This window comes from Lagopus leucura, unplaced genomic scaffold, assembly GCF_019238085.1.
Source record: "Lagopus leucura isolate 7727_CA_CO unplaced genomic scaffold, USGS_WTPT01 Super-Scaffold_739, whole genome shotgun sequence".
In the NCBI taxonomy this organism is placed as follows: domain Eukaryota; kingdom Metazoa; phylum Chordata; class Aves; order Galliformes; family Phasianidae; genus Lagopus; species Lagopus leucura.
In genome coordinates, this window is record NW_024962255.1 from 18372893 (window position 1) to 18444981 (window position 72089).

Sequence of the window (72089 nt, forward strand, 5' to 3'; positions counted from 1 at the left end):
AGGCCATGTGAGAACGCATGGTAATTCCTAAAAAAGACTTAAAAGCCACTGAAATATCCAAGTTCAACAAAATAGAAGGTGAATACTTACTATTCAGGATTTTTGGATCCTGAATCCTTAAGACATCCTTAAAACAGATTCTCCACAGATTGATCCATGGGGCCTAAATATTCATTTTAAAAATCTGATTTAAACAAGGTCTTGTCCTGGATTTTCCCAGAGAGAATTAATGACAAAACTCTTCTTTTTAGTGCCAATACGATATATGATGACACATCAAAGAAAAAATGAGCTATATTTTGTCCAAAAATTGACATTTATACCACTACTTTCTCAGTTTTTCATTACAAATCTGCTGGTTTTACTCTATATGCTGTCATGAACGTATTAACCTGTCTTGTGGAACAGATAATCTCTACTACACAGAACATCTAAATATTTTCCTGTCAGGATTTAGCTCTCAAAATCCGCTCTGAGTTCAAGGTCTGCATCTGAAGTAAATGGAAGCAAAACTCCAGTATCTCTTAGGTTTGGTCTTTCAGCTGTGGAAGAGGTTATCTGATTTCTTCTTCACACAACAAAGATCTTTCCCTCCCTAGCAGAAATACTCTTAGACACTTCTCATTTTTTTTTTGCCTTCAGTTTCACTTCATAATAATTTAGTCATTATCTCTGGAGGAAAATCCTTGAAGTTCTCCCTGTCCTAGATTATCTTTGATATGCCTATGTCTCCCTTCCTATCCCATATTCTTGCTTCTGCTCTGGACTGCTCAGTGCTTTGATTCCCTGATAGGAACCATCACAGCACATGTCACTGATCAAAAGTGGTGAGAGGAGAAGAAAGCAAAAAAGAAAGAAAATACCTAGAAGGAGTTTGGTTTGGCAAACTATTCAAAGACTCATATCTGATCAGTCCTAACCTCCTCTCTGTCACTGATGTGTTTCAGCAGAATTTACATTCAAATGGTGTTAAATGAAGGCTTTTATCTCTGCTGCCCAACCCCTTGAGAAGGTCCTTTTCTGCCACTTTCACCTCGTTCTACTCATACAGAAACACAAGAAGAGATCAAAACCGCCATGCTTGACAGCTCTGTTTTAACTCTGTGTATAAAACCCCCTTTTTTTAGACAGAATTGTTAATTGATGGACTGTATGGGCAAAGCCGTGACAGGCACAATAAGAAGAGAAATATCACTACAAGGAAAACATAGGTCACTGCAAAGGATTATGCTTTATGGCAAAGAGGTTGATGCTGTGAAACATTTGTTATACTTTATGGAGAAGAGGCTGGAGTTGAGAGATATTTAGTAATGTGGAGTTACAAAAAACTATCCCTAACAATAATTCAGGGATTGCCTGATGGGGTGTGGGTTTGGTTAGGAAAGGGATTCTGTCCTCCTGTGAACTGAGCAGATCATCATCTCTCACTTACAAATTAGCCCATTCCCATGATAATCCATGTGCAAGCTGACACATGGATGCTGCTGGTCCCAGTGGGACCTGGGTCAGGCCCCCTCACTGTACAGTTCCATATTTGACACAGCACCAGAAATCCATAAGCATGTGGTAATTAATGATGTGTACTAATGATGTAAACAAACCAGAAAGAGTGGGTGTCTTGAGGAGAGGGGGAGGTGTTAATGTGAAAATTAAGTCCTAAGTATTTATGTGGTTTTTCATTGCTTTTACAGCCCCCCTAGACCTAGGAAGAACTGAATTTTATATCTGCTTAATCTCAGTAGCTCCCCAGGAAACCAAACAGAGGAAATTCAGTTAAGTCCTTGTTCTTAGATGGAGATTTTTCTTCCCTTTGCAATATTTAGTTATTTCTCAGATCTTAGGAAATGTTATCCTTGTCTGCAGTGATAAGATGCACCTAGTTATCAATTATGTTTTGCTTTCTTGGTATTTACCAACTGTGTTCTATGGTACGGATGGGTATTGTGGGAGGCTGTAAGAAAGAAGGTCACAGACTCTGTAGAAGCATCTGTTGGGAATAGGACAAGGGGAAATAGTTTCAAACTAAAAGAGGGGAGGATTAACTTGGATCTAAAGAGAATGTTTATTGCAATAAGGATGGTGAGGCACTGAAAGAGGTTGTGCAGAGAAGTGGAGGATACTCTGTCCCTGGAGATATCCAAGGTCAGGCTGGATGGAGCTCTGAGCAGCATGATCTCAGTGTAGGTGTCCCTGCTCATTGCAGGACAGTTGGACTAGATGGTCTTTAAGGGTCCTTTCCAACTCAAATGATTCTATGATTCCACAGTCTAAAGGAGCCTATGATTTTTATTGGTCTGTATCCCTCTGGTCTTTGTCCCCATCTTTCTGATATCAAAATACCTTGAAAGACTTAGATGACTGCACTGCTTGAAGATAGTGGGAAACATTATCTACCCTGCACAGATGGACAATTGAAGCACAAACTAGATGAAGTGATTTAGCCAAAAGATGGAAGTTTGTGACTGCTTAGCAAGGAACTGAATGCAGGTTTTCCTAGTCCCATCATGGTGTTCTCAACCCAAATAATCCCCATCATGCCAAGTGATGTGGCACTGACCTCTCACAAGGCAGCAGGACCCTCTGTGCTAATGACTCTTTATTAACAGTGTCATGAGGATTGCACAGCATAATGCTTCTGAATAGAAGCCTGATCTGCAAAGAACTCAGGAGAGAAGAAAGAAAAAAACAGAATTGGCCTTAACACACTTGGATTTCAGTTTGAGTCAAGCCAGGATCCAACTCTAGGAATTATCACACAACATTATTTTGAGCAATGGTTGTTAATGAGACCACATGTAAGCTGAGGCAGACACAGCACATAAGAAAGCACATCTAGGGTTGTATATGCTTAACATGTTTTTCAGATTATTATCCACTGGCCAGAGCATTGCTATTCTCCTCACTATACAAATGGAGCACTGAAATACAAAATAAAAGCCACTATCTGTCCAATCAGCATCAGGGTCACAAAAGTATTTTCATGTGGGCGAGTAGCTGTGAAATATTTCTGGGTTTTATTGCCAAGAAGAGTTTAAAACCTCATCAGAAACAAGAACTGCAGTAAGGATAAATGAAACAAAAAAGAGGGTCAAAAGACCCCCAGATAAAAAATTGTTAACAGCAGAATGTGGGTAACTGCAATGAGAAAGGAGGAAGGGCTTTGCTGTTCAGCAACATGTGAAAGTTTCTTAGCACTTCTGAACGAGCTTCACAGATCAGCCAATTTGTAGTAATAACTTCGGGATGAGGTTGGGTATGTGGGAGGTGGAGGCAAATCTGGATATCATATAGGAGTGCTGGAATAGTGATAGAGACTTGTAAAAGCCAGGTGCAGGGGCCAGCACACTGCTTGCTGAGGACACAGAGAATACAAGATGTGCTGACAGCTCTCTCTGGCACTGACTTTTCTCTCATACATCTACTGCAGCTCCTGAGTCTGGGAGCCACAGTGGTGGAATGCGACACACATATTAAGTAATAAATCAAAATCCTCATGGCTTGAGTGTGACAAATTATATCCCAGCATAAAAACAAAGGAAAAAAAATCCTACAGGCAATGTGAATGCAATGAGCACAAACATTTTCTGAATTTTTTTGGTAGACTGAGGTGCTTGGAGCTGTACTTGGAGGGTTGAAGCAGTTGTCCTATCATGCAAAATGTCTGTATTTCATTTCAATTAAAGAAATGAAATAGAAATATTTAATAGATAATATAATTTAATATTTAATAGATAATATAAGAAATAGAATAAAAAAAGAAATAGACATTTCAATTTCAAAAGAAATGTCTATTTCTTTTGCAAAATAAAATTAAGTCTTTGCAGAGGCTGCTCAGCTTCCTCAGTGGTATCAAGTGAGTGAACAATTCACAAACAAACCCCACACTGGAAAAGTTTTTGGTTACTTTCTGCATGAAACAAAACACAGTTTAAGCAGTCTAAGCCAAAGATTTTCAAAGAATGTTCATAGAACTGTTCACTTACCATTAAGACTCAAAATAAGACCAGTACTTTTTTGCTGTTTCCAAGACAAAAAGTAATCTCAAAGAGTTTTCACCTCAGAAAGGATGAATTTCATTAAACATTATTAAAGGTGGGCTTTACAGTATGCAAAAAAAGTACACATTTTTTACAGTTTGTCAAAAATGTTGACATCATTTCATGAATGCTCAAAACCTGACTTTTCACAACCACCAGGAAATGTACAGCATGCCAACACCAAAAGCCTCAGATGAAAACCCAGCATCCCATGATACTCTCCCACATCTTCATTTCTCCCGCAGCTGCTGACAGGTAGTACTGCTGAGATGAGCAAGGAACCACTCTACAGTCCACAGACAAAATTTCTCCCCTGTTCCTCTTGGGTATCAGTGTCTAGCACCTTTCAGGCCAAGAACAGTTTCATAGGATAGCTTGGGTTGGAAGGAACCTCGAAGATCATCTAGTTTCAACCCCCTGCTATGGGCAGAATTGCCAACTATCAGATCAAGCGCTAGATCAGATTGCCCAGAATTGCGCTTCTGATGTCAAATTTTTTGCATGCTGTGAGAAACGAGTCAGTGAGTACTATTATAGAGCATGAAAGTGTGACCAATATATGAGAAAACCCCCTCTCTAGCACTCCCTTCATCCAAGAAAGCAGTGCTTTCTTTAGTGTTGCTTAGGAGAAAACCCTATGACTTAAAAGGTCAAAAGGAGCTCTGCGAAGGCAGAGGTTAGTGTGTCAGTTCTGGGGGATGCTGCTTTTCTTTTATACCTTATATGTTCTTGCTGAGGGTTTCACACCTGTATATTAGCTAACCAGCTTAGACATTGTCGTTCAAAAATCTCATACTTGAAACAAAAGATGTAAAGCCCCCAGAAGGGCTGTCAGGCAGTTCAATCCACTGATGTATTCCCCCGTCATTCTTTCTCCTTTCCTGTTCTTTGTGTACATATCTGCTTTTCCCTGGCACCCATATGGCCGTGCTGCGCTGAACATTCCTGCAGGCGAGGTGAAAGGCACTACAGCAGAAGGAGTGGGGACTGGAGGTGACCCCCGAGGATACGGATGGCCTCACTGCTTCTGCAGCACAGCCACGTGGGATGACCTAATGCAGCTTCAACATGTGTAATATGCATTGTCTGTATTTTTAAGTGTGCTTTATTTAGGCACAGGCAGCCAGAGAGGGGAAATGAGTTTTGACAAACAATAGGAAAACACAGACATCTAAAAACACATTATTTCCCACTCCTAAGCTGTGCTGTGCCACTCCATGTTCCAGCCAAAGCTGAGGATTTTCATGAGAAGGTAAAATGATGGATGTAGCATCATCATGGCTTGTGATCTACCTGCCTTTCCTTTGACACGTCTGCAATTTGGACCCTTCACTCTTCCAACTTCTTTCCTAACACAGTGCTGTGTTTTGTGGGATATCTTCTGTGCAGACTGAATTCCCCAGCTGCTCTCAGCACAGCTACAGGATAAAATCCCACCTACTATGTCCAAAAATAATGAGGTGTGGGCCAGACTGGAGCTGGAAGAGGGAAGGAAAAGAACAGGGTATGGGATAGATTTTCACATGGGATGAGCAAACAGATGAAAGTTCAGAGAGCTAGATACAAGGGATGGCTGTTTGGGAGGCAAATATGAATGAGATCTGTTGGTGATCTCAGCTTTCCCAAATACAGTGAGGAGAACGCATTAGGAAAAGGTAAAGATTAAGTGGAGCAGGTGATCCATGTTCCCACACCACACACATAACAGTGGTCCACAAAATCATAACATCACAGAATTGTTACGGTTGAAGAAGACCACAAAAATCATGTTATCCAGCCATCAGCCTACCCCTACCATGCCCACTAACCATGTCCTTCAGTGCCACATCTACCTTTTCCTTTAACATCTTTGGGAATGGTGACTCCACCACCTCCCTGGGCAGCCTGTACCAATACCTCACCATACTTTCTGAGAAAAAAATGTTGCTCATATCCAACCTGAGATATCCAGCTGTATGTCACAGCTTACTCAGGAGAGGAGCATCCTGAAGCATTCCGGCTGTTGCTCCTATGGGGCTTCAAAGCTTGTCAGATCAGCAGAGAGTTGACTTTTGGCCAAATTAGACAACCTGTTTTCATTAATGAAAAATTTCCCACTGAATATCTAGATTGCTTATTTTGTCTATGAGGAAAAACCCAGAAATAATCCTCCAATCAGCATCACCACCACTAAGAAGCTGGTTCTTCCTTAACTGCAATCTCAGTGCAAGCTAAACTATACTAAGATTTTCAGAACTGAGACACTTCCAAGATTTCAACAGAAAATACATTTTTTTTTATACCTCAGAACCTAGCGAGTGCTCACAAAGGATGGGCTCGGCAGGGGGAGAGCAGAGCAGTGGGGAGAAAGGAGCATGAGGTGTGGCAGATCTTTGGCTGAACAGCTCTTAGTCTGTCAGGGTCAGCTGGTTTAAGCCAGACCTTCAGCCTGAGTCTCTACGTCCCTGTGTGAAGAGGGAGCTGTGCAGGAATGCTGCGCTTGGCTTTCTTCTCCCATGTTCTCCTGCCAGCCCTTTCAGAACTTTTATTAAGGAGATTTAGGAAACAACAAAAGTGAAGAAACACAGTTCTAGAGTACAAATGTGTTTTGGCTAGGTCAATCCATGACTTGATAATACAAAGAACATGAAAGGCCCCTGGGAACTGGGCTTAGCTGTAATAAAGCTTCTTTAAGAAATGTTTTGGTACAGGGTTTATCTTTTTGCTATGTTACACCTATTTGATCTGAAGGAAGTGCAGTAATTGCATTGAGTCGGTTTTTCTCTGTGGTCAATGAAGCTTTCCACACATTCTCAGTGCTTGAAAATTGCTAAATATAAATGGGCATCTGCATTCAGAACAGTTCTGTGCTGTTACTAATCTCACCAGAAAGGCATGGGGAGATTTCCAGAGAAATATTTCCTGGCTGGTGCAGGTCTGCTTGTGCCTGCTTCTCATTTCTGAATAAGTCAGAAGAGTGATCTCTTGCCTTTTACTCATGCCAGAGTCTACTGAAATCCAACAATCCTGCGTCCCACAAGGAATCAGAGGCCCAGTTTACAGGCCTGTGTAGCTAATGGAAGAAAATCCCTGAGAAAGGTCCCATGGGCGCCTGAAGAAGTAGGGTTCTGCAGGAAGAAATCTCGAGGCTTGCCTTCAGTCTGACTCACTGTTATTTTGCTATCTGTACAGTGAGTCTGCTGGATTTCTGCTCAGCAGCTCCAAGGTTGATACATGTATGCAGTAGGGCTGAATTTAGAGCTCTCACACATGCACTGCAGAACCTCTGTATAAGCACTAAATATTTCTGGAGAAGGATGAGGATTCTTAATCCAAAAACATGGCAAAACTGGAACATCTGTGAGTCGGAATAGCTCCCTGTCATCTACAAGTGAGGGTACATACTTTTATAATTTCTCTCGCCAAAGGAAATATCTCCAGAGGTGCTGTCTATGAACCCCTGGTTCATTCAGACTGGGCTAGGTCTGCCAGACATAAGGCTAGGGTGTTTGATTATTTGTTGCTATCATTTGTCAAGTTGCAGGCCCGAATTACAAGCATTTCAGCCTGAAACTCTAGGTGGAAAAGCTGTTTTCATACATTAGTCAGGTACAGAAACACTACTGCTGCAGGGACAAATGAACACCCAGGGCACTTGGGGTGTCTCTGTAACTCCACAAAAGAGGTACAATAGGACAAGAGCTCTGCATTATTATTTGGCACTAAAGAGTATTTCCATGGCTGAAAAGGCTTTACTTGCTGGGTTTGTGTTCCTATTGCTCAGTGCGTTGTTGGGAATATCTTGCAGTGCTGGACAGACAGCCCTTCATCAGCAGGGAAACAGTGCAGGAAGGGCTCCTTGGAGCTGCTGTTGTCAACTCTTGAGTAACTGCTAAACGCCACCAAAGCAGATTAAACCCTGGAGTAGAGACGCTTTGCACAAAGCTGAGACAGACCTTGAGTAACCACCAGGGGGCTGCAGGACAGTGCTGCCTGCAAGGACAAATGATAGACCATGTCAGAGAGCAGCTGCCTCCTGGCTTTTTTGTGCCAGGGACTCAGCTGCAGGATTCCGGCCAGTACTACTGCAAGGAAAGAGACTCATTGCTACTTTTCTACAAGCAAAATGCTTCTGACGCTCCAGCCCCTAATTAAAGCTTGTGAATAGAAAGTGCTGCCTTTTAAAGGCAGCTGGAGAAGCTCTGCAATAAGCACAGAACACTGCAGCAAGGGTACTGGTGGTTATTAGCTTGCAGAGGGACCTTACTGTCTGCCTTCCTCTGTTCAATCCCAGCCCTTGCTGCCAACAGCACTTCACATGTAACAAGAACCCTGTGGCTGCCAAGGAGAGCCTACTCCCAGGGGAGGAGGAGAACGTGTGGAGAAGAAGTAGCAAAAAGCATTATCATCATTTGTACAGCAATGGGAGACTGGCAGCCAAGTGCTGTTGGCAGTAAAGCTTTCAGCTGCTCCAGGAAGATTGAGCGTGTTCTCATAATGATCCCCAGACATCTGCTTCACAGCCATTTCTTGGACACTCTGGATTGCTTTCTCCTTCCATTTCATGCCCTCTTGCAAGCAGGATCTACCAGAGTAGGCAGAGAAGTGGATTCCCTATATTAGAGCCCTGGGGGGGACACCATGCCCTGTGCATACAATCTCTAGTGCAACTAGGGAGTGTGGTTACCGCCTCACCCACCTCCATCCCTTGAGCTGCAACCTCAGGGATCCATCTGTCCTGTCCTATGGTCACTTACCTTCCTTTTCCCTGGAGGCTGCCTGTCTATCTGTCTCATCACACCCTAAGCAGTGCTGGCAGTAAAGACAGCAAATAGGCTGCCCTGCCTGCACCATCCTGGCAGGGATGGAGGAGAGCTGTCTTGACTGTGACTGCCCTTTGGTGATGGAACCATAGCAGCAATGATGTCACAGCTACCCAGGTCTGACACAATAGCCTATTGCCGTGGGAAGCAGGGACAGAGCCCAACAGGGCTGCACAGCAGAGCAGGGTGAGGGGCACCTGGCCAAGCTAGCCATCACCAGGTCCACTGCCACAGTCACCTCTCACTGTCAGCTTTTTTTTTTTTTTAAGGAACTGGGGCAAAGTTGAGAAGATTCATCCCCTCCTCCCACATTGGGAAACAAACAGAGGCATCTCCATCCAACAGCCTGCAGCTCAGGCACATCTCTAGCTGAGATGGGAATGACGTGAGATTCACTGAGCTGCAGTGATGGAGCAGATGGACTCCAGCTAACACAGGGAGGAGGAGGGGGAGGTGTAGAGCACACAGTGAGAAGGGCTCTGGAGAAAACTCCATGGCTAGGACTAGGAGCAGACTTTATTTTTTTTTTTTTTTTTTTTTTTTTTTTCTGATGCATAATTTCTTAAACACAGCTCATCTGAGAGCAGAAACAGACAATGGAATTTGTTTCTTGTTTTTCTGTGGGGATACAAAGCCAGAAGTTTCTCTATGGCAAGGATGCCAGCACAGATGTGCAAACCCTATATCCTGGTTGCACAGGAATGGATCATGGCTTTAGTACCACTGTTCTAGCTTTTCATCACCATCACCAAGAGCAAAGTTGGGTCTGATGTCACCTTTACACCCTAAAGAGTTAAGTGGATGACGATGTTTTGGCAGGGTCAGGAGACCTGGTGACAGCCTGGCTGCAGCACAATGGCCATTGGGTACTGCTCCTGCCCACATGCACAGAGAAGATCCTGGAGCACCCTGGAGAGAAGGCTGCCTTGTGAGTTCCTCTCTCATCCCTGACCTTGCACCCAGGGCTGCCAGCCTGAGGCTGCCAGCACCAGGTGGGAGGATGGTCGTGGGAACAATCTGGAGGCCACTGAGAGTTCAGAACACAACAGCAGCCCCCCTTCTTAAGGGTAGGGAAAGGTCAGCCAGGATCAGGGGTCAGAAGGCTCTGCTGCTGTCTGATCTTACAGCCAGATGTTTGTGACGGGAGATGGCAGCAAGGTAACTGCCAAAAGCCTTCATGGGGGAAGGGATATCACTTGGGAAATTGTCTTCCTTCCAGCTGAGATGTTTGGGCTGGCAGTCAAGAATATCAGTGTTCCCTTGAGCTCTTCTTAGCAGCTACTGTGGCCAAGAGAGGTGTGAAGACAGAGAAGTGTAGTCTCAATAGATCAGAGACCCAGTCATCTTCAATTAGGCCAACCAGATGACATCAGAGATAATATAATATAAAGGCCCTTCACCACAACCATTCTGTGATAAGGAACGTGCAGAATTGGCTTGAAGATTAGGCTGGAACACCCTGAAGGTGATTTTGATCACAATTTATGGGCTAATGCTCATGGAAACAAATTATTGTTTCCGTTATGTTCTCTGAAGTTTGGGGAATGACATTAAAAAAATGAAGTCATCCTTCAGCCAATCATGTCCTAATCTTAATCTGGCCCTTGTACAATTGCTCTGCCCTTATACAGGAAAGAGAGTTAGCCACTGGGTACCCCAAATATGCAGACCATCTGTGAGACTCCTAGGGAGTCTTCCGCTCCACAACAGCGTACATATAGGAAGATTTTGATTTATCTAGTGTAGAATAACAACTCTGAAATAAAAGCTTTTGGCTTCTTTTTCAGTGTGATTCAGGGTATTTTTTTTTTTAATCTACAGATTTATCAACTCCTTTCTGAATAATATTAAGCAATATATTTCAATGCCTGCTCAGTTTAGAGAGTGAGAGTACAGACTAAGGACAGTACAGCACAGTAAAAGATAGCCCATGCAGAGTGGTTCCTCCTTTTCCGACAGTAGCTAGCAGACACCAGTGCTTTTAGGAAAGGTACCCTGCAAAGTAAAAAAATAAATGTCCTCAGCCATCTGAATGCTCTGAGTCTGAAACCAGAGTTTTCAATGACTTTTTAAAGCAATATTGCCAGTTATTTTTTATAACTGTGGATATGCTTGTTGTCTATACGGAATATCATTCCTACTAGGACCTTGCCTATTTTTTATTTTTTTATTTTTGTCAACAATATTATAGGAAATAAGCTTTGTAGCTTGTTCACACGTTGGATGGAAAATTGTTTCCTCTTATTCTGCCCTCTTTTCTTCTATTATTTTTTAATTTTACTTTTCTCTTGTGGATTAGCTTCTTATTAAAAAGCCTTTTACAAACAGCATCTGCTCACTTCCAGAGACCTGTGGGATGACAGGTCCTGGTGAAACCCATCTCCTTCATGAAAAGCACTATGAGACTTAGCTAATGAAGGACCAAATAGGACTTGAGTTTTATAACCTGAGCAGTGCCTGCTGGCAGGGAAACAAGCCGTTCAAAACTCATTGCTCTAGAAAGCTGGACATATGAGTTAACTCAAAAGGAATTGAAACCGCTGACTGAAAGAACTCAGGGTAGCAGTAACTTCCCAAGGGAGGGCAGGTAGCTGTTTGGGGTTTTTTTTGGAAAACATAATACAGCTTAAATAACACCAACATGACTTAAAATATTAATATGAAATTAATTTAGATTTGTAATATAATCAAACAACTGATATGAATCAGAACAACAGTGCTAAAAAAACTGAAAACAAATTTATGTTTAAATTGACATGTTTTCACAACCTCACTGTCACTCTTTCTCTTCCTAATTCCTTACCTCCTTCCCAAAAAATCCTTCTTCCAAAAGCTTCCAGCCAGTTCAGAATACTCTCTAGAGAAGAAAAAAATGCTTATGATGGCTATCTTCATTTAAAAACAAGAGCTGGGTGGCCTGTCTGTGTGTATATACGCTATCCCTGGCTCCTGAAATGGATCAATATTTCTTGATTTGAACAGAGATCTGCGGTCATTTCTGTCCTGAGCAACACTCAGAGCATGGAAGCTATTACTGAGCTATGAAATAACACCGAAGTTACATGGCATATGGTTATTCAGGCAGCTAAAACCCTGCAGTGAGTAAGTTTGGCAGCTCCTTACTCCCTATCAATATGAAATAAGTATGTTCTCCACTCTCAGAATCCTCATGGATTTTCATCACTTGCTTTCCCGCTGTCACCTCAGGCTGCACCACCCCTGGAGGTGTTGTTCCCAGCCTAAGCAAATTTCTCAAGCCTGATCTCTATCATTCTCTCCTGGTGGTATTGAAAAATGTTGCTGAAACCCACATTACGATCCCAGCAACCTCAATTGTTATCTCTCTTAAGATGTTGCACTGGGACCCACTGCTGAAAAGCTGCCATCAGGAGAGAAGGGATCACGGCCAGCATGACATTCTTCTCCTTCTCTATTCTTCTGGGAGGTGGCTTGGTGGCTACATTGTCCCAGAATAGATGCCTCACTTTGGCCAGGATCATAGGAAGACCCAAAGACACTTGGTTAGGTTACATGATACTTCTTCACCCAGTAATTCTTTTCTCTACTGAACACCCCAGCAGAAAGCATGCAGGCTTTCAGTTAGCACTGAGATCAGGTCCTTGATCTTCCTGCTGGGAGCAAAAGATCTCAGAGCTGAGACCAGCTTGCAAAGAGATGGCTGGGAAGCTGACAGCCTTGAAATGAAAATGGATTTACATAAAGGAAGCTGACAACACCTTGACTTGGTCCATCTCCCTGTCCCTAGGCACAGCAAAGTATTCATCAGTAAAGCCATTTCTGACAAACATTTCTCTAATCTTTTGATTACTTTTACAGAATCATAGAATCGCAAAATACTTCCCAGTTGGAAAGGACCACAAGGATCATTGAGTCCGACTCCTGGCTCCACACTGGACCAACCAAAAGTCAAACTGCATCTGATAGCATTGTCTGAACTTCTCTTGAACTCCAGCAGTTGGGTCCATGCCCACTGCCCTCCACTGAAGAACCTGTTCCTAACCCCCACCTGACACTCTCCTGACACAGCTCCACCTTGTTCCCTCCAGCCCTGTTACTGTCATCAGAGAGCAGAGTTCAGCACTGCCCATCCACCCCCCACGAGGAGCTGCAGCTGCCATGAATGCTCCCCTCCTCTAGGTTCAACAAACCCAGGGACCCCAGCTGCTCCTCACACACCTTGTCCTCCAAATCCTTAACTATCTTTGTAGTCTTCCTTTGGATACTAATAGTTTTATGCTGAAGAGTCCAAAACTGCACAGAGTACTCAAGGTGAGGCCACGCAATATAGAGTAAGACAATCCCTTTCCTCACTCAGCTGGCACACTTTACACAGCCCAGAATATGTTTAGCCTTCCTGATTGCCTGGGCACACTTTTGGCAAAGGAGATCCTACAGCGACCCCAGAGAAACCTTTTCCATTGCATTAGTAACCATAATCCAGATTTTCCCCATACATCCTCTACCAGCGCTCCATAATATGTTAAACACATTACCAGTCTATAATTTCCAGCTGCCAATGGGCTGTCAGTGACCCAAGAGGTGCTGACAGAGGGGCACAATGAGGCCAGACAAGGGACCCTCATCAGAAATGATCATTACTGACGCCACTACAAGCGAGTTTGCTCATTGTTGTTTTTTCTGGCACAGAACAGAGGGGTAGTCAGAGGCCACTTAAAGCCCTTGAGCATTGGGAGATTTCTTACCAATACAAATGGGAGAGGTACAGGGATCAGGAGTCAGACATAAGCCTTTGTCTCTTACCTGCCCCAGAGGGTCAGGTTTCCTTCCACTTTGTAAGTATTTATTGTTTCAGAAGAAGGATGGTAGGGAGGTCACAGGGGAGAGTGAACAGTGAGATAATAAAGGATAATATTGCTTCCAAAAGCGTGTCTGCTTTTTCCAACAGTATTAGCTACTCTAATAAGAGATGTTATCTCCTTCTACAAACTTTGACTGGCCTATATCCTTTCATCACAGCCTCAACAACGTTACTACTGCAGGAAAAAGGATTTGCAGGCTGTGTATGCAGGCAAATGAGTCTAGTTCTTCAGTGGTGGGTTGCATCAGAGACTGGGAGGGAAGCTTTCATGGGGAACTGCTCTTCCACACTGATTTTGGGCAGCTCCATTCCTGAAGAAAACACAGCCAATTTGCCATGCTCTTGGTTATGAAAAGAACAATTTGATGATTTGGTGTTTTTTTGTTGTTGAAATTCTTGAGTTAGCATGAAAAAGGCAGAAGGAGCTGAGGGGCATTGGGAGCTCCTATCAGAGACTGGCTTCCACCAAAATAATCAGCACTTGGAGCCAGGGCCAAGCAATTATCTAAGCACAAGAGTTGTCAGGGAAGGAATGAATCAGGTTCTGCAAAGGGTACAGTAATGTCTTGAGAAAGGGTGGTCTTCAGCATCATTTCTCTTTCCCTCTTTAGAAGTGACAAAGATTTACAGATATTGGTGATGAAGATAGGCTTCTTTCTACAAATTTGTAGCAGTACAGGCTTGGAGCCTGAGTGATCTCTGATCAGCCTTGGTACATTAGCCATGATGGGGATTATATTGCATGGGTTAAGGGGCAAACAGGAAATTCAGGCCTGAGATTAGAGCTATTTAAACACCTCTTGAGTTTGATGTAAAACAGCTCCTCTGTGCTTCCTACCGACAGGAGATCTTTCTCCCCTAAGTAGCTTAAAGTGTGAGAAGAGCTTGGGCTAGAATTTGCCCATCTATCAACCAGGTTTGTAGTCATGTTTCTCATGAAAAAGGAAGAAATGAGGAAATAGGAACAGCACAAGCTGAGTCTGAAGTGGATTCTGAATGGATCTAAGGTTCAGATCCAAGCAGCTGCAGCCATCATTTCCCGAAAAATGCCAGGGCAAGCACTGCCCATAGCAGAACTATTGCATTTTGCCTTTAAAAAAAAGCACCAAGAAGATTTCTATGTATTTGGCTTTTGTTTATGAAGGAAATAGATTTTCATTCCCCATTCTAAAGCCAACCTGGGACATCAGAGACTGTTATTTCTTTTAAAAAATGAAACACAAGTGTCAAGAATTAAATGATTCTGGGTAGAGAAAGTGCAGTATGACTGGGGGTCAGAACTTTATTTTTTTTAAAGCAGCTGTAGCAGGCAGTTGGTTGTTCACAAAGTTCCTGTTTCTCTTTCTGAGCCTTCAGTTCCCAGCACTATTCCAATGGGAAGAACAAATCATTCCAAGGAAAGCCAACAGAAAGTTAATGTGCTCACACCATCCTAGGTACTTGGAGGCAAAGAACACACATCAGATCTGAACAGAGATTCAGGGACCCAGACACCAACTATGGAGGACAAAATCCTTTCCCAGAAGATCATGGCAAGAATAGCTAACGTTTTCATATAGCTGCTATACTGCTCTGACTCAGTAGATATCTTGAGTCAAGCAGTGTGCATAAGGATATATTTCCCAGCGGGGATTTTTCATCCCTTGGATATAAGGCCACTGACCAATCTTTTCCAGTCAGGAAGCTTCAGTTGTCTGTTTGCATCTATCTAATGATGGAGAGAGGAAGAGCACATTTTAATTAGAACATTTGAACTCAATTTGAACTCCACAAAGACTGGTGAGGTTCAGGATGCCAGCTCAGGTGCTGTTCACTTTAAAGAGCAAATGCCAAAAGGAAGTGAGAGAGAGGGAAAGGGAGAGAAAGATCCTAATAAGGACTGCGCAGACAGGAGCTTGATTCCACTTAAGGCACCCTAGTGGGCCATCATAGCTTTGGGTGACTTATCTCTTCCTGACACATGCTGAAAGCTGCTCATATACCAGGTTTTATTTTAAAAATAGAACCATCCTTAAAATTATATAGATTTCAGTGACTGGTGGAAGCCTGCAAGGCGGATGGAAGTTGGGAAACAGTTTATGAATGAGTTTGAACACTGTGTTGCTCCAAGATCTAGAACAAAGTGTTCCTGTAAATGCTTCCAAAAGCATGTTTACAGAACTATGCTCTCAATCTGAAGGCTTGCTGGAGCCCCTGAACTCTGCCAGTAGCTTTTTGAAACCTTTTTCTGCTGTTGGCTTTAAAACTGTAGAATTGATCACAGCCAGCCAGAACATGGCACCACGAATGGACTTCAGATTTAGCTAATCAGGTTGCCCTCCCAGCACTACACTGATTTACACTCAGCAGACATTTACACAGTTCCTTCCTAATAGCAGCCAGGAGACCTGACAGCAGTGTTCAGCTTTAAAATTTGATTTGCTTAAAAGCTTGGGGAAAGTGAATGGAGAAACTGCAGAGCAAAAGCAGCAGCAGTGCAAGGAAATTCAGGCCCAGAATTACGCAATAGTCTTCATTTTGACAAGAACCACTGGGACTCAGTCATTGCCCTCCACACTACTGCAGCTTGAGCAGAAAAATCCACCTACTTTCACAGGTCTGTCTGTAACAGTCTATTAAGCTATTTCATTTGGACTCACAAGGTTCCATGTGCTTGACAGTAGATCAGACCATAGTTTTCCACATAAGGAATGTATTATTTTAGGGATGCAATTAACTACGCAAAGGGCTTCCTAATGAAGTGTCCCTTTTCTATACCACATTGCACTGGAATCCTGATGCAAAATTGAAAAAGGAATTGAAATAGGGACCTCCCTAATCCTCTGTTCTACAGAAACAACCTATGGTTTTCTCAGGATTTTCTCAATTTATACTGCTTGAAAATGGAAGAAATTCAAGCCCACACAGCTTATTTTAAATGGATCATTATGAACATCAGCATCATATAAGATACCCTGCACACAACTCCCTGACACATCCCCACCAGCCTGGAAGAGCACTTCCAGACTTCTCTGGTAGCAATGGAAACCCCATGAAAACCATCTCTGTGCTCCCCCCCGCCTTCCCCCCCCCAAAAAAAAAAAACAAGAAAATGACCTGATAATTTTATTCTGCAAATGAAACTAATCATAGCAAAAAGCCAACTCGAGGTTTCCATGTACGCCTGATAGGACAAGGGGAAATGGTTTCCAGTTAAGAGGAGATTTATATTGGATATAAGAATTTATTTATTTTTTTTACAATAAGGGTGGTAGGCACTGGCATAGGTTGCCCAGAGAGGCGGTGGCTGCCCGGATCCTGAAGACATCCAAAATCAAGCTGTACAGGGCTCTGAGAATTGTGATCATTCAGTAGGTGTCCCCATTCACTGCAGGGGAGTGGGGACAAATGATCTTTTTAAAGGTCCCTTTCAATTCAAACAATTCTCTGATTCTATGAATTACCAACTGCCAAAGCTGCACCATTTTTACAGAACTGCATCTGCTGCATGCAAGACCTGCCTTCCTGATGCTGCAATTACAAAACCTAAGACTCCATCTTCAGTGACAACACTGATGTAAAAGATTTTGAGCCTTGTCTTTGTCTGAGCTTTTTCAGGGTTGCTCAAGTAAGGCCACCTCATTGCCTGTATCACTGCGATGATCCAAGATGCTGAACCAGATCAATCTTTAGTGGAACAAATCTGCTGGGACCAGGAGGTCTGACAGGTTTTGCCACTAAATATTAACACTTTAGATCCAAAGAACAGAACACAGAAAAGTCACTGTTAGGAGCCTCGGAAGAGACTGACCTGATGTTGAACATTCTTTCCCAGTCTGTGGCCACAGAGGGACTCCTCACTTGATGATGTAACGTGATCCAGTTGCACAATGCAGGCTTACCACAATTTCAACTACTTTTCATCTGATGGCCTGAGTGGAGAAAGCAGAGCCAGGGCTTCTGCGGGCAGACCTGGCTCAGACAAAGTGTGTGACTAGGCTGGATAAGACTGTGTTGTGGTTTGCCTGTTAATAGATAGCACTTATTGTCTTTCTGTTCTTAGGGCTAGATCATGTCCCTCATCTTGGAAGCATGAGTTAGTTGGAAGATCTGAACTATAGCTTGAGTTAAGTATGAAGCTAGCTATAGAAATACTGGATTTACAGCAATAAAGAAATCCAAACTTGTCCCATTGCACGTTCTATGGGTCTGAAATTGCAAAAACATCCTTAGATAAGCTTTATTTGAGAGACAGCAAACTAGTATGACCTACTCTTTGAAGTCTGGAGAGTGGAAAAAATAGTTTATACAAAATGACAATTCCCTGCAGCCACATCTGCCCTTCTTATCTGTGACCAGGCTCACCTGCTCCTTTCCTTCAGCTCTGGATCAATGCTGAAGACAAGACACTGCCTTCTGCTTAACTCCACAAGCTCCTTAGTGCACGTAGAAGCCTTTGGTCACGTAGAATTTTTTGTTTTTCCTGTGTGGTGTGTATATATATATATATTTTTATTTATTTATTTATTTATTTTTTTTTTTTTAACAGATTATCAACAGCAGCATTAGAATGAAATCTAGGTGCTTCTGAAATCTGTGATTAAACTGCAAGTGACTTAACAGGGCCAACGTTGCAGCCTGCAGGCTTAATGTGCTGTAACAATAATGAATTCCAGGCACTGACTTTGATGTCACCTTATATGTTGATGATATCAAATTGCAGAAAGAACTGTCACTATTAAGAGCCCTCAAATACCTGAACAAAGTTGTGATCATTAATCCAAGTTCTTTTTATATCCACATTAGAATGGAGATATACTGAAACTATGAGTTAATCTGGTATTTGAAGTTAATTAATTAATATCTCCCTATACACTTCAGTGGATCCAGGATTCATGCCAATGTCCTGGGGAATGAGGGAATATGACTGCATTGTTTTTTCCTCATTTATTGAAAGAAAACAACAGATTTTTAAACTAGATGTCACATATTTGTTAGATATATTATGTAGTCCCCTTTTCTCCCTCTTATTACCTCCCCCAGAAGTTTAAAATTTCATCCAAGACACAAATATCCTGAAAGCAATATGTGAGTTATAATGAAGAAATGAAATACCTGCGAGCTGTAGGACAAATTACACTTCTGTTATGCTGGGGCAATTCCAGTAAGACAGGGGGCAGAATTCAGCTATGTGTCTGAAATCAAGTAGTTGAATCTACAATATTAGAAGCTCTTTACAAACATGTTTCTCAAAGCAATTATAAATGCACCAAAGGAAATGTCCAAGGCTAGCCAAGATAATCAAAAAAGTTCCTTAAGCCAACATCCTATATTCTCCTAAGATAAACTCAAACAGCAATTTTATTTATTGTTTCCCAAGTCTCTTGATAGACCCAAAAAAAGGAAAGAAGAATTAGAGGAAAGGACAACAAAACAACTATAACAGTTACAAGGGAAGCATTTTGAAATTGGATTCTCCAGTACAGTCTGTACCAGCCTGAAGAATAAACGTTTTGAAATAGAGCAGAGAAACAACATTGACCAGAAGGCATCAACTGGGCTTTGGACACTGGGACAGAACCTTTTGAAGACCTCCTACATGCAATTGCAAAAGCCATATGAGCAGTCATCTTTTTCTATGCCACTGTACATAGAAAGATGTGAGAACAGATGTTCCTGCTGAATTGAAATAGATGCTTCTGCCTTCACAAGAGCCAAATGACAGACAAAGGAGAAGGACAGAGAAGGATTTGTCTAAGAAGAGAGATAAAAGTGTGTCCTGCAGAGGAACATATTTTCTCAGCACGCCTACCCTGGTCCCATGCTGTCAGTGAAGAATATTTCAGACTGGAGAGAGAAAAATTGCAACCCAGGAACACAGAAGGACAGATCTGCCAACATGTGTGACTATGCTAGTATAAAGGAAGGCACATAATAACTAATTTCCAAAAGAAAGTCAAAGGCAGTGATGCTTGTGGCATGAACCTAAGCTGTACCAGTGCTGCCATTTTCCAGATGAGCCATTAAATCGCTCACAGTTATTAAAATACCGTGGCAACTTCTGCAAGTGAAGCAACACTCTGCATAGCACTGTGGACAGACTCCAGCTCAAGGCACTTCACACTTCCTGCTCCTTTGCTCTCCCATGCTCAGCAGTACCATAATTTTGCTGTAGCACCACAGAGGCTGCAGCTCAGTCACCTGCCATGCCCAGGATCCTGTAGTCCCTGCTAGGCAGTGCCTTGAGCACCAGTGGGTACTGTAGCCCAACAGTTTCACTGTACGTTACATCTGGCTACATCACTCCACTGTGGAGGCATAAATAATTTTTTGTGCCTGTTGAATGAACTCTTACTCATGGGTGGTGTCTGAGGTAACACTTCAACACCAGATCCCATGGAAGCATTCATAAGTGCTCGTATAGAACATCTAGAAGTGTTTGAATTTCCTCATTTCAAAGACAAACAGACCTCATTCTTTAGTCCTTGCAGCAACTTTACTTGATTACAAATGCTGAATTCCCATACCTAGCCTTCCTGCCAGATACAGATTGGTGCTGCTGGTTGATGCTGTCAGTGGCAGACCTAAGGCAAGGGAATGGCTGGAGCTGCCTAACAGAGAGTATCAGAGCTGCTTCCACCTCTCCCAAAGATGCTGCAATCCTGCAAGAGTTCCAAGAACATCAGAAATATTTATTTTGCTTTCCTAATTCTTTAGTCCCAGGTTTTTGTTTGTTTGTTTGTTTTTTCTTTTTCTTTTTTAACTCCTGTCCCTGCAGTGCTGTTCACAAATGCAGCTCTGGTGTCCAATAACGAAGTTTTATCACAAAAACACTGAAAGGAAACTTGGAAATGAAGTATCCATAAGCTAGTTTCGAATCATAGAACCAAAAACAAAATGTGGATGGCATTGGCTGACAACCAATTTCCAACCAGTAGCATAGCCAGGGACTGAAATTCCCTGCACTTCTACTCCAGTCAAAGGAAATGTTATCATCCTTAGACTCAGTCTTACAATCCATCTTCCTTTAAGCATCTGGCAAGACCACTATCCTGGAGTGAACAACCCAGCGTTTCTCTCTTTTGGTTAAAGACAGCCTTTGTGCATCACAGAAGTTGTATGCTCCGCACAGATTCATGATGCTGCAGCAACTCAGTAGAAGTGGATTAGCCCCAAACAAGATGTGAATTTTATCAACCTGCTTGCTCATCAAGCAAGGTTTATTGATTCAATATGTGATGCAACAAATCCAAACTAAAATGCTCCGAAGAGTATTTTTAATAATAGAGAGCCAAGGATGTGCATAGCCTCAGAGGTGTCCAGCTGCAGCTACAGCTCAGGTGCTTCTCCTGGATGGGAACTTCTCCTCAGTGCTGAAGTTGAAACATTTTATTCCCACAGCTTGCATACTGCAGTCTCCAAGTGATGCAACTACATGCTAATTAGGGCCCCACAGGTATTTTGTTTCCTTACTGAGTAGTAGATTATAAAATAAAACACTCTGACCCACAATCTGTTTTTCCACTCTACAAATTAAATAACTCTGAGAACAGTGTTCCTCAATCAGACCACACGCACAAAACTCTTGACATTATTTCTTTATCTTGCACATTAAGTACATTTGACCAATGTAAGTATCTGGAAATCTACCAGAAGCCCTTGGTAAAATTGTAGGAGGTTTATAACAGGTACAGCTCAATCCATTCTGCAGCTTGCCCTTCTTGAACTGCTGCAGCTTTCCATAGCAACATTAGTGCTGTATTTTCTCCTCACTAGGCCTACATGCTGCCTATGATCATAAGCTCTCTGTTCAAAGGAATAATAGGAATTAAAAAAAAGCAGAAATTCTCTCCCCTGCACATTTCTAAACAGTAGTGAGATAGGGGCAGCAAGACATCACAACTGAGAGAGAGTAGGCAGGATTGTACTTTGAACAGAAATATCCTCCTGATCTGTTTAGCAGATATCAGCACTCAGGAGAAATCAAATGGAAACAAGGCAAGCATCCTTGTGCTCTGCCAGAAAGGTAAGAATATCCTACCAATCAAGGAGCTGAAAACTAGGAAGGATATTTGGATGTTAGAGTATTTTTATGTGAAGTGTCCAAGCCTCATAAAGTGCTGCCTGGCACCAGCCTGAGCCCCTGCCTGATGCACAGACTCAGCTCCAGAGTGGGGTCTGCGTAACACTGGAGTTGCTCAAGAGTGTGTGACTGCAAACTACAGCCTCACTGAAAGCAGAATATCTTGCAGGATACTGAATATTAGGTAGACTAAATTTTCTAGACATAAATTGCAAAAAGGTTCTATATATTGGAAAACCAGTCAAATCATAATTTATGACTAACACTTAACATGCTCCATAATATGCTGGATCCAAGTCTAGAAAAGCTGTACTCACCCACTTTGTGAAGGAGTTCTCTGCCTATACAGCACTCCATCTCAACATGAAGACTAAGTTCAAGAGATTCTCTCCCTTCAGTGGCAAGCTCAGAGTGGATCCACACTGAGTCCACTCCTCCTGGTCAGGTGAGCACCACAAGTGATAACAATTTGCCTGTGCTCCCTGGACCAACCACATCCCTTCACCAGCTGCTCAATCACCAGTTCAAGCTGTGACCGAACAGCTCCTCTACAGTGGGCAGACAGGGAAGGAGTGAGGGTTAGACTGGATGATTGCAGAGGTCTTTTCCAACCTTAACAATTCTATGATTCCTGGTTTCATGTCTGAAGTTGTGCTTTATCTAGAGCTCAGATAAAGCGTATCTAAAGATAAAGATAACTGGAACAGGCAGGATTTTACCTTTCCTCCTTTCTCAACTCCCACTTCTTTCTTCCTCTTTATCACCTGAAGAGGCTAAGGAGTACAAAAGTACCAAGGTGGGAAAAATCCAGCTTGCATAAACACATCTGCTATTTCCTAGAAAGTGAAATGAAGACAGCAAGGTCTCTGGAAAAGCATTTGTTCAGAGGAAGCAGAGAGAACTAAGCACACAGAAATGTTGCAGAAAGACTGGAAGGCCCCTTAAAACCACACGCAACAGGGAGTTTCATGATTGGTCTGGCCCCAAAACTGTGTAAATAAATAACAGCAGTGGACTTCTTGATTAAGCAGACCTAGAAGCTGTGTTTATTTTCAGATAGCATTCTGAAGTGAAAAGCAAGTGCACATTTCTGCATGAAAGCCAAGAAACTTTGGAGGATGAAGTGTTTCAAGTCAACATTTTTGCCTGGGAGGATGTTAAAAGGTGTAGCAGTGAGGAAAGAAAGATACAGGATTTCAGGCTGGCTCTGGTCTGCCTGGCCGAAGGGTTACAAGCCATGGCCAGGTAGCTAGGCTGGGGCTGGCCCTGACACAGGGCACAGTCAATCTCTTTGCCACCCTACTGCCTCATGGCAGACTATGGGAAGAGAGCAGGGGCCTTGCACCCTACAAGAGATCTTCATGCATGGGAAGGTGTCAGGCTCTCCTCACACCAACAGCTGGCACAGAACTGTCTAGACCTGGCTGATATTTTACAGATTTCACACAAGGAAACTCAAATGAAACACAAAAGACACATGCTTTTCTCTGGATGTCTCGGCCATGCCAAGCCTCAGAGGCCTTATCTGCCAGTACTGCAGTGAGACCCTGCATGTTATCAGTGGAAAACATTCCACCTTTCACTGCAGCCCTCTGGCTAAAATAGTCCATGCTGGACCCAAGTGCAGGCAATAAAATGTGGGTTTATTTTTTAAAGCAGCACCAGTATGGATTTTTATTTTAAATATAACAAACAACTGCTAGTGGTCCTCTCCCACCTTCAGTCCCTTTGGTTGTTTCCCCCCCACGCCTGCCCTTTCCTTCTCAGTCCTAGACATTTTACAAACACTTGTAAATAACCCTATCCAGGCCAAACAGAGAGTCATTCTTCATCCTAAACAGGACATCGGGGATAGTGAAAAAACACTGTTTGTGACTGGAATGCTTTGTACAAAGGTGGAGGGAATCTAGGACTATTTCTGTGTCTGGAAACAGATGACGAGTGTTTGTTTTTAACATAGTATGTTACAGATTAGATAATAAAATCCCAAACAGAAAACATTACACTCCACCACATCTGAAATAAACTTCGAAGAGTTGTCTCAGTGAACTCCATCTCCTTTTGGGCCCTTATAGTACCATGAGGTCAGAGCTGCAGGGATGGATCATTTCACATCATTTGCTCAGTCAGTCACCAGGCAGGATAAATGACCCTTGCACTGTGTGGCCTGATGTGATCAGGAGTAGAAGATCTGGTATTTGGGTCTTTGGGGAAGAGTTAATATGCCACTGCTGCAGCTGTGCCTGCTCTGATCAGCCATTCATTTCTAATAGAGTATGCATAACCATCAGCCTGCCTTGCAGGAAATATACTCAAAAAAGTAAGATTTTATGAGTTATCCAAGAGATTTAGGAAACTCATTTCCAGGTGTGGCTTAAGGTCTTTTGTTCCAGAGAAGTTGAAGCCTCATAAAAGTTGATAAGCTCTGTTTTCTTAAATACATTACAAATTGTTAAATTATAATCATTAGAACTGCATTAACATTGTTTGGACCCAAAACATTTGTGGATTTTTCAGAAAAGCAGGACACACTGAAAAAATTAACATGGATCAACCTGGAACATTTGATCACCTTGAAGCATTTAAAATGCTATGCTGAGTCCTTCCAGTGTAAGTCATTTAATTAACTGGCAGCGCATGGTTTTGGAACAAAGCAATAAAAAAAAAAAATCAAAGCAGTCCAGCAGTATAACTCACAATTTTCAAAAGTATGTTTGCCTGTTAGTTTTGGATGAAAAATAAAAGCAAGCTCATTTTTATTCCTCATTCATTAGTGGGATTAAACCCCTGAAACTATTTAAAAACAAATATAGCAAATCCATACTTTTTAGACTGAGTTAGATGAGTCAATCTTCTGCTACGTAGAGTTAGTTGAAATAATTTGAGCAGAGCATCTCTCCACCCCCATATCTTCTCTTATCAAAAATGAGTCTGTTTCAACATTACAAACATCCATTCCATAAAAAATGGATCACTTCCAGTGGAATTTTCCACAGAAGACACAAAACAAAGTGCAGAAGGCCCACAACATTTTGTTATGAGCTGACATGATGGCTGTTGCCTGCAATATACCATGGGAGATTTGCTGAGATGTGCTGCACAACCCTGCCTGGCAGCCGCTCACGTGTCCCTATAGTCCTCTAGGACATCGGGTGGCAAGGGGCAGCCATGAGCCTCCATGAGCCATGGGGCACCACTGGTTTTTGTGGGAAAAGGATATGCCAAGAGCAAGGTCAAACCTAAAACTGAAGGCAGCATTTTCAACATTTCTAAACCCATGATTTTCTTTGAAAAATAAACTCAGTTCAATTTTATTTCAACTGCTTGTCCCAACTGTTTGTTTGTCCTTAGTGCTGAAATTACATTTCTTCCCATGGGAAGGGAATTATATTTTTCTGTCTTCTTTGATGTCAGTCATTCCACTGCCCCTAAATTTCATTTAAACACTCTAGGCATAATCCTAAACACTTTCCAATGCCACTTTTGTTCAGAAAAATCTTTGCCTCCTCTATAGCTTCCTTACATTTCTATGCACTTACCTAATTCCTTCTTGCATCAAAACACTGTAGCAAAGCAGTCTAGTTTATAAATACATTCTGAAGCAACAAAATAAAAAAAGGTGTGAGGAGTAGGAGCAAATTTAGACATCAAATACTGACCATTTTCTGATTTCCAAACCAAAAAGTTCTATTCCTTTTGACAATCTTAGGTTAAACTGTTACAGCTCGGATTCACAACCCATATTCCATTGAACTCTCTGGAGGAGAGAGCCATTGTCCTGCGCCCAGAACTCGAGCCAAACTAGGAGTGGGGCATCGTTCATGGCATCACCCTTTTCTGTAATGAAACACAGTAAACTACCTCAACACAGAACGTATGATTCACCTTCAGTGACATACTTCTGTTGGAACAAGGGGAAAGAAAAGAGAGAGTAGAGGTTAGATAGGGCATTTGATTTACCATCTTGAATTCCTGAATTCAAGAATGGAGTAGGGAGTGAGGATTTCCAAAAAGGAACAGAATTCTGTTATTTTTGGCCTTAGAAATTTTCACGAAGTAAACAACTTTCAGCTGAGTAAGCGTCAGGAGCTCAAATAGGACCCCCAGCTCCACATTAGACTTTTCAAAATGTTCACATCTCAGGTTATTAAGCTTGGTCTTTGCCCTCTTGAGACCCGTGAAATGAATCAATGTCTACTAGTAACCACCATGGGATTTTCTGTCTTCATGCCTCATTGAGACATCAAAAACCGACCACTGAGGTGAGAGTTTCTCAGTCATGGATTGCACAATATTATGAACACTAATGCTCTATGTACAGAAATAATATCCTGAAGGCAGATCTCTTCACACTGTTGTTGATACGTTATCTAGCCACTATTGCTCTTTAATATCCCTATCTATACTTAAAGGCCAACACTTTTAAATGTTGTCTTGCCTGAAAAATGTCATACAGAGGTAAGAAGCAGCATTTTGGCAGAAACTATGTGGAAATGCCAAAACTCTTGGCTGGTCTAGATAGTCTACATATTGAATCATCTGAAAAAAACCAGCATTATACAGAAGAATAGATTACTACCATTGGTGTAAATGTGGGAGAATTTGGTTGAAACTGAAGTCCCAAACCCTTATTTGGGTACTCCTTTGGGTATTCATTTCCTTGTGGAAAATATTTTTTAGCCCTAACAGCACTACAATTGGGCAGAAAAAGTCCAGTTAGTGTTGATATTTCCTTTGAAATCTAGTGATGAAGTTCTGTGAGCAATTTTTCTCTGTACCACTTTTCACTGAATCTGAAATGTACTCCACCAACCTGTGTTACCTTCCAATATTCATACCAACTTACTATATGTTCTGAAGAAGGCATTGAACTAGTGAATTAATGACTGAATCATGATTAATGGTGGTTGGAAATAGACCAGATGTTAACTACGAATTTCTTCCTCCCCATTAAGAGCTGCAAGTTTAGGAGCATGTGGTTTACTCCTTTTCATAAGCTTAGCAGAGCCAGGCAACCTTTCAGAGAAGGGTGATAGATTATTCACGATTAAAACACTGGAATCTTTCTGTTAGCTTTAAGAACTATAGGAGAGTACTCCATATGCATTGGTTTTCCATGGCAGTTCTGCAGTGCTCTCTCATTAGTGTATACAGAACAGATATTTTCTTCAGGAAATATGTTGGCATGAATATCTGGCCCATTATAATCCCATAAGCTAAATCTAGAAGCCTTTGAGTGTTGTTAGCAGCCCATAATTTCAGTCTCACCCTTTATCACTTATTACTTCCTTCAGAACAGAGGCTTGATTTTGGACTTACTTCAGAACAATCCTGTTCCCCTAGTGCAGGAAACATCTGCCAGCACCAGCAGAGTCTCAGGACACCCTTGAGCTAGACTTCTAGTTTATAGCCTTCTGCCACTTTAATCTTTGGCTCCACCATGAGTTGGTGCAAATATCCATCATCATGCTTTTGCAGCTACACAAACCACTCCATCTATTCCATGAAGCTGTTTGCCATACATTTCACAGGGATACCAAGCACTGGGTCAATGTAACCAATCATACAGTTAGATTCACCAACCCAGCAAACAGCATGGCAACAGTTATTTAACAATACTTGATAGCGCCTAATCTAAATCTGTGGGAAGGACAGCAGGAGAAACTTCTAAGCAAAATGAAGGCTGAAAAACTTGTTCATCTCTACCAGTGACCAGGGAACAAATAAACTTTAGAAAATATTGACTCCTTAGTGAAAATATGTGGTTAACTATAGGAAGCATGCGAGACGGAATCAGAGCTTTATTTGAGTTTGCCTATGGGTAGAACAGATTTATGTCACTAAAACATCTGCAGAAGTGGAAAAATATGCATTTTTTAAAAACTGCTTGGTTGGTTATTTGTTCTAACATCTAGTGTTAGAACACCTTACAAAATGCTTAAGTTAATGTAAAGTGAAGACACGCAGACTAAAAGCACTGTGGCTTCTCAGACATGAGCACAAGCCTGGAAGAAGAAAGGCCGTGGTCTTAAGCTGCTTAATGCAGACAGAAAAATGACTGTGGACCTCAGACAGGCTATGTAAAACATCCAATTTTCCTTCTGGGGAGTAAAGAGCAGACATAGCTACCAGTCCCAGAGAGGAAGAGAAATTGAAATTCAGCTTTCCCATCAGCTTTTCTTCTCTGTTCACCTAGCTGCTCCTCTAATAGCACACTGGGTTGAAGCTGCATCCTAAAGTGCTGAGCCCTACTGTGCGGTGAACAGGCAGTGCTCACACTGAACCTAGGCTGACAGCTCCATTAAGAGCCTACGAATACCATAATGCTGTTTTTGTACAAGATACTTTATGGCTGAATGCCAAAGTCTACTGGTTTACTCTTCCTGTAGTGAGCATAAGAAAAGCTAATATTTCATTCAACCATCAAAACTAAGAATTGATACTTTGATAAGTAGATGAGTGGCATTTTTCAAATTTGGGGTAGTGCCTATCAAGGCACTGACTCCATGATTGCTGGTGTTATCGGGAGTTGTAAATAATCAATCATTTTAAAGCTCCTAATCTTTGCCTGACAAGCACTATATACAGTGTGTAAGATATTCATACTGCATTCAGTTCTGGACAGCTCAGCAACAGTAGTGAGAACAAATTGGAAGGAATTCAGAGAAGCACACCAAAATGATGAAGTAGCTAGAGAGACTGACTTGTGTGCAAATATCTCAAAATAATTCTGTGTTCCGTTTTGGCCAAAATGCAAGAGAAAAAGGATGATCTGCAGCATGGCAAAACTGACATCTCTAGGTGTCTGAAGGGGAAACATTGCAGGAGAAAAATAAGTTATTTTGAGCTGTCTCAGGAAGTTCATTTAGATTCAATAGGGGGAATTAAGTATCTAAAAACTAAGGAGGATTATAAAGAAAGTCTAATTTTTCTGTTATGTCCCGGATCAGCTGGCAAAAATGTTTCCCCAAACAGAAGATGAGTGCTGAGTAAAACATTAAGGACTAATGAGAAAAATAAGAAGAAATTAGGAGGAAAAAAAGGAAAAAAAAAAAAAACCCAATACATTTAGTCACAGTGTTTTCTGAATGTCTTGTTGAGTACTTAAGAGATCCTTCAGTGTTGGAAGAGGAGCAAATATCAAGAACTTGTAGGTAAGTGCTGAAAAAACCAAGAGCAATTCAGAAAAAAAAACCTACATATAATTTCACAGCCACTGACATAGAGGGAGAAAGCAAAGGTTGGCCAGAGCTGGTACACATACTCTTTAGGCATCGTGATTTCAGGTGAAACTGTGCTATGCCTGAACCAAAGACCCAAGCACTATTGGACAGACAAATCTAAATCTCAAGCATCCAGCTCTGGCTCATGTCTAGGTTAAGGTGACTGTCCTGTACCTATCAAAGAGAAGTAGTATGTTCAAGATAGAGACTTCTGCGTTCGGTCAATCCGTCTTTCCTGCAAATGACAGAAACATGCAGTGCAGCTGTCAAAGCCCTCCGTTTACGGCATAGGAGTAATGGGGAAGCACTTCTCTTTGGCAAACTTGCTATCTGGAAACATGTGTGCAGAGGAACACCCACCAAGGGTCTGTGCTGTATCCCAGGAGGGAGGGCTTTTCAACAGGACAGCAAGTTCCTCTGGAAGGGGATGAGTGGAAATAATGTACAAACAAGAGATCAAACAGGCCTCTTCTCTTGCGTACCGCCCAGAAGGCAAAGTTTCAGACACTCCACCCCTGGAACAGGTCTGGGATACCCATAACCTCTGCACAGTCACCATTTGTGAGGAAGCTGCATGTTTTGAGGAGACCGTCCAAGACAGAATATAACTTTCTGGGCAGGGGCTGTATTTCTCATCACTGCTGCTGGCAGTTAAGTACTCAATGAACCTGTGCTGTGTGTATGGAGGCTGTCTAACATTTTCAGGTGGTCCTTTCTCTTTTTAAAGTGGCATAGAAAGCTCAGCATGTAGGAGAAAGCCTTTCACACTTCCCTCCCAGAGACAGAGACTACCGTATTGCTATTTCTATATACAAATCTGTTTTTTCCTTATACTAAAGAGGGCTGTTAGTAACTCAGCTGCCTTCTCTGCCCTTTCACATACCAGACCATGACAATCTTGACAGTTACCCCCCAAATGCTCCTTGACACATCCTCGAAAGCAGTGCTATGATCTTTTGCCACTGTAAGCACCACCGTGAACAGCAACTATTGCTGATGAAAGCAGTCCATGGCCCACACACATTCCTCCTCGGTGACAGTCAGGTCTACTGAGCCAGGCACTGTACTAAGGAGACTTAAACTTGACCCTGTCACAATCAGGTTCTTTTCACACTCCCAACACCAAAATGTAGAGAAAGAAGCACTTTGAACCGTAATAGAAAGAAACCTATTGTACAGATATTTCATCTAGATTAACTCTTCTCATTCACATAGCTAATGAAGTTACTTGATGTAATGGTTGGGAGTACTCACTGGATCCACATCAACATACAGAATATTTATATTTAAGTGCCATACCACCTTTCCCTGGTTGGTGACATGGTTAATAACCACTTTTTCATTAGCTCCTAAGATTAAGTAAGAAAGAGCTCATCACCATGAATTCTCCTCCTCTTGGGACCACTTGCAATTAGGAGCACAAAAGCCAAAGTATTTAGTGAGCAGACTCTTTCTGTTAAATACAACACAATAAGATTTTATGTGTTTCTTGGCCATCAGATATTTTTTGTACACTCAAGTTAACGAGAAAACAATAAGAGGAAAGAGAGCCTGGCTTGTGATTTCTTCCTATTAGAAGCAAACCACCAGTAGGCAAAGCTGATCGAGATACAGACAGTCATATAGTTAATTCAGCAGTACAAAAATACATTGATCTTCATACTGTTTTCTACAGAAATACTCCTACCTTTCTTTGCTTATATAACCAGCCCAGAAACTTTTGAAAATTCAGTCTGGGGGCTCATTTCCTTCAGGCAGCAACTGCATACTCAACAGCAGCATTTCCCAGTGCCTTGCAGCAGAGTAGACCCTGAACCTGACCACATGGAACCAAACAGTGCTGATTATCTGCTACAGTTGAAGCAGGATCAAAGTTTCTGAGATCCAAATACAACAGGATTTTGCCCATAGCACCATCTGTGTTGGCTAGAACACATATCCTATCACCAACCACACATCACTTTGTATCTCGATCCAACAGCATATCAAAGGGACATTCCTGCTAGATGAATAGTCCTAGATGATTATAGTAGGACTACTTACATATGTAATATTAAGAGCAGAGCCTAATTTTTTGTTAGTAGAAAACCTAATGCCTTTCCAGTTCATTAACAATGTTGGTTAATTTTTATATGTGATAGCACTTAAATAGACTGACAGCGATTTGCATTAACAAGCAGACTAAAACCATATCTTTCTTAAGTTGGGATCGAGACTAACTTTTGCAGTAGGGTTGAAAACTTGACTTTTAACTGAGGTTAGTTAATAGTCTGTCTTCACTCACAATGTGCACAGCAACCCACAAGAGCACTCCAGTCCCCCTGGCAGCCAGGCTTTGAGAGTCTTCTATTCCTGTCTAGTGACATCTTACCTAGGGATGGTGATGGCTAACCTTCATACCTTGTGTGACCGGTATCCCTTGTGGCAATTGCAACTCTGCATTCAGGGTTACTTACACCAGGAAACTCTTTTTTTTTTTTTTTTTTTTTTGCCTTAACACTGGCCAGCATAAATGTTCACACATCTTGATCAAAACAGTCTTGCCTCCTACATATCTTAAAATGCAGATCAATTATATAAATATTTCATCTGCCAAAACCTCATACATTCTCTTTAAAGGCCAGTGAGAAGCACTGATTCACACACAAATGGTCCTGACCTCAGGGAAAGTCAGACCTAGTTCAGAACATTTTCACTCACTGATCTTATTATCAACTGCCTTAATTAGAAGAAATCACCAACACACCCACACTGCAATTATACCCTGGCTTCACCTGATCGTGACAGACAAAAATATAGGCAGTAGGAATCTCTAAATCCACTGAACCATATAACGTTACTTTCGGCCCCCTGTATTAAGGTATTAAGGTCTTTTAAACTCTGCAGTGAGCTTTAAAACAATCATGTTTCCTTGGGTCTGCCAGAAGCAAACGTAAATACAGGAGTTCAAAAGAAGAATCCAGTTTTCACAGCTGCATCTTAGCTAAATTAAAAAAAGAAGAAAAGAAAGAAAGATAAACTGACCTAAAAGCTTTTGTAAAAACAGACTAGGGCAGACAAAAGTAATTGTTCTAAAGCTGTTCTGGATGTTTTAGGAACTCTATCATTTCCAGATTGGAAAATACTTTTTTTTTTCCCCCCTAAGAAAGCATCATGTCGAAGTCATATAGGACTTAGAAACATCTTGGTTAAAACAAGTTTTGGGGTCTCAAGATGCAATAAAATATAGCATAGTTAGGAAAACATGCCATTTTAGCTACAGTGTATGACTAATTGATTTTTGAGCATTGCCTAATTGTGTGACACTGGTTAACCAAACAACAATGCATTTTTTCACAGGCTCCAATATTAGCTCAGACCATTCTGTGACCTCCCCCCGTTGAGAGACACATCGTATTTTTGACCATAAATCTAACAAGGGTAGGGACTGGAAGAGAGATTTCTGCTTTGTTTTTGCATTTTACTGAGGTTAAAAAATTCTAGCTGTTGTCGTTTATATAGGGAGTAATATATTTTAGTGAGAGCTATGGCTCAGAGAAGCACGAATACCAAAGCTGTGCTGCTGAGCTTTGTGTTTATTTAGACACAGCAATGGGTTGGATTTGTGAGTAAAGTCATGCTTAAGTCACGGTTAAATTAATCTTTGATGGATTCACTGAATTGGTTCCTCAAATTCATTTGAGGAACTGGTACAAAACACAACATTATATTAAAGAAGATTTTTAACATAAAAATTTTCATTTTCTCTGCTGAGCAAACCAACTTAGGGAAAAAAAATTTTCACTTAAAAATTTTTATTTGTGATGTGTAAAACCCTGTCCAAATTTTTATATTAATTGATTTTTGAGAAAGATTAAATTTTTACAGGAATGTTATCTAAAATACAGGTTTTAATTTTCAAAACTGCTACTGATTTCTTATAGTAGCTAAACTATTTTGAAGAAAAATCAAGAGAACAAAGTAAAAGAAAATGTATTTTTTAAACAAGAGTATTTCTTTACAACTTTCAGAAAATAAAAAATAATCGTGAGTACTTCAATGCAATTTAGAAACACACAGTTTCTATTTCATCAGTCAGCTAAGAAGCTGAGGTTCCTATTTTCAAGAGCAAGATGCTGATAGATTTTAAAGTATCTAAGTATCTTTTCCTTGGGAATGCATGCCAGGGAACTAACATGCCAAATATTGGAAGAGTTTTACATTCTGCTCCATGGCTACTTGTTGACATTCCATTGAGGACAGACAGGCAAGTCACCACTTGCAAATAGAGTACAAACTGCGGTTTTGATATATCTTTTGGCAGCTATCTTTTAGCAAAATGCATATCTTGTAACACATTTCTCAATCTGAACTTGACTATGTTCTTTGATTTACTTGATATTGAGCATTTTCTTGTAACAGTCAGGTATCTGGGGATTATAACAGTGCTGCTGGTATGGGGACAGCTTTGGTGGAAGAAAAGGCTTTCTCATTTAGGGAAACACTGCTGTTGTTGGTTTGTTTACAAGTTCCTGTGCAAAAATGGCATTCACATAGTGGCCATGTCACTGCACTTAACTTCTTGGATTTGTTTTTGATTGCTGATTAGGAGTCTGAGGAAGTTACAGGAGTAACTGATGAGCTGATTTCCTACTTCGCAAACTGATGGACAAATAAAAAGCCATCCACATGACTGGCAGTGAAAGGAAAAAAAGAAAAAATCCTTAAAAAAAGAAAAATGTAAAAAATGAAAAAATGGAAGAAAGAAAAAAAAAATTAAAAAAGGCAGGGACCAATGTGTTGATTGTGGATTGAGTATGGCCATGACACTAACACAACTGTATGCATTTAACCAAATGAATTTTCTGAAGGGAATAGTCCAAAACACTGAAGCAAAATGAAATTCAAAACTGCCCATATTTTATATTTGATTGCTTTGCCATGTGTTCTGCTTTGTTCTCTGTGTGGGTGTGTGTGCGCGTGGATCCTCACTATTTACGATGAAACTGGACTGTGAAGATGAAGTGTGCGTTCTTGAAATGGTTTGTGGGAAACTGGCTCCCTGTCACGTTACTGAAAGCTACCTGGCCACATCCCAGGTCCTGACTTGGAAACATGCCTTAAGGAGTCTTCCTGGCTTTTCCCCAATGATTTCCCTCAGTGGTAATGAAGAAGAAAAAGGAAGAGCAATTGCTGAACATAAGGTGAGCTCTGCCCATCAGCATTGGCTGCAGCACTAACAGCACGAACTTCAGCAGAATGCAGTGTAATGATCAGATCCAACAGGGAAAAGACCGTAAAACTCCACTGCAAACACTTGTATAAATAGGACTTTTTCTGATGAAATTGAAACCATATTTTGACTTGCCATTAGAAAAACAAATCTGAAGAGATAGTTATATATTGGATAACCTTAGAGCTTTTCAGAGCCAAGAAATCAGCTGCTGGCTTGAAGAATTAGATGGCAATGTGAAACATGCTGACCCACACTGATTCTCTGAGCTGTATGTGACTCAACAGTGCTCATTTTGCAATATTCATCAGAAGTATTAAGACCTTCTTGGGACCAGCAGGTTGAAAAAAGGATCCTTTTGCCTCAATGCATGTTTTTTATCAAACAAAAGAATAATTCCCAAGAACCATCAGCAACATAAGGCAAATAATATGTGGCTTCTGATATTGCCAGGTGGCACACCATTAGCAGACAGACCCATGCCCTGTCAACTATGTATTTCATATAAACCAGGAACATGCTTCAGTGGTGTCAGCTATGTGCTTCTCTCCAGGGATGCAATTTTTGCCTGCAGTTTGCTGGTTAACAAAAAGTAAATCTAATCACAATGCTAATGATACACATAGAAGGGTGATACGCTGGAGCAGCCGTCCCTCACCAGAACACATTGGTTTTATCACTTTCGTCTACAGATACCAAATTCCAGAGCCTAGAGCTGAGGCACCCCCAAATAAGCTTTCCTTAGTCAAGCAGAATTTATGAAATGCAGAAGTGACCTCCTGCTGGGAGAGTGGACACCCAACTCTCATTTCTGCCTGTTGTGATTTGCACCCAATGTTTCTCCTGAGTCTGTCAGTGCAAACACCTTTGCTAAGAACCATGAAGTATGAGAATGCTGTCTTAGCATCACATTAAATACACATACTGGACATCTTAAACACTCAGCTCAAAAGGGAGTATGTAAGATGTGTCACATTATCCAAACATTATCCACACCTCTCTGATGAGGTGTGACTGCCTGCAAGTGGAACAAATACAAGGTCTCCAGGATTGCTGTGTTTCTGTATTTCAGTAGCACCTAAAGGCCCTGAATGAGATCCAGGTCTCTGCTGGAAAAGTTTACCACTGTAGGGAAGGGAAAACTGCAAAGGAATATGGGAAATAGATAAGTGACTTCCTAAAAGTTACAGAGCACCTAAAAGTTATAGAGCTTCCTAAAAGTTATAGAGATGGAAATAAAAAGAAAACCAAGACCTGAGGAGTCCAATCCCAGCACCCTGGTGACTGGCTGAGATAAGCAGTTTGCCGACACTCAGAATGTGTGCTTTTGTCACTGCTGTACCTTCATCACAGTCCAACCTCTTTGCTCTCAGAAGAGCTTATCATTAGCTGAGTCCAAGAACTCCAATGCAATGAGAAATGCTTGGTTCAGTGATCTGTAACAATCCGTTAGGTAATCAAATGTCCTTGTAACTGTGACTTGTGTACCTATGAGTTCAGACTTAAATCTGTGCTTTCTGCAGGTCACTTCCACCAAGATCTAAAACTTCTATCCAAGTCAGATCCTATAAAGGATTAGGAGAACCTAAGACTGTGAATGCTTGGGCTGTGAGACTGGTCACATTCCAGGAAGCCTGACAGCAGTCCTGGGATGAGACAAGGTTCATCTCCACAGCTGATCCTTCCCTTGTTGCCTAGATGTAAATTCTTGCCAGTCCTCTCAAGGACTTGATTTGCTGGAGGGAGGATGATGTTTACAGATACAGTCCAGTACACAGTGTCCAGTGGAGGACAGTGCTGGCAATAGTGATATTCCCTTTGTGCTGTTCTCTTTCAGCATTTATACACAAATGGAGCAGTTGCCAAAAGGGGATTTCCAGAGTCTCCTGTTTCTGGCCAGTATGTTTATTTATCCATCTCCTTTGAATATATGTGGTTGAGAAAAGAATTTGGAGTTAGTTTTCTAATGAGTTACAGCCAAAATCATTGACAAGAAAGCAAAACCACTGGCAAGCCTCAGTTTTAATAATTTGACCACCAGGAGCCCTGGGGCAGTGCATTTCTGAAACACCTTCTGAAACACCTTGGCTTCCATCACATCAGATATACTCTGCCTCTCCTGAGCAGTCTCAAATGATTTTCCTTCCTACAAATGCAGGGAAACAGGTCTGCAGCCTGGAATCACACTGAGGAATATCAGCTGAACATGCAGGCCAGCTTAGCATCACTTCCCCACCAGCTTTTCAGCCTTTGAAAATCTTCTGAAGCTTGGAAAGCCTGCATGGGATGTGATGAGTGTGTGATGCAGTCTTGTGGGCAGCCATTAATTCAGACAGCAGAAAATCTAGTTGCTTATCATTAGGGCACAGAGCTGCTGTTCCTAATCCTTCTGTATATCAGATTCACAGGTTACACAGTGGGTAGAAATGTAACAGTGGCTCCATCCACATTCCAAGAATGCTCATTGAAACCTACAGTTCGTGCCCTTCCCACAGCTTAGTGTGGTACGGTTCCCTGCATCTGCCTCTGTCAGCCAAAAGTAAGAGCCATCAAATGCTGTTAATAGACTGCAAAGGTCGATACACTTAAACATAGAAGGCAACCTTGGCCTTGCGGGTATTGTCGTGGCCTAGCAATGGAAGGATTGTCTCCTTTCATGAGTCAAATTGTTTAAGTGCTTCTTTGAGATTCTTGTGGCTATGAACCAAGCAGGTTTTAAGCCCTCTGTGATGCTGGAAAGTATTCTTCCCTCCTATATCTTCAGCTGACAGGATCCAAAAATAGTGGCTTCCAAGGCACACAGCAAAAAAATCTCTTGACAAAAAGGCTTGGAGCACTTAAAGCTATAAATGATTCAAAAGCAGCCATTCATGGCTTCCTGATTCTCCTTTGGTCTATTTTTTAAAATTAAATCAGATCCTGAGTTCTCAGGGGTGTTTAAGACATGCAAGGAACCTACAACTTCTCTTCATTGCTATTTATTATTTAAATAAAAATAAAATCATCAATCAATCAAAATTGCCCGTCCAGTCACAAGATTTGATCCGGAAAGCCTCATCTCTCCATGTGGTCTCTTAAACCTCAGCAAGCTACCAGTTTAAAGCTGACTGCTTCCAATACCACAGCAATCAATCCCTCCTGCATTTAACCGTGGTTATTTTGTAACAAACCATGACATGAGCACATTCCTTCCTTATATAATAATTGACTTCTCCATATCTCAGATGAGGTTTCATCTTCCTAGCCTGACCCTGTCTGACAAATGCACTGGTTCTACTTAAAACAGCAGGTCCAGGGTAGCTAACGCAAAGCACTGCAATTAAGTGGGAGCCGCCTGATTAAAATGTTGTCCTTAATTATGTGTGTTGACAAGAAAACCCATTTTTATAGATTCTCCTTGTGACAGGGCCCAGACTGCCTTGCCAAAACCCTAATGCTAGACAGCAGGAAACTTGGCCCAGAACCAAAAACTCAGCAGACACTTCCTTTAGACAGCACTTGGTGCAGAAAGCAATCTGTCCTTCTCCATGTATATTTTAGGCAGACAGGCTGAAAGTCAACACACTCTTGAATAAATCCAGGGACTGGTGTAGGAACTCATGTTATCTTCAGACAAGCCTAACCCCTAGGTCAGCAGGAGTCTAGAGTACAGGGTCAGAGTGGGACTAATGCTTGTAAATATGGACCCCATTAAACTTACAGCATTGTTTACATTAATCTGCTTCATTCATGAAATGACAATGCTGCCAAACTTTCCTTTTTTTTCTTTTTTCTTTACAGGAGAGATGGGCAAGGCAACTTGGGCAAAGGGCCAAAGGCCCCTGAGGCACAAATTAGTTTTGATAGATTAGAAACAAGATGAATCTCCACGGGATGGTATTAAATAATCTTTTATTATGTGCAAAGCAGCCTTTTAACTTCCCAGGAGACATCCCTATCTCTCCATGCTAGTCCAAGCAAAAAGCTTTCAGCATTAATGGAGATCCCCGCTGGTATGACAGCTCAAGCAGAACAGCATGGCAAGGGCTGTCTGACCTCCCAAAGTAGCCCATTTGGGTCAAATGTTGTTGTGCTCTGGACAAAATCACCTTTGTCCAAAACTAGCAGGAGCTATCAATGCTGGGCACATAACAACTTTATATCCATAATTTCTCATAACTCATGATGCATTTGTCAACATACTAGTTTCTTTGTCTGAAATATTTCCCACACCAAGATCTCTCAGTATTTCCTAACAAATTAATAGTGCTTAATTGCTGCAAGTTTGGCTGTCTCAACACCAAGATGTTTGCTGGTCTGGCTGCTATGTGAAAGGAAAATGCCAATTAAATAGCCAAAAGCTGGCAAAGCAACATTTGATCTGGGTTTAGAAGAGCAGCTGGCTTGCAGTCCAGGTAGTGTCCACAGCCCCCACTATGGGACAGCTTTCCTCCAGCTGAGCCAATGATTTGCCCTCATGGACTAGGGAGAAACATGCAGTCTGTCATCCTGAGATTAAAGTCTGCTCAGAGCCCTTTGCTGCAGTCATAGCATCGTAGAATCATTAAGGTTGGAAAAGACCGCTGAGATCATCTATTCCAACCATCTACCTGCACTCACCATGCCCGCTCAGTAACCATGTAACCATGAGTAACCATGTCACTCAGTGCCATATCTATACATTTCTTGGAAACCTCTGGAGACAGTGACTCCACACCTCCCTGGGCAGCCTATGCCAGTGCACTGTCACTCTTTCTAAGAAGAAATCTTTAACACCCAACCTGAACCTCTCTTGTCACTACTTAAGATCACTGCGTCTTGTCCTGTCAGTGGTTACCTGGGAAAAGTCTGTCCTTCACCTCAGACTTTGTGCATCACAGCCCCTTGAGGATATGCTTAGGCTGGAAGATGTGGCCCCTCACTGGCAAATAGTGGGACAGGAGGTGCAGCCTCTGCGACTGTGGGAGCAGCACTGCACACAGATGTCTGCAAAGGGAATACTCATATGACTCAATCCAGAATATAAATACCCTTGTGGCATCTCAGAGACAACTTTCCCTGAGACCCACATACTGGAAGGCATACAGCCAAAAGCCAAACTGCCCAAAAGCTCCAGCAGAAGAATAATTGTCTTGGAGTGCTGGAATTCTAATCAGTTTTTTTTATCTCAAAGGTGACAAATTCTCCATAATTATGGAAAATGGATGGAAAAGCAGGAAGGCGTACCTGAGATCAAAAGACAAACAATATATGAAGATGTATGTGGAATGGAATAGAAAATAAAAAGTATAAAATCAGCGGTACTCTCTTTCATGGATACCTTGATGGAGGCAGATGGGAGAAAATGACAGTTTTTCATACTGAGTATTTTTCCCATTCTCAAATGCATGAACAGTTTTATTGAACAGCTTTTATCCCGAAAGGATTGTCAACAAAAAGCCTTCCCTTAGGTTCCTAAAAACTATTTTTTGGTCATCTGGAAATGTTTTATTTTGATCACAAACATTAATATAATGTATTCATTATCTGAAATAAGCATAATTTTGAACCTACGAAACTGGACAAGTTCATTCTTAAACGATAAAATGTAGCTCTTTGATTATTTTTTCAGTTGTTCTAAATTAAAAAATGGAATGTGTCTTTCAACATAAGTTGTTGCAATTTCAATCATATTTACCATTCTGTTGAAAACCCTGCAAATTTCCAACCAGTTCTAATGTGCATTCCTGCTTACTTGTCTCAAAAAGCACCTTCCAAACACAGAGCTTTGAGAATTGTAATGATAATAATGAAGAAACTAGAAGAGAAATCGTATTGATAACAGACATTCTTGACCAGGAACTCTCAGTAGTTAAGAGAGATGGTTAAAGATGAATCTTCTTGCTTAAAGGGAAAAGTTGGTGCTGTTGCTGGTGACAAAAGCTGCAAGGCGAATGAACATCACTGGTCTGCTTCGGCCTGGTGGGGGGGGGTTGGAGGGGGAAGGGGCAACACTTCCTTTGATAGACAGCACTAGACAACAGGTGCTAACTACATACTGCACTTCCATGGCACTTCTGTAGATGGTCCAGTTACTGGTTTTCTCACCAGTATAACATTTTAAAATCTCCTTTCACTTTGTGGCAGAAAAAAGTTCTGAATGTTTTCTTCTGTGAGATGTGAATTCAGAAAAATAAAATTCCTTTAAGGGAAAAAAAAAAAGAAATGTTCTCCTACGTATTTATTCTTACATTACTTTTATTATTTTTACAACATTTCTTGAGAAGTAGCCACTCTGAACTTCACTGGGAAACATTTAAAAGTATTTTAAACAATAGCTGCTCATCCAGTTTATGAATACTTTTTTGTTCCAAATGCTAAGATACACTAACACTAGTAGAAGACATAATCCAGAAAAGACAGGATGTTTCAATCATTGCTGAGAAACAGCTGTGCTCATTTGTTCAAGAGTAAAATATAATAATACATGATAAAAATAATAAAATTTCCAAGGCTGTTACAGGTATTATAACGTAACTGTCATATCCTATGCTGTCTGTTATGTCATGTATTATCTCACTTGATGAGGAGACTATGCTTTTGTTCACTTTCCCCTTTGCTTCATGTCCATGCAGACAACCCTCTTTTTCATCCCAGCCCATATTAACTGCCGCAGCACATCTGCAATATGACATACCAGTCAGAAGATCGAATGACACAGGAATGTCAGCAAATAGCTCAAAAACAGAGAAGAGTATTGATTTTTTTTTTTTCTTTCTGTGCAAAAAGAAGTGTTGGAAATGTTGGTGATAAAAGTCACCCTCACTATTGATTATTTAGAAAGAAAAAGATTGACTCAAAATGACATCTTGTGAAGGAAAGATCACTTCAGCAGAAAGGTCCCGAGCAGCTCGAGGCAGTGCTGATTAAGAGCGAGGCGTGTTGTAAGACTCATCTACACATCAAAGCAAAGAGTGACTTCATGGAAGTAATGGACCAGAGGCATTCTTTTGAGAAGATAAATGCAGTGCAAGTCACTGAACTAAGACTCAGAAGCAGACCGTGGCTTTTGTTTAGGAATGGCCACAAGCACTAGAACAACTAATAGATGTTTAGGCAGTCTGGTTAATTGCAGCATATCACTGAATCACAGAATTGTAGAGTGGAAGGGACCTCCAGAGGTCGAGTCCAACCCCAACTTGTACAGAACGAAGTCTAAAGAACCCAGGAGACTACTGGGAGGAGCTCACAAGTGGTTTGGCTTTTAGCCTTGCCCCAAGATTTCTGCTCATCTGAAAGAGCACCTGGCCCTTCCTAGTCAGGAAATCCTGGATCCATCAGCTTTGCAGCAGTGAGAGGGAGTGCAGCACGCTCTTCTCCAGGAATTACACGTGGATAAGACCAGTCCTTGTGCAGAAGTCAAGAGACTTCCACTACACTATGGCTGCTCTCTAGGGTCTAATGCAGATTAGAGGAGCTGCAGCCCCTAGATTCTTATAACTCAGCTTGCATTTGGCATGAATCTTACATGTTTTCTCTACATAGATTGGATCCTTGCCTGTCTCCAGTTAAAAGCCTCAGTGAACGAATTTGCTGGGAAAGCACTCTGCTCTCTGTGCCCCCAGGCAGGCCCAGCGCTACAGAATAGCAGGCACTCGAGTGACTTCCTGGCATTCCAGCTTCAGATCAGTTCCTGTTCCACAGCTCAGCAGTCAGGGCTGGGCCCTGGCCAGCTGATGTATTTGAGTGGCTACACAGTCCTACCGCACCTCACAGCTGGAATGCCTCTCACACCCCAGTCTCCAGATGTGTATTCCACACTGCAGTGCAGAAAAGGGGAGATCTCTCCATCTGCACCTGCGCCCCACCCCTGAGAGCACACGTGCTGCTCTGGTTGTGAAGCTTGCTTCCCTCCCCTTCACTTCCAGGCCAGCTTTTTCACATTTTCAGCATGGTGACAAAGGGGAAAGTTCCCCTTTGAGGGGGCAGCTCAGAGCAGCAAACCACAGAGCTCAGCCTAACTGCTCTTCTCTGTGCTGAATCATTCACTCTCTTAATTCCTAAGGAAATGCATCAGACACCAGCCTTCACATTTTTTTTCTTTCTCCATGAGCATGAACCACGTGTTAAAAGTCCTATATCTTATTTCCTCCTCAGACAAGGCTCCTGCGGTTGCTTAATATTCTCTTCTAACGAAAATAGGAAATTCATCTGGGCTTTTACTGCCTATTCTCTCCATTTGTGGGGTTTTTTTTTTGTTTGTTTGTTTTGGTTTTTTTTTCTATTTCCCCATGTATTCCTATGTATGCCTTACCTTCAGTCCTCTGTGAGCTTTGGACAATACTTCAACTCTTGAAAAATTTGAGATATTTACTTCCCACATGCTGCTCAGCAACTCCAACTAGAAACAGAGAAATGTTTCCAGGCATTTCTACTTAAGTTTCTCTCTTTCCAATTGTGACCATACCGTTGTCTCTACAGCCACTCTCACAACAGCTTTTTAGGAGGTACAGGAAAAAGGGAATGAAAGAAAGGGGTCAGAAGAGAAAGTTCAGACAAGAGAGGCTTGAGACCTTGCAATTTCTGGTCATTCCTGCTCTGCATCTTACAGCTTATATTTGGCTGGAGCATATGTTTCAGGGAAGCATCCAATTTGGATTTGAAGATATTAAGGGATGGATAATTCCCCATGTTTTTATTCATTTTTTTCCTAGTAGCTCATCACTGCCTCTATTAAAAGATAGCAGCAGGTTAGAAAGAGAGGGAGCCAAGTCCTAGTATGGTGACCTGCGAGAGCAGAGGGAGCTCTCATGTCATGTGTGCAGAGCTGTGATGGTATGAGCTCAGTGCAACAGCCTTCCCTGACAGATCCTGTTTCCAGGTTTCTCATTCTCAGTTCATGCTTTGGCTTGGATGTTAACTCTCTCCCATCAATCATGCTCAGAGATATGTTTTGTTTTCCGAGAGATTAGAGAAGTGTAACTCACTACAATGTGGCAGACAAAGCTCTCCAGAAGAGAGGTTTGAAAAGCCTCATACTGTGCTATCCAAATTATCCTAATTACCTAATTATCCTTATCACCACAGCTAATTACTCTGGCTATAAAGCTGAAGCCATAAACAGACCACAGACTACAGAAGCCTGCAGGCAGGAAAGCCCTCGGAGGGGGCTCAGAAGAAGTGGGTGTGGGAACGCTGCAATTGGAATGGCTGGGAATGATGAGTGCCTGCAGAAAACAACCCCACAGCAACAGGAGTTTCAGCACGTCTATCAGCTACAATTGCCCAATTTCAACAGCTTGCAAGGACATAAAAATTGAAATCGTTCAACAGCCCCTTAAAAGCAGACGCAGAATGAATCCCAGCCTTCTCTTCCCAGAAAGGAGGAGCAAAGGTTGACTGAACAGGGTTTGAAAGGCACTTGTTCCTCGAGTCTTATGCTTTGACAGCAAGGATGCAAATAAATGGTCTCTGGCCTGAGCTCCCTTGTGCATCAACACCTCTTTCGAAGGCCATGTCAGTTACCACTTCCTAATGCAAAGGGATTTTTTCAAGGTGTGAAGTGTGTCAGAAAAGATTTCCCGTCCCCTAAGATGAAAGCGTTTGCAGCAAGGTGAAAGTCAGTGGTATTATTTATTGCTCACTTCTGGCTCTCTGGAACAGCAGGTTTGGCTACTGAGGTGGGGAGGGGAGGGCATATATAAACACTTTGATAGGATGCAGTGTCTGTCCTTTTTAGCAGCCTGGGAAGAGGAGGGAGCCTGTCACTGCCTCTGGCACACACTCTTCCTTGAAAGAATTAGTCTCATGTAAATAAAAGCCTGTGCTTTTTCCTGCTGAAGTAGGTCCCTATTGTCTGATATTTGATTTCTTGTAAATGGACTTCCACTCTTCCGCTCTTGGAATGTTTAAAAAACACCAGAAATAGTTTGAGCAGGGCTATGTACACATGGTTGAATGGCATTCTGACCGAGTCATCTTTTCATGAAGCTACCAGAGTCTCAATTTCACCTCTCAAAGGGTCCACATTTCTCACTGTGGCCATCAATTCCTGCGCATTTCCTGGTGGAGATAAATTGTAGCACGTAACCAAAAGCAGCAGATAGCACCACAGAGAGCACGGCAGGTACTGCTTGGAGCTGATGGAGCAAGGCACATGGCTTGCTGAGCTGCAGCCCCATCCCTGCAGTGCACATTGCAAACCCCATTTGCACAGAAGCCTTTTTGATAGTAGTTACTATCAGTAACACACCTCTACTCTCGTAACCTTAATAACCACCTATCAAGTAATAGCTCCAGAACTGCTACAAACTAGGAAAAAAATGGTCTGTTTGGAAGTAATAAAATGCACGTTGCCATGGGGCCCCTGCTTTGTGCACCTGCTGGCACAAACATGCTCAGCACAAGAAAGCTTGTAAGAACATAAAAGCTTGGAATTCGGGGACTTTAAGCTAAACAAATCGTTGAAGAGGGAGGTTTGCATTGCAGAGAAATGAGCTTAGAAGGCTCAGAAAGCCACAAATGATGATTGTTTCTAGATTCTACTCCATTTTACTCACTTAATGTGAATTAGCTGAGGTTACAAGGTTAATCTCTGCAGTGTTTACCACTTTCCTATATAAATAGAGGGGGGCACAAGCAGAATGCTTTAGGTTTCAGGACTGCAGCACTGTTTCCATGCCTCTTGTTGGGAGGTACTGAGAGCTCGAAATCGCCTGCAGGAGAGTGGGAAGCTCAGCACCCTGCAGGACGCTCAGCATGGGTTGGATCACTCCTAGGAGATTTGGGCTGCACAAGGCTTGGGGTTTTTTTCTTGCAGCAACTGCAGATAATTAGATAGCTATAGTTTCCACAACTCATGCCAGCTGAATCTCTTGCACCTGCTACAAATGAAGTACTATTGGTCAGCACCTTTCCTGACCAGAAAGCCGGAAAACTTTAGCTCAGATCAAACTTTTCCACTTTTCTATTTTTCACAAAATCAGCAGAGTTGAAGGCTGAGAGAAACAAATGGGGAGGAGGTAGAACGTTGGCTGTGTGTAGCCAAGGCAGCAGTTGAGCAAAGCACAGCTCTCTTATCATCCTAAGTCCCCAATCTCTGCCATGCATCAGCTGTGCAAGCAATGATGGCAGGAGGTTTTCTGTTGAGAAGCTTTCCCTAGATAACTCATAGAGCAGAGGAATGGCAAAGATGCTCAGCCTTGTCTCTGAATGCTCAATGATGATAAGTAACCACATTAAATATCTGTCATTTGGCCTGCCAGGAAGAGGAACTATTCACCTAGTGGCTGCAGATTTGTCCCACCGCTCTATTATAGCTTATTTCTAGCTTAATTGCTTTTGAAGCTGTCTACTTGAGACAGACTTTATGTTGTCTGAACGTGAAGCCTTGGTTTCTCTGAGGGATTGCTCTATCCCAGAAGACCTTTAATCACATTATCCCCAGTTTTCATTCCCAGGTCTGCCCCGGGCCCTACCAGCTTTGAAGACAATTTCCTCAGCTACATTCATGAGAGAATGTTGATTATTACAATCAGCTTCTGACCGTTAGGGAAGCAGGAGGAGTCTAATCACCAAGAAACCCCAGGAAGCAGTGCTAACCACATCACTGGAAGTTTAACAAGATTATTGTAAGCAAAGTTAGTTCCTCTTCGGTTAACTCTGCACCAATGCTGTCGTCTCCAGAGAATAAAAATATTTGCCAAACTCAAGCAACAAAACAAAAATAGCAACAAAAATTAATATTTTCCAGACCAGACTACTGCTTCTTCAAGATCACTGTAGTTTATTTCTGCTTTCATTTAAATGTATTTGAAAATGAGAATAGATTGAGCCCTGAAATGAAGCTTTAGTTCACTGAACATTTCAAATGTCACATAATGAAATAATAATAATGAAAAAAAAATCATGTTTATACACTATTTTTAAGATACTTTGTTTACTACACCAATGAATCAGACAAATCAGTAGTTACAGCTCTGGACCTGAATTCATTATCTCATAGCTATATCTACCAGTCTCTGAGTCCATCCCCTTACTCCTATAAAGGCTTTAAAGGTGTTAAAGCCATTTAACTCCTTTTTTTCTCTGAAAAGATTTCTAAAACACAAGGTGGAATTTAGAATGCTTAGAAATGCCAGCAATTAAAGCTTTGCTCCAGGGCTAAACTGCTCCAAGGAAAGCAGTGGGAGAGCACTAGGAATACATGGCACACATTTTTAGCAAGAGACTGGGATGATTCAGGGTCAGTAGTCATGGCTCAGCATCTATACCCAATCCCCTCCTCCTACCATCTGCCTGCAAATGTCCTACCTTGTAGAGAAAGCCTAGCTCTGCTGAACAATTCTCATTCACTTTTGGAGACAGGTCTATTTTTAAATTTCAGACTTTACCCTAAATAACTTTAGAATTACATATTTCCCAAATGAGGAACTAGAGTGAGCTAGAAGGAATATGAGCCAAAACATTTTGATTTCACATCATAATTTGAAGGAGTTAAGCACACACATAGGTGCATAGATCACCATTTGCCAAAAAAACCCACCAGTTCTGGATCATATTCATGCTTTCCATAAGGTATAACAATTACTCAGACTATCTGTAAAAATTGGAGGTTTTACAGCATTTTGGAAAAAGTAACTATGAAAAGAATGAGTGTGTCTGCATTGACTACAGCAGAGTTCCCACCCTACAATTGCAAGCTCAGAATATCAGCTACGATGAGAAGAGAGATGTTTGAGCATAAGCAGCCAGGACCTGAGTCCAAAAAGCTACCCATTGAATTTATATCTTTCCCAGCTATGCCTGTTTTAATTTGGATCATTCAGCCCTTTAAAATCCCACAGGGAAAATATTGGGGCACCATTATAAGTGGATGCAACCATTATTTTCTTTTCATTATGGGGTTTCTAACACCAGCAAAAGGAGCAGCATGAGGTTTGGTAGAGAGAGGCAGATTGCCTGGTGCTCCTCTTTGCCCAATGGTACATGCTCTGGCAGGGCCCCAATGGCTGCAGTACCCACCATAGCCCAACCTACTACACCTGTGATACTAGATTAAAACTAGACTCATAACTAACTTTTTTCTTACAAAGAACAGAATTTTGCAACAGCCAGCAGAACAGCAAGAAAAGCCTCAGCAAGGAACATTCAAAAACCTCCAGTGGCCATGTCCATGTTTGTGTGAGACTCAAACATTGTCTGACCACAAACTCAATTTGTATTTTCATGGGATCTAGGCCATTTCACACAGTCCTGACCTTTGAGTGTTACTATTGTTGAGCAGGGATATTCAACATGGCTTAAGTGTGTTGCAATAAAGTGTTAGTAACATCAAATGGAAGTTACTCAAGGTATGGCAGACTTTTACCCTGGAAATACATTAATGTATTTCAGCAAGTTATTTTTTCTTTTCTTGTAAAATCTGGCCTAAATTTTCAAATCTAAGTTTGCTTTGATGACCAGGTGGACCAATAATATTAGCAGCATAATGTCCAAAATTATTGTACATCCAGTGTTGCTTTACTTACGTGCAACTCAAGAGCTAAGGAAGTTATGCTTAGGTTACCACTTTTCAAATCTTCTGGCTCTAAGTTAAAAAAATGTTAACTCCATGTTAAGAAAAACCCAAACACACACACAGAAAAAATCCCACAACAATTTGATGTTAAAATGTATCACGCCAGGTATTCAGGTTCAACATTGACTTGGGTGGTAATTGCTGCACAAAGAAGGGTAACTGCATAAATATATGAATACTGAATGATAGGCTGCACAACCCAAACTGAATGCCTTGGAAGTCCTGTGTCTACAGAAGGCTAAAAGCCACTCTTCATCTGGGGATGTGTGGAGGGATGTTGATCTATACAGATTGGAGCCACAGTAGTGTTTTATGGTGGACAGGCTAATGAGAGTCCAGAAAAGAAATAGGCATCTTGTTTCACATATGTTTTCCTTTAATTACTGCAATACAAGATCTGGCTTTTCAAGGCAATTTCTGGGATAAAGATTAGAAGATATTGTACATAATAGGACTTATTCCTTGAATGGAATCCAATAGTCCCAAACTAATTTCCAGTCCTCAGAATAAAGCATTTCTCCTGGGGATGGCAATATCTGTGGTTTCAATCTCTCACATCCTACCCAACTGTTTCCTCATTACAGTCTCAGGTTTCTTTGTCACCACACAGTTTATACAAGCTCAGATTTAATCAGTAGCAAAACATTCATCAACATGAACTCATGCCTTTTTTTTTTTTTCCTCAAAAATACCTCCAAGCTCGCTAAATATTTGTCAAGTAAACATTTCCGAAACGCAGAGCTCCGCTGCCCACTTCCTTCTCATTAGGACTATTGCAGTCTTTGAGTTCTTCCCTAGGATTACAGTCATTGGTATTTTATTGTAATGTGTGGAAGATGTGATAGTAATGCATTATGCCTCTGGGCATTAAGTTCACAAGTCAGAGATCCAGCTGTGGACATGGAAAGCTCCTGTGTGGTTAGCTGACACCCTGTCTCAGTATTGGTCTGTTTCAGCTATTTTCTCTTCAAAATGATACTTAATTGAGGTTCTCACTTGGAAAAATATTTACCTTGTGCTGTGCTTTGTCAAAGAGAAAAAAATGATTCTAACATTTTTTTAAGCTCCACAGTAAATGGATACTACTACATGTGCTCTCACAGTGATTTATGGACATAAATTAATTAAGACCCAAAAGAGCACTGTGTGATAAGGAAATATTATTCTCCATCTATCTCATGGTCCAGGGAATCAAAGCACAGCTTTTGCCAGGATCACACACAAGTGCTGTGCCAGTGCCAAAGCACACACTCCCCCAGCCCACCAAACCCTCTGCTGTCACCTACCCAGTTTGCCATCCCAGCTCACTCTAGCGCTGACTCTCAATTTGTTTTTAATGATGTGCTTGTTCATTGCAAAGTAATCTTTCTAAGCACTTGTAGTAATGGCCACTCCTCTCCTTTCCCTCCATCTCTCTCCTGCTCAACTTCGCCTCTTTTCTCAGCATTTTGAGGACTGTTGGATCTAACAGTGCTGTGCACCACAATGCCTTGTTCCTGTTTCAGCGTGACAGCATGCAGGAAATAGCACTGCCAGTTCCTGTGGCTCCCACTCAAGGTGTGGACACTTGGTACTTTGGGGAAATGTGAAAGATTCTCCTGAGTTTGGTGTACACAAAAACAGTTGTGGTACTTGTACTGTACTTTGTGTTTACAGCTTAAAATATCCCCAGAGCTTTCATGCAGCACCGGTGCCTTCTGCTCAGGAAAGATCACGTTCAGTTGAAGCCCTCACACTCCAACAAATGAGCACTGGCAAAGCTCAGAGAAGTGGTTTAAGATGTTCCTGCCCATGGCTTTGTGCCCAGTGAGGTTTATGGGCCTTGGACAGCAGCACAGTGTGCTTGTACCAGAGCAGCTCCTGCGGTCGGACTGGTGCCTTGGTTTACATCCCCAGGGAGGTGGGCTTGAGCTACAGCTGGGAACTGAATTGAAGCGCAAGCATGTTGCACTTGGCTGGATGCCATACAAGGATGGCGTCCCCAGTAAAGGCAGAAGGGATGTGCTACACCTCTTGTGCTCTTTGCCCAGAAACAAAACTCTCATGCAAACTCATCCAAGCTCCAGAAATCAGGATGAAGGTTTCAAGGCTTTTTTTTTTTTTTCCCTCACTCCCTGCAGCAGCACAGCATGCTTCCCTCCCCATCATGACATGGAACTGCATGGTGAGGCCATACAGTGAGACTGCCCTGGGCTGCCACACAGCCTTTGGATGTCAGAATGTAACCTAAAGTGTCTAGGTCTGGTTTTGCAGACCAGAAGACTGTTCGCAGTTCAGCAGCTGTGTGAACCATAGAGAAGATTCAGTCCTTGTCTTTGTACTCCCTCAGTGCCAAAACTTCCATTTTTCAACAAGTTATGAATTCCCACTGTCCGGTCCACTAAACCCTTACTTCTTAGCTACAGGGAGAGTAAAATTAGACACTGGTTTCTTGAATCCCAAAAGAATCAGAGCATGCTTAGAAAAGGCTTCACGCCAAGAAGTTCACACTCCAAAAAAAAAAAATCAAGATTTGGTTACTTTTTTTTCTAGAGAAGAAAACAGGCATCCCTCTCCTCCTCCATTTATACAGCTGGGAAGTGAACAGAGCACAGTTTGAGATGCCTGCCTGAATTCCAATGTCTCTTCATGCTTGGTTAGTGACTCTAACCAAACCCACAATGGCAGCCTCTGTAGGGAGGTGCAGAGGGTGTCAGTCACCTGGACTTCTCCCATTGTCTTACATCCTCTCCTACAACATGCTGAGCCCTGATGTATACACCTGCTGCATATCCAACTGTGCAAATGCACAAACATCTGGGGCCCTTAAACCTTGTTCTCTCTCTGTCTAGGCCCCCCAACACCAGGATGATATTCCAGCAGAGCAGCAGTGGCATAGTTGCTGGATCCTGTAACATGCAGAATAGGGTGGGAGGGGAAGAGCAAAGCAGTGAGCAGGCAAAGGCTCAGCCCAGGGCAAGGACCACAGCAAGGATATCACAGTACTCCGGAGAATACTAATCATTCTGTAAGTGCAAAGATCTCAATTTAAATGCAGGTACCAGAAACACCATGGTATTCTCACTTGAAGCAAAATCTGTTCTAGAGAGAAAATTGGAAAGCCTCTACCAGAGTGTTTTCCTATTTTATAAATTATATATAAACTTAGAGAGATGTTGAAACATAACAAAGCATAAACGATACAGAAATAGCTGCTTTGTGAAATCCTATAATGGGAAATTCTTTTACAAACCTTTTGAAATTGGCAAATGTTACTAATATTCCTCCAGGCAACAGTTGGGCTATTATTTAAAATGGGATGTGTGGTGTCCCAGAGCAGCCATTTCCCTGAACTGCAAAGCATTTTGTAGGACCTGTGAAATATGAAATGATTTAAGGAGGGAAGAGGGTTACGCAGTTCTGCTCTGTGTGGTTTCTTCTACCTCTGAAGTAGTTTTAGAGAAGGATGTGTTCTGGGCTGTAATTCAAACATTGTTATAGACATGGTAAGGAACAGAAAAAAGGGACAAATTAGAGGCACCTGATGCAAATCATTGTTGCTTTCTCCATTTGCTGCCTTAAGCACGTGAACATGTTTCACAGATTCACTTGGGTGTCTACATTAAATGTAACTGGGCTTGATAAGGAGGCCTGAAGCAAGTTCTAAGTATGAGGCTGTGCAGCCCTTTGTCTCACTACAGAGCAATGTCACCACTCAGACCAGCATGGATCAGCGACAGACTCAGCACTTGCCCAGGGACTGCCTGCAGAGAGGAGACTTTTTTCATCTGCCCTGACTCTTATGCAGCAGTGGTAGGACCAGCCATAACAAATTCATCTGTAAAAGGCTCTGAGAGTTTTCTGGCTGCTTTTCCTCTTGGTTATGTGCTATATTCACTAAACAATTCTTCCTAAAGAGCAGCAAAGTTATAAAAATCCTGCATGCTTTTTTTCTGCCACAATGGTCTGCTCAGAATGAGATCTGGCAGAGGAGGAAAGCAATCACATTGTCAGCCCCTACAAATGTAGGGGACAGCCTCCTGCAGCCCAAGAGGATGGATCAAACGGCTCCTGAAGAGCTTGGTGGTGGAATCCAGTAGTGTGCAGCCAGATGGATGGGCAATGTGCAGGTGAAGGCTGATCTTCAGCAGAAATCATGTATAAAGGTCAGATCATCCCCAGAGATGTACTAGATGCTGAGACAAGCTCAGGAACATGGAACATCGAAGCCTGAGGGAGTGGTTTGGACATAAATTCTGCAATGAGCAAAACCCAAATTCCAGCATGGAGCACATCTGCAGGCAACAGGATCTGGACACAAGAAAAGTCAGATGCCTTTTCCACAATAAAGACCAAAGGAAATTCATGGAGGCACCCCAAGCTGAGTTTCTACCTATCTCCTTGAAATTCCCAGCACGCTGCTCAACTTTCCTTTATAGTGAAGGCTGGTAAGAGAATGGCTCTATACAAACATGTTTGCTAGTACCCAGGAGCAGTGCCCTGAGTTCTGCAGCCCGGCTGTGTCAGGCAGGGACCTCTCCAGGAGGCACTTAGCAGCACATCCTGCAGCCAAACCGCGGCGGCAGTGTTGAAAGGCACAAACAGTTTTTCTCCCTTCCTCCAACTGGCCGAAGCACAAGAAAGAGTGAGATTTTCAAATTGCCAAATTAAGCTCAGCCCGAGTCTGTGGCTATTGTCATTGAGAAAAACCCTGCAATAAATGTTTACAAAAGCACTTCAGAAATAATGGCTCTCAGCAGAACTGGGTTGGGAAATTTCCAAGAGAACAGGTTTCTGTAGAAAAATGTTGCTTTGTTGGAACTGCTGGGTTTGTGGAATTGGATGGGTTTTGACAAACTTTCGATGAACTGCAGCAGCAGTTGCCAAACTAGGGGCTGGGAGCCTGGTGGAAGCTCAGCTGCAGAAGCGCAGCTGGCGTCTGGATGTGGGATCATGAGTTTGAAAACAGCCACAGTGTGGGCAGATTGTGGATCTAGCGTCCCTTGTGTCAGGATAACCCCTCTGTGCAGGCTGCCCAGGGCATGGGGTGAGCAGGCTGCTAGATGAACTGCAAACCCTGCTCTCAGAAAATGCATGTGAGCATGCACACTGTGGATGCAGCCATCATGGAATAACATGAAATACTTATAATGGACTGTAAAAGCAAAATGAAAAGAATGGAAACAGCTATGACGGGAGAGAAGCTATTCTTGGACCTTACTCTAAGAAGTAAGTCATAAGACAACGGGATTGAAAAGAAATTAAAAACAGGGAAATGAAAAATTCAAACAAGTTGGAAGGAGCCGCTTCCACTTTGCAACATGAAACAGTGTTTGTTTTTCCTGCATTGTTTTTTACCTCCCATAATCCCAACTGTTTTGAAAAGTTTTCAAAACATTTTAAAAATGCAATAAAATGCTTAATTGGAGGCTGAGGCAGACTTTGTGAGTCGCTCTGAGACAAAACACAACTCTGGCTCAGCTGCTGCCTGCTAACCCATTTCCCTTCTGCCAGCCTTGAGGGGACACATCACGGGGACCAGAGCCACATCATGGGGACCAGAGCTACAGAACCTGTCCCCATTGCTTTGGAGTTCCAGAGAAGCAATGGGAGTGGTCTGGTGGGACAGCACTAAATGTCTTTAACGGACTCTAAAAGCAGAACAAAAAGGATGGAGACAGATAAGAAGGGAAGGAAACTATTGGACTTTAATTCAGACAGTAAGGGCAGTGAAGCGCTAGAACAAGTTCCCCAGGGAAGTGGTGGTATCACCATCCCTGGAGATATTCAAGAAACCTGTAGATATGGCACTGAGGAAAATGGTCAGTGGGCACGGTGGGGATGAATTCATGATTAGACTAGATGATAGTCTTTTTCCAGTGGTCTTTTCCAAACTGAATGGTTCTATGATCTAGTTGTAGATGCCCCTGTTCATTGCCAAGGAGTTAATTACCTTTAAGGGTACATTCCAACTCAAACCATTCTATGACTCTGGTGTTTCCTTGCTGGCTAATCAGTGCCTAATGGCTAATGCATTTCAAAGGCACATATGAAAATCGCTACTTGGCCTTTAAAGAAAGTTACCCCTAATGACAGGCTTTAACAGTCCGGCAATGCTGGCAGAAGTTGGTGAGGACAATGTGTTTTTTCTATCCTACCTCAGGGCCCAGTCTCCCAGATTTGGGAGATCCCATGGGATGCATATGAATACAAACAACTAACAACCCATATCCACAGAGGAGATTTTCATCCTGAAATAAGAAAAGTGAGGTATAACTGAATGAGTTATGGCAGTCTCACATACCTTAGCATGGCAATTAGGCATTTTAGTGAGTCTGTAGATATATTAACCTCTTGGGGCTAGTTCGCTGATTCTTGCCTTAGTAGCTGATAAATACCACACTATGTATTCAGTGGGAGGGGAAAAGGGAAGGAGAGACTAACGCACCACTGACACATCCCTGGCTCTCCGGGGTCATGGAGAGCCCACATCTGATTGTTCACTGTTCATTCACTGCCACACACTCTTCATTCACTGCCACCCTTTCATCACCATCAGCTCTCCCCGTTAAATTGATCTTTCCTCATACGACATTGCAGCAAGCGTTCCCATTCTCTCACCATTATCTAGAAAACCATTTACTGAGAAAACTAATTAGCCAGGCACAAGTTGTTCAGTGTGAAGTCAGCTCTTGTATACTTCCAGGATTTCCCAAATGCCTCTTTGCAAGCTATCAGGGACTGAGTGCCCCTGCTGGAGATGGTGCTACTCTCTTGCTCTCAAGTCCTTCTGGCCAAGCAGCATCTCCTGAAGGATGCACAATGGAGCACCCTTTTCTGAGCTGTGCAAAAGGGGAATATGTAGACCCCTTTCTGTCCCTCATTTCCCAACATGGTTTTTCTAATTGTGAAACCTGAGAGCCTGCTAACACAGAGAGAAATAAATGCTGCATGGAAATGACCAATTGTCTTCCATGCTGTGAAATGCAAAGACAACCTTTATGCATGGGCATCTTAATCACTTTATAAAATATTTTTTGTAGAAACACAGCTAATCTTATTAAAAGGGCTGCCTACATGGTCTGAAGCCAGCTGTTAAGAAAGTGTTCAGATTTCTTTTGCTTTTAACTAAATAAGAAATAGCTCACAAAATTTTTATCTAGTAGATCCATAAGTAAAATTCGAGGAAAAGAAACAGAGGATATTATATTTTTCTCTCTTCAATTAAAAGAAATATCAGTTAAATGAGATTTCACTAACTTGTAGGTGATCTCATAGTGCCTTTAAAACAAACAAAAAAAGCTGCAAGAGGAAAAGCAGTGCTCCTAAACTGCTATGTATGGACTGAGTCCAAAAGCAACAATGTAGTAACCCCTTGAGAACAGGTACCATCATTTGTTGTGCATTTATTTATTGTTAATATAGTTATACTAAGTGCATGGATCCCAACTAAGATCAAGCTCCCCTTGTTCAACATGTTGCAGAATCAAAGGAAAAATGAACTTTTATTCTCTATTTTTTACAAGGCACAAGAGATTATATACATCTAGCTTTTCTGCTGCCTTATTTGCATGTTAAGTGAATGCAATTGTCCTTATTTTCCCACACATGACTTCGCTACTGTGTCCGATACGTCTTCAGATGTTAGCCTGGGGCATGGCAGAGGTAGCAGGTCACTTTATCACATGGTTCATCATCAGTAAAATGGGCTGCAGCTCTGCCAATCTCAGGAGAGGTTTCGTGATGACAACTCAGTCCTGATCGTCTTTCCTTTGGGAGGTCTCTAACAAGGTCCACTCTTTACCTCTCTTGCCCAGTGTTGCAAGGTCCATATGAATTTAATAATTGTGAGACTTTGGCTCTTTTCTCTGGTCTGCTAAAAGTTTTGAGGTCACTGGGGAGGGAGTGAAAGACAGATGGATAGGTATGCTTATTCTGTAAGCCTGACTTCCCTTGGAAACTAAGCTAAGAAATGTAAACTGCTGTTCTCAAAGGTGCTCTAACTCTGGCAGCTGATTTTTTTTTAAAGCAATGCTACAAGACTTGGGAGCTGGCAACTCTGCAGTAAGCAACCTATCTAAAAACCTCATCCTTTCTTTCTTTATTTTTTTTGCTGGATCACAGGTGTTCAGACACACTTCAGCATGCAGCTGCCAAAACAATGACAACTTGAAACTGACCAAGCCTTGATTATTGAGTCTTGAGCTCACACAATTGATCCTCCTCATGCTACCAAGACCCTACTCCTTCCCAAAGCCATGGCATGGGCAGACTGGTTACTTGGATCTGCTGGCCACATCTGATGGGCACCAAAACATGTAGAGGTAGTGACAACAGCGGACACAGCACATATCTCCCAGTGGCAGGCATGGCTCTTCCCAGCAGGGACTGGTGCCCATGGTAAAGACACCCTGCCTGCTCTAATATTTCTTTTGAAAACTTCTAGATGACAGCATAAAGAGATTTTCTGTTCAGCTTTTGGAGAGTGTTCTGTAAGTCAGGTAAAAAGACAATGCAAAGAGCTACCTGAGGCACTGGCATACCTGATTTCACTGCCAAACTCCTACTCAGAGCTGGGTGGATATCAGGCAATGCTCTCCTGGTACAAAGGAGTCAAAGCTACCCAGCACAGGGTGATCACCTGGAAATGTTGTGCACTGGCTGCCCCACTCACACCCAGCCATGCTGCAGCATCTCCCTCCCCCAGTGCAAGAATAGTAAAGGCCATAGGAAGTTTTCTCTGGCCTTTTTTTCTTCTCATCTCTTTCCCTCCGGTTTCTGAACACTACAGATTGACTCTAAGCCAACCTGCAGCTCAGAGCTTGCTGGTGGTCCAGGACTGTGCACCTGGTGTCCACCCAGCAGGCAGCCTCCCCACTGTTCCCTCCAAAGCAATGTGTAAGAGACCCTTGCCCTAACCAGAAGAGAGCACTGACATAGGAGTGCTTGTGTGGCTGCCAAGTTTTTGTTCAGAATAAAAGGGGCTGTTTGCCTTGAACCCCAAGGTCTGGAAGTTCTGCAGCCTTCTCACTCTCCTCTTAAGTACAGGAAACTTCTGAGGAGTGCATCAGCCTGGGTCACAGCATTAATAGGGGAAAAGGAGATGGTGAGGATGAAGGCATGAGAAGAATAAGAGATGAAAAGAGCAAGATTGTGGAGAAAAAAGTTTCACCACCATCTGTGATGCATTGATTAATGATATTGAATAGAAAGACACATGTTCCATTTATGCAGAAAAATTTGGTGAATTAATGCAAAAAAGTTGCAATAGCTCAGAAAATTGCTCTTTTATAGGTCTGGACTGAATACAGATACATCTGGTAATATCCTTGTCTCAAGAATTTGCTGCATTAAACTCTATGTGTCTTCTTTATGTGTTTCCCACTACTGAGTGATTTAACTCAGAGCAGCAAATTGATACACTGGATAAACTGAGTGGTTCTCTTCCCAGACTCACTGGTATTACCTGAAACTGAAGAATGCACAACTCCAAGCTGCAAAACAGGATAGAGGGGTCAGGTAGTGTAGCCATGTATTAGCTATGGTCTGTGGTTTTGGATAGCAGTAAATTGGAGAACAGAACCAAAGATGCTGAACTGCTTGCTCTTTGGCACCACCAGCAAGGCTAATACCCTGCTGTATCTACTGGTACCCCAGAGTTCAAACCTTTACAGGATTCAATGCCTGTACCAAATAGCTCCTTCTGCAAAGACCCTTAGATGCTTGTCTTTTCTGACAAATTACCCTCATCATACAGACAAAAATAAATAAAGTTCTTTTTTTTCAAAAAGGAAAAGAAAAAGCAATGCATTTTGCCATATTCAGCTGAAAACCAAACTTATTTTTAACCGCAGCCAAATTTCCTTATTTTCAAACTGAAGAAAGAAAGCATTGCCCAGAGCAGATACTTTACCAAACTCTCCATATACTCTCAGCATCCTTTACCAGATTTCCTCCAGTCGCACCACGTTGCAGCACCTTTCTCTCCCACTGCACCCATGGCAGATGTGAACCTCAGAATATGGCATGCTTCTGCTCATGTGGAGCAGCAAGGACTTGAATCATAGAATTATATAGAATCATTCAGTTTGAAAAAGACCACTAAGATCATCTAGTCTAACCATGAACTCATCACCACCATGCCACTGACCATGTTCCCACATACTATCTTCCCACGTTTGCATACTGATCTTTCTTCCTTGCCTTGGAAGAATAATAGAATCATTTGAGTTGGAAGGGACGCTTTAAAGATCACCTAGTCCAACTCGCCTGTATTGAACAGGGACATCCATGGCTTGATCATGTTGCTTGGAGTGCCATCCAGCCTGACCTTGGATGTCTCCACAGACAAGGCATCCATCACCTCTCTTGTACCAGCGCTAACAACCCTTACCGAAAAAACTTCTTCCTTATGTCACATCTAAATCTCCACTCTTTCAGTTTGAAACCACTTTCCCTTGTCTTATCACAACAGACCCTGCTAAAGAGTCTGTCCCCTTCCTTCTTACAGCTTCCCTTTAGATATAAAAAGGCTGCTCTCAAGTCTCCCTGGAGACTTCTCCAGGCAGAACAACCCCAGTCTCTCAGCCTGTCCTCACCAGGGAGGTGTTTTGTCCCTTGGATCATTTTTGTGGCCCTCCTCTGAATACACTCCAAGAGGTCCACATCTGGATGCAATGGTGGGTTGATTCTTCCCTTTCCAGCTCATGACTTATTCATGATATCCTTACTCCTTCTTATTGTAGCCAGTGAGTCTGATGTGAGTTTCATACATCCCTGCAAGTGCCTTCCTGCTGCCCTGCCTGCTGCAGTCATCAAAATCCCATTGCTGACCTGCAGTGCCTGCCTGGAAATCCAGCAACCAGTTAGTTAATGCAGGAAACTTCGTAACTCAGTGCTTCCAGGAAGTGCCAAGTGTCTTGCATGCTGGGTGGATGCCCTTGAGGAGTGATTTGTGCTCCACCATGACCCTGGCCTTTTCCGTTGCATATTGCCTTGCTTTCAAGTTTCTCTACAGAGGTCCTCCACAGCAGCCTTTGAAGAGAGTGCAGAGCTGCCCAGGTGGGAGCTGCTTGCTGGCAGTGATAGAGCAGCAGATCAGAGGCAAACAGCAGACCCTACTGTGCAAGGCTCTGCACTCGCTGCATTTCATGGTAGATCAAGCTGTCACTTCCAGGCTGATGGACTGAAGTAGGTTATAGTGATTTTTTACAAAAGACTGAATTATGTTAGGTGCATTAATAGCACTTAAAAAGTACAGAGTGCAGATGAGAGATACATAAGGATTTGCGCACTGTAGCTAGGGAAACTTTCCAAAATGTCTCCAGGCAAAGCATTTTGCACTGACAGCTGAGCTCTTTCATTCTCTCCCTTCCCTCCAGAGGAAGAAATACTTTCTGGCAGCATCTGCCTTCATTTTCAGACATTTTTCCTTAGTAGAGGCTGAGGCTCACTGAAAATGGATCATTTACTCATCTGGATTTGGATTGATATTACAATTTGTATTTGGTAATAATACTGTGAAAAAAAAATTGCATTTTCTCTTCCTGCAAAGCTACCTTTGGGGAAACTAAAGAGTGGGAAGCCCTTTGGGCACCAACTGTTTGTTACATGTCTCTAAACCCCATAAGCCAGCATCAACACAGAAAAAACGGAGGCAGATGGGGTAAGCAGGGATTACTCAACTTGTTCCACTAAGACAGTTCTGGTCAAGACATGCATGAAGTGTAAGTCTGTGGACCATGTCTCTTCCTGAATACCTGAAGATCGCAGGAGAAACACCATTACCAGCAATAAGATGAAGAGATCTGTTCAACACCTCCTTGAATTTAATCCCAACTAAATCCTGGTGTGCAGAAAACAATGGGAGTTTGTCACTATTAGGGCTTAAATCTCCACTTGCTGACATTAAAAGCCATGAAGAAAGTTTTTGACATAACCTCTGAACTCCAAAAGGCTAAAGTTCAACTTGGATCAAAGAGTGGTCTATAAAGAGCTCCATGCTACATAAAAAGGGTAACATAAGGATGTCACGTACAAATTGCATTGCCTCTCAGAAATGCCTTGTTTTCTGTAATCGCTTTTGTCCTCAAATAGCAGATCCAGAGTCTCAAAGCAGAAGGTAGCATTAAAATACTAACAAAGACACTGCCAATTCCAACTTAATGGCTGGTTCAGAAATCCCCTCCAGTCTCAGGCAAGATTTGAAAGCGATTGTAAATGAAGTGGTGCCTTCAAAAGTGGGAAGTCCCAGAGCTTAGGAATGCCTTTTCTTACTTACAGAAGTATATAATAGGTGGGAAGCTCTGATCAATTGGGGCATTTCCTTATCTTTAGACCAGAAAAGGCTGTGTTGTGTTACAGTTCATAGTAACTGCTATTATTGAGGCATACATAACAATTTTCTAAAAAGAAATACTAAAACTCCATTAGATTTATGTAGCCTGTCTCCAGCAGTACCAAATTCCAGAAGTACTTCATGTCTTTGGACCGCTAAAATTGTCTTGTGTCTGAGAAATGGTGAAAGCCCCAGAGAGGTTCCTATGTCAGTAAAACCAAGCTTCCAAAAGATGTATCCCCCAAAGTCTATGGGATCAAATTAATTCTGACTTGTCATAATTTAGGTACCAGAGCACAAGGCATCAGGGCAAAACTACCGGGTGAGCAAATGGAAATGGCAGCCCCAGTTGTGCTGTTTGCTATATCACTCAAATCCTCTCTTTAACTGATACCACAACTGCTGGCTTCTTCTGCACCCTGGGTGAAAGGCAGGGAGGATGCACTGAGAACAGGTATAAGATCCTTCTCTCAGGCCCAACATCCAAAATGAATGAGTGGATTCTAACTGAATGACTGAAATGGTGTAGAGCATTGTTTATGAATGGGGAAACCTAAATAGTGGCAAGGGAGTTTTAGAAATACCCACATTTCTAAACCTCTTCAGAAATTTCTGTGTTTCTGGGATTGTTAAAACATTAGAAGGTTCTCAGTATTATCAAGAACCCCCAGGACTGGAGAAGCCTCCCAGCATGTAAGGGGCTGTATAAATAGGGTTGGCTGACACAATTGTTTCTTAAACTAAATGTTGCCTTTGACTCCAGGCCACACTTTTATCTTGGAATGCTGCAGTCCTATCATTCCAAATGTGACAGAGCACAAATCCAGGTTGAAGCAGCGATGCTTTATATTGCAGTGTCCACTTTTTGAGTGTTTTACCAGCCAGCAGTTTTAGAAACAACCTTGCCACTCCCTTGGAAATGTGCTGAGTGAATGAATTACTGAAGGAGAAGTGGGCTTGGAAAGGAGGCACAGCAGAAGGGCAACATGTGCATGCTTGCAGCTTTTCTGGAATTCAGGGTACTCTGCCCACCAGCCTTACCAGCTCTGGTCCAGAACCAGTTTGCAGCATCCCAGCCGTTATCACTACATTACTGCACTGTGCAGAGGTTTGGGAAGGTTTACAAGTGCTAACACTCATCCAGCTGTGTGTAGTCCCAACTCAGCATCATTGGCACTGTTTCTGCATGATCCTAAAACCTCTCCAAAGACAGCTGACAGCTGACTGTGCACACACAGTTTATCCACTCTATGATCCATACATTATGTTATTTACATAATGCTGTAAAATCAAGTGAAATAAAGTACTGTTTGATATGTTATTATTTTAAAAACTTCACTCAGAAAACCCGGAAGACTGATAAGATTTGTATTCCTATATTAGAATGCTCAAATGAGGATTCAGAAATCAGGCTACTGCAACGCTTTTAAATTAACCTTAGATGCCATTCAAGAAATGTATTGGCACTGACAGGAGATCTCACCCTCAGGTTGTCATCACCATGTGGCACCCTGTGGCTGGCGGCTCTGCATGTCAGAGGGCTGTAAAGAGTCTTTTCAGAGTAATAACACATAATAATAGCGCTGTCCATATGGCAGATACAATCAGGTAAAGCTACTGTATGGTTTTACATGTCCTTTTCAATTCAAGTAAGCCTTGCCTAATCTCATTTAAAAATTGTTGCAAATTCAGGAGTGAAATTTCTTTTCAGGTGAGATGCAGCCAGCAGCTGAAGCATTTACTTTGCTTGCTCACGCTTGAATTCCTTAAACAAAAGAGACTCTGTCTGCTGTCCACACCATACATTGGACCAGAACTCATTCATCAAACCAAGAATTCTGTAAGATTATCCAATCAGTTTTCAAGAATCAGTAAGACAAAGCAAAAATAAATAATTACTACCAGAAAGAAAAGAAAAAGAAAAAATAGGAAAAAAAACGTACAGTCTGTTTTTCCTGTATTACTATTACGTTCATCCAAAAGGATGGAGCTGTTGCTGTCTCTCCTACCTGCAGCCCTCTTGGTTTCCTTTTTCTTCTAGTTCTTGGACTGAATTGGTACAGACGCACAACCAGACAAAGTTATTGGTTGGTCTAGTAAATGAGCATGAACTTGCCAGAGCTTCAACAACAAAGGTGAAAGTGCCTGAGAGGTACAAGGGAAAAACCATGCAAAATTGCAGTAAATAGCTAAGGGCTCCACTTACACATCCAACAACTGAAATAACATTACCTGAAATATGTGCAGACTTAGCTATAGAAAATAAGAAGGCAACATAAGAAAAAGATGTTGTCCATATTGATGCCCCCTTTGTTTACACAGTACTATAGATATTCTATGTTTAAACACTAAGGAAGCAGCAATGGCAGCTACACAAGTCCATTAACTGTAAAAATCAGCAGAATGAAATGAAAATTACAATAGCGAGAGGATTAACGAAAGCCTGGAGTGCTCTGGAGATGGAAGGTGCAGAATCCCTCCCATGTTGGAGATATAGGCAGGCTCTCTAGTCTCAGACCGGTAGACTTCCACATGGAGAAATAGGACATGCCAGAAAACTCAGATGCCTGCTAGTGCTAGATCAGATTCTGAGTAGTTAAAACTCATCCCTCTGGGAAATACAGACTGGACTACAGTACCTCTAAGTATATATATATTTTTTAATGAAAGGTCGCATAAGTCATATGAGAGGAACCTGCAGGTCCTCCTGTGTGGCATTTCCAAAACGGTTTTCAATTGCAATTGGCTGAAAATAAAATTAAGTTCAGAGCACACACTTGCTATGTTTAGTTTTCCCATCCCCTAGGTTTTGGCACGTATAAGAGTGTATTGGGTGGGTGGGTACAGTTTTACAATAGATTTTTTGCATTGCTTTCACAAAGAGTTTCCTGATAGCTTGCAGACCAGGGAAACACTGGACTAGATGGTGCATTGAGGTCCCTTTTCCATCTTGTTTTTTTACAAGCCTATCAATCTGTCAGAGCTGCTCAAGTGCTTCATTTATTAATGCCGAGTGCAAACTTTTGGCTGAGGTGAGTGCCACACCATTTCAGGAGCAGCAGAAACACCTGGCAACTAATGGGGTCAAACCTTATTCCCTCCCTTTAGTATTAACCATTTTGGCAAAGCACATTGGCAGCCCCATGGTGTGACAGCCTTGTCCATCCCACCCAGACTGGACCCACTGGAGACAGGCATCCTGCTTGGACAGCCTTTTGCAATAAAGATGCTCCCAGATGGAGTGGGAAGCAACAGTCAGCAGTTGACATTTGGCCTCAGTTTCTCAATACAACTTGTTGCGATCTTGGCATGTATCTCAAACACAATGTCCTACTAGGCCATGAAGGCTTCTGTCACCTTTCCTGCCTTCTCTTAACAGTGGAGAAGCCATAGAGCAAAAGGGGAGTGGAGCATCATCTCCCCACTTGCCCTAAAACGGGCTCAATGGTTGAATGTGCTGTGGACAAAGTTTAGCTTCCTTCCCCTACTGCACTTTGCATGTTCTCTTATGACACTTCTGACAGGGATGGAGAAACAGGCTTCCAGTTTTTGCATACACTTCTAAACTGTTTCAAAGGGATGTATTGTAAAGAAAAAAGTCCTTTGTCCTAATGCTGCAGGATTTTTTCTCCCCTGCTTGGCACAAGTTAGAAATGCTTTGAGCATTTATTAATAAGATATCAATTAGGTCATTTGGGCCTCTGATGTCTGAAGCACTTTAGAGCAAGCTATCCTCTATAAATGTGAAACGAACAGCTTTCCACTACTCGAGTGGATGAAGTAATTGAGCAGTGGAGGTATATTAAAGCCAGACACATTCAGTATTTAATGCCAATTAGGTCCTACTGACAAGGGAGGGATAGCCTGGAGATCTGGCTTGTGTCATGCCCTTCCCCTATCCCTTTTTTGACAAGACGAAGGTGGAATGACCTCAGATAACAGCACTGCCCTACTGTTACTTTTATTATAGCTGGCACATCATATTTTTTTGGTTATTGATGGCTCACAGCTTTCATGTGTAGCAATCAAGGAGTTTTAAGGCTTTTCCCACCATCAGTATTGAATACAGCTTCCAGCTATCCCTTGCTATTTAATTCCAGATGGATCGAATCTTCAGTAATGCCTGCAGGCACATTACCAGCTAATGAGTTGCACTGCTGTGAGATCATCGCTACAAACGTTATTTCCTTGGTAAATATTTTTGGTTCAGACCTGAGAAACGGCAGAGGTACATGCAGTCAAGATTTACAATCTGGCGAGAGTCTTGAAAGTTGATTTGCAAATAACAATGGTCACATTTGTACTCTTTGTTTACAGCTTTCTTCCTGCAAATATGTTGAGGCTTAATTCAAACAATCAGCCCCGCCACAATGCTGGCAAACTCCCATGATGACTGCGCAGAGATGCACATCTCAGAGACCTTTATTACTTTCCCTGTTGCAATATCTCAGCCCTTTGCACTCACAAATACATTAATCCTAGCAACCACCCTGACAGAAAAGTGAAATTATTTCTCTTTTACAGTTGCAAATGCTGATTAAATTAAAAGGGACTGGAGTGCCAAAAATACTAAAGATGCAATCAAACACTCAATGAGAATTTTAAGAAGCAGCTATATCCAGTTCAGGACTGAACGCAGCCCTTGACTTCCTCTCTATCATGAGACTTGTGGCATTAGCAGGTCTCACCTGTAGGAATACCTATAGGAAATCTGGCGAGGAGAGCACATCATCCTTTTATCCACCCTTCTCCATAAAACCTGCACCTGCTTTCTGTGCCTAATGAGAGCCCCTGTCAAAGCCTCCATCATTCTTGGAGCTCCTATCAGATGACAGTCTTCTTTTCCAGCTCTGCTGCAAAGCTATGCTCCCCTCTCCATCCACAGAGGCCTTTAAGTACCTCATGAAATTCTGATAGTTTGCCCATGGTTGGTCAGAGGGAGTAGGACAGAAGCAGGAGCCCAGCTCTTCAGTCTGACCATATCCTGCTGGCTGCCTCTCATGGGCTTCAAGCCAAAGGAAGAATATCCCCTTCAACGTATGTTGTTGTTATCATGCAATGCAGTTGACAGTTTGGTAACGTCCTGCTGCTTCTGCTCAAAGAAATTATCTCAGTGGAATCATTAGGACTTCAGTCCCAGTTAACCCAGAATCACTTAGCAATGCTGTTATTCTGATTCTAATCTGAAGACACATTCTGTGTTATTGTAGTATTACATCAGATTTACACAGTTTTTCCGAGACCACTTGCCAGCCCCAAAAGGCCAATCCAGAACAGTGGCAGGATGCTGACAAAAATGAGCTGAGGAAAAAAAGTAGTAAATAATTATGAAAACTAATTTGAATACACAAAACAACAGGAAGCATAGCCTATTAAAAACTTCTCATGAAACATAGGTTTAATTGAATGCATACATGGGAAAGTGCCAGTTTTCATGCAATTGTAACATATACAGGAAGGATCAGATGATCTCAGGGGCTAGAACAAGGAAAATGGGAGAAAAATGTCTCACAGAGTTTTATATGCAAAATGATCAGGCTCAGAAATTGCAGCTTGACTGGACATTGCTGAGAACCAACATAGCTCTGCAGCTCTCAGACACGAGATGTCTTAGAGTCACCACTACAGAGGAAAGTACAGAGAGGAAAGCAGAACTCTGAGGAAAGAGAAATTCGAAGAGGGGTATTTCCACATGAAGTGAGAAATAGTAAATCCAGAAATCAGGGATCTAATGAGACTTTGTCTGCACATCTGGTCATCCATAATCCAATAGAAACAAGAGCTGCAAGGATGCTCGGAATTTGGAGAGTTTACTGCGTGAAAGAGATGAAGTACCCTGCTTGGCCTGCGTGACTTAGCAAATCACAGGTGAAGAGGCAGTGTGGTTATTCCTTCCAAAAGGATACTCTTGGGTAGAAATTGCATGAGAAGAAGAGTCAAAGACCAATGCTGGTACAAGAGCTAATGTGCACAAATATTTTTTTACTACAAACCAGAAGGAATGGTTTTTGAGATCAGACATTACAAATGAAAATTGGAAAATAAGTCTACTTTTACATTGAGTTTAATGTGTACAAACAACTACTGGGTTTACAGTGCATTTGCCTCTGATAGCAGGAATGTGGAGCACATGAGTCATTTAACCCTACCACTACTGTGCTCCTATCCCATGTTTGTATCACTCCTTTGAAATACCAAATGCTGCTACTGCTAGAGGCTTTGTCACATCAAAGCCATAAGCACTTTCTTATCCATAGAAAATTAACATATTTGAGGTTTCAAATCGCATCTCTAGGGACTTCCCATCCAGCAAAAATGTTAACTCTTATGACTTTTCCTTCTTCTTAGTTCCTTTCTTCATTTTTGTCTCAAGATTAAAGAGGCAGCTAAAATACCCACATTTCCCATAGGACAGAGATTCAGTGTTTTCAGATGTCTCTCATTAATGTTTTTGTGTACCAGCACAGTACTGAATACCCCTAATAGCCTCTGGCAGAAATGATGACAGATCACTGTGGGATGGCTGTACCTGGTGGCTGTGCATTTGCCCAGAATGGATGGGGATGAAAGGAAAAGATCCTTCTGAGCGCAAGGTACCTCTCAGTGCTCTCTGTACTCCATCAGCAGCATCAGGTAAGGGAGAAAGTCCAGTATAGATACAGTTTCTGGAAGAGTTCAATCGACTTGACCATTTTGAGGGCAATTTTGCTTCTCTAACCTATAACCAATGCTATGCAGTGGCTGAAAGTCACTCAGGAGGTGGTGCTGGAGAACTGCAACCTTCTGTGAGACAAGTGTTCACTTTCCAGTCCAATCCTGTGCTAGCAACAGGAAGGACAGACCTGGGTGCTTACTTTGAGGCACCTGTAAGGAGAGCTGGAAACCACCACTTTAACAAACAGTTCTTTTCTTGGCTGCTTTTACCCCCTTATCTCAATCAAGAACAAGTCTGACCACAGCAGAGCTGAGCACACTCTAAGCCTTCACATCAAATGCCAACTTCTTTTCAACACTTCTCCCCTACCTGCTAGATACCAGCGCCTGCCTACTGCAAAGGAAATATCCCCTGGAAAGGATCTGCATTCCAAAGTTATTGAGCTGCTGGACTATTCCGGGATTATGATGGGATTATTTCACTTCTAGCTATCTTATTAAATGTCACATGATTGGCAAGGAAACCCTGAGGAACAGAATAATACCAGCCTGTGGTTTTGAATTTCACCTGGATCTGAGTCAGTTGCTGTAATATGTAAATGAGGCAGGAAATGGATGAAAACCATTAAACCTAAACCTGGGATATTCTGGATGAGCTACATTTCCCTGACCCAGCAGGATGTCTGCTTACTCAGCTCTTTGAGTAACAGAACACCACCTTCTCCTGGATGCAGTCTGGTGTATTCCCACCAGCATCCCATGCTCTCTGGCTCTGCTGTCTTCCTGACCTTAGTCCCTACACACCTGGGTGGGTGCTGCCACCTATGGAGCAGGTAATCCTGCTGTCAGTCCATACAGAACAGTCCATTAGGCAGAGAGGAAAGGTCTGAAGTTAACAAGGTTGCAGAAAATCTGCTGCGCCACAGGATTATTTCTCCCCTGAATGCAGGAGGCAGCTGCTCTCTTCACCAGACTTCTATCCCTCCTGGGATGCTTTGGTCTTGAGAAAACTTACACCAGAACCCATATACCTGTCGCACTCCTGACAGCCAAGCAGCCTCTCCGCCCTGACTATTTCTGCCACACGTGTAGGAAAGGTGGAACAGCAGGTAGGGTAGGAATGGCTTTGGCATCTTACCCATCTCCAGTGAGTCTCTGAGCCAGCTGGCAGTGGTACCATTAATTATTCAGTATTATTAAATATTTTGTCCATGGCCATATTTAACAGTTGCATTCTGTACTTGCTGTCAAGATTTCACTTTTTCTCACAGCACTGAAAGGGACTTGAAGAGCTCCTCTAATCTTTTTTTCTTGCTCAGGGCAGGACCAGCTTTATCTAAAGCCTTGCTGACACATGTCACATCACTTTGTCACATCCAATTCCCATTCTCAGGGTCTGTCCTTCCAAGTTTTTGACCTGCATAAAGTCACATAAAGGTAATCCTGGCTTCCACCAGGGCTTAGGCAGTCTGTATTCACAGGCAAATCAGCAGCTGATGTGAAACCATCTGCAAGGTCTGGCAGCCCCCAGCACACAACACACTGTCCACACTTCACCTGGCTCAAGGGCTGGAAGAGCTGTGCCCCTGGTGGCTCAGATGCTGCAAATCCCTGGAATTTCAACTCCTTCTAAGGAAAATCATGACTCTGAATAAGTCCCAATAAATTCTGTTAAGGTGAATCTGCTGAGGGAGGAACGGGGCTGCAAGAATTCTGTTGCTGCAGACAGACGCACACCCTGAGCCAGCTCTGAGCCAGATGTTCATCCCCACCCACATGTGCACCCTGAGACATCTGTGTGCCACGCAGAGAGCTGTGTGCCATGTGAAGCAGCTTGCAGATGTCTGCGCACCATGGAGACAGCTGCATGCCATAGAGACAGCTGCATGCCATAGAGACAGCTGCATGCCATGCGGACTGCTGTGCTTCCTGCAGACAGCTGTGTGCACTGCGGACAGATGGGCCACAGCAAAGGCTTCTGCTCACCACCACCTCTGTGTGCCAGCACATAATTCTGTCTGTGAAACAGAGAAGTAATTATGTTTATCTTGCTTTCTGATATAATTTTTTGTCTGCTTCGCTGCCAGCTGTATGTGTTATCTGGTAGTAACAGAGGTGCTGCTGGAGCTCTGCCCTGGATCAACACCTGTAGCTGTACTCATGGTCAACCTTTGAGCCAACTGTCTATGGAATCTCAATTCACCCTTAGCATCAGTCTTAGAAGCTGTCATGGTCCAGACAAATGAAAGAAAAGAGCACAGACCCAGCAGTTTGCTGGCCAGAAAAACAGCCCAGGTGATGCTTACTTGGATCTGCTTTTCTCCTGATTTTATTTATTTATTTATTTAGAGTCTTTTTAGCCCCCTTAGGAGCTTGAAAACACACTGATTGCTAATGCAATCAATGACTCATCACAAGTATCAGTGTTGCTGAATATGCTTAAGGAAATGGCTTACACAGGACAGTCACAGAGACCCACATTAGCCAAACATGCACTGGGCTCATGACCCTGAGCTAGCCAAAGCTGGAGACCATGTGGTTGAGAGACTTCAAAAGAAGGACGATCTGTATTCACTATAAAATGAGTAGATATCCTCTCCTTTAGGACAAAACCCAGGATTTATTTACCCCCCATTGACAGGTGGTAAGAGAGAAAGCCAGCAGTAACCTCAAGGAATCATAAATATTCCTATTCAGTGAAGTAAGCAGAAAAGAGAGATACATAGATGTGTGATCCTTCAATTGGAAATACGTGGATCTCCTGCACAGCCAGTAATGTTTAAAGCATGCCTGTCCCTTGCCACATGTGCTCTGAAAGGGGAGGATTCTGCAAAGCTCCCAAGGATGAGGTCAATGTGTGCCTGCCTGCACAGCAGCTTCTGCAGGGACACATGGCTGCATGCAAAGCACCACATCAGGCCAGCTGCAGAAGGTTTGTCACCAAGCCTGCAGTTCAATCACATGTAGAGTTATGTGGAGTCTAATGTCCCAAAATCACATGACTCCACAAGAAATTCAGCAAGTAATTATTCCCCCTCCCCCTCACACACACCCCCCAGGGGAATTTTATAGTCTTTCTATTGCAAAGGAAAGTCTTAAAAATGTGAATTTAAAAGGAACTAGATGACCTTTAATATCCCTTTCAACCCCAACCAACCTATGATAAGAATACTGAACAGAACAAAATATATTTTTCCCCCCTTTTCCATGTTTTCACATGGAAGCAGCTGAACTTCTGAAGAAAGTTCTCCTTAAAATTAACCCAAAGATGGCATCCAAGACAAAAGTCACCAGAGTAGTCAGAACTTGGGAAAATCTGGGGTTTTTTGCACAACTAGATTGGGATAGGACGAAGGGGAATAGCATTAAATAGAAAGAGGGAAGATTTAGATAAGATGTGTGGGGAAAGGTGCCACTGAGAGGAGACTGAGGCCCTGGTCTACTGCCCAGAGAGCTGTGGGTGCCCCTTTGCTGGAGGTGGTCAAGACCAGGTTGGAAGGGGCTATGGAGCCCCCATGGGGGGGGGGGGGGGAGGGAGGTGAGGGGCCAACCTGCCCACAGCAAGGGGTGGCTGTGAATCACAGTCATTCTGCTGGTGCAGAGCTCAGTGAGACAGCCCATGAAGAAAGCCACGTGCGGTTCCTGTTCCTCACTTTGAGAACTTTGTCAAGGCTCCACCAGCCTCTGTGACTACTGCAGGGTCCCACCGCCCCTGCTGCCCTCCTGCACAAGCAGCAGGAAGCCTCTATGAAACGGCTCGAGAAGCAGTGTAACTGCTCAAATACATTTGGGCTGCTGCTAGCCCTTTGGTCACGTGCTTGACAAAGAAGCTGGCATGCCTTGGGAAACACTGCCTTTAGTTGCACTGCATACTGTACCTAAGTTTGCTGTTTACAGCTTTGTAGTGCATGCGATGCATCATTTTGCAATTTCAGATCTATCGATTTTTTTAATAGACCTTTCTCACACTTCTGTGCAAATCTGGAGTAGCCTTTCTAATGACACTTAAATTACTCCCAATTTATACAGTGGGATCAAACTTATTCCACAAGGTTTTGCACCAGATCTAGTTACAAATGATGGAAATGTTGAACGCAAGGAAAAAAATCCATTAAATAAGAAAAGAGTTTTACAAACAGAGGCCTTTTTAATGGGAAATAAATGAAGATCTAGATTATTTATTGGGAATGCTTTTAGATGTAGTCAAAGTTATACTTCACTGGCAGTAAAGGGATTCAAACACAACATGCAAAAGGATTGTGAGTCCAAGAGAGAACTGTAACATATTAACAATAAATTTAACTGCTTAATGTGAGAAAAGTTAATAATAATGGAATCCTTCCCTATATACCTTTGAAAGTCACATTGAAGGACAAATCTCCGCCTACCTCCTGTGACAACAGGGAAGGCTGGGAAAACATGTGTGGGAGCAATGGGGAGACCTGATATATGGATAACAACAGTACACAGAAGTGAAACCTAATTCAGAAACATAGATTGGCAGAAAACTTCAAAGAACACAGTGAGCTTTTCAGGGCCTGCCACAGACCACAAGCCTGCCTTATGGTGCCCAAATGACATACAAGTCTCTTCTGATCCTCAAAGTCAATGAAGAAAAGTCACTCTGTACTCCTCTCACCACTACGTAGCTTCACTTTTTTAGTTCCTCTCCACTCTCTGCTGATGGCCAACTTTTTCTTGCTAGTGCTGAAAATGTTTCTATGCTTGTTTCTGATACAGAGATCTTCCACAGAAATCTGAGTCTAATATTGCAGAAAGAAAGGAGAAAGGACCATGGTTCTGTTCCTGGTTCTGTACACAGTCCTTCATGGACTCATCATCCCCAGTTCCCAGCACTCCCTTTTAGTTGGCCTGGCCTTTAGGCAGAATCAGACTCGTGAAATGCACTGCTGCACAAACTGACACACAGATAGACCCGTATCAGTACACACTCTACAAAAAATGATAAAAATGTGTAGTTTTGAGAGGTTTAAGGTTTACAAATTTTCCAAGAATAAAGCCAGAAATTTCCAAAAGTTGTCATAAAGCCGTGGCAATCAGACACCCAACTGTATTTTAATGCTTTCAACTTTAAATACAGATAGGAGAGTCCTTAAAGCTTTCTCATTTATCACCCAATTATTATTATTATTATTTTTAAGTATAATGAGTTTGGAGGGGAAATATTTTGTTTTCCTGCTAAATTCCAAGAATCCCATCTTAATGAGCATTTCTCAATTCCACCCTATACACATTACTGTTAGCGTGGCCTCTGTAATCTAGTCGAGCCATCTAGTACCTGACATGATGGATGGAAAGCAGCAATATTGTATTTACTTTCCCACTGAAGTGTAAGGACCAAGTTTTGCCTCCATAAACCCAGACTGCCTCTCGCTATTTTCCTGT

General features: G+C 42.3%; 1 long non-coding RNA gene across 1 annotated transcript; it reads right to left on the reverse strand.

The window, feature by feature from the left end:
- Positions 1-10636: 10636 nt before the first annotated feature.
- Positions 10637-22150, reverse strand: LOC122175203. Its single transcript, XR_006177340.1, has 3 exons — positions 22059-22150; positions 11643-11696; positions 10637-10834 (listed from the first exon to the last, which is right to left on the reverse strand). It is a non-coding gene; the product is annotated as an uncharacterized LOC122175203 (long non-coding RNA).
- Positions 22151-72089: the final 49939 nt, after the last annotated feature.